The sequence below is a fragment of the Acipenser ruthenus genome, chromosome 2, assembly GCF_902713425.1.
Source record: "Acipenser ruthenus chromosome 2, fAciRut3.2 maternal haplotype, whole genome shotgun sequence".
Taxonomy (NCBI): domain Eukaryota; kingdom Metazoa; phylum Chordata; class Actinopteri; order Acipenseriformes; family Acipenseridae; genus Acipenser; species Acipenser ruthenus.
Genome location: NC_081190.1, coordinates 69487934 through 69560022, shown reverse-complemented (window position 1 = coordinate 69560022; position 72089 = coordinate 69487934). Strand labels below are relative to the sequence as shown.

The 72089-nt window shown below is 39.3% G+C and overlaps 2 protein-coding genes across 3 annotated transcripts in view; one reads left to right on the top strand and one right to left on the bottom strand.

Moving 5' to 3' along the window:
* LOC117408637 (acidic leucine-rich nuclear phosphoprotein 32 family member B-like) overlaps positions 1 to 20569 on the bottom strand; it is a 23152-nt gene extending 2583 nt beyond the window's left edge. The window contains exons 1-5 of the mRNA XM_034013816.3: positions 20354 to 20569; positions 8916 to 9065; positions 7914 to 8036; positions 6724 to 6910; positions 4823 to 4944 (exon numbers count right to left, since the gene is read on the bottom strand). Of these exons, the coding sequence (XP_033869707.1) occupies positions 4823 to 4944; positions 6724 to 6910; positions 7914 to 8036; positions 8916 to 9065; positions 20354 to 20407 (636 nt within the window). The 5' untranslated portion in view covers positions 20408 to 20569. The remainder of the gene's footprint in view (positions 1 to 4822; positions 4945 to 6723; positions 6911 to 7913; positions 8037 to 8915; positions 9066 to 20353) is intronic.
* Positions 20570 to 49922: 29353 nt separating this feature from the next.
* On the top strand, positions 49923 to 55272 carry LOC117408885 (hemogen-like). 2 transcript variants are annotated; one of them, XM_034014272.3, is made up of 4 exons: positions 49923 to 50712; positions 51730 to 51820; positions 53708 to 54069; positions 54519 to 55272. In XM_034014272.3, exons 1-4 carry the CDS (start codon positions 50559 to 50561, stop codon positions 54629 to 54631), a joined length of 720 nt encoding a protein of 239 aa, XP_033870163.2. In that variant the 5' UTR covers positions 49923 to 50558; the 3' UTR covers positions 54632 to 55272. The 2 variants fall into 2 exon arrangements, with proteins under 2 accessions (XP_033870163.2, XP_033870164.2); XM_034014273.3 differs by having other exon boundaries at positions 49928 to 50712; positions 51730 to 51808.
* The last annotated feature ends 16817 nt before the right edge of the window (positions 55273 to 72089 follow it).

Genomic DNA, 72089 nt, shown 5'->3' with positions numbered 1-72089 from the left:
TCTCTTGTTGTTTTATTTCCTGGCTCTGGTCTGACGCCACCCACTCCGGCCGTCTTTGTGACGGGGAGTTAATTTCGAAGGCACTGGATAAGCCTGGTGTGTATGATCTATTGCCATATGTGTTAAAATACCGTCAGAGAAGGCACTCAATTACTACATCATACTGACAAATATGTACCTTTTTTATTTTAATTTTTTTTATTTAGTGACCAATTGTTATTTATTTATTTTTTCCCCAGTTTGGAATGTCCAATTATGTTTTTTTATCCTCACCACAGCAAGTCCCACACAGCACAGACGTTCTGAGGGGGTGTGAGCATCTCGCTGCAAAGGTTGCCTGTAAGCCCACCCGCCGGTGTCCCTCAGCACCAGCACATCTCATCTACAACCCATTCACAAACTTGATTCACAAACTTGCTCGGAGTCTGCTGGCCCATTCTGTCACAATTCAATTCGGTCAAACCTCGTCCTGCTAGAAAATGACTCATTCTCATAATGTATTACTGTTGCCACTCTTTTTTACTGTGCACCTCCCAGCACTAAGACACAAGAAAGACGTACTGTATCATTGGTTAAATGACAGGCAAACAGACGGAGGGACGCTGTTAGACTGAGCTCAACATGGCCGCGCTTCCAGCAATTTTCAATCACACGTGTTCACTGGCAGGTCTATGAGCCCCATGCCAACTCAAAAACGTTTAAAAAAGAAAGGAAGGGGAGCGGTCTAAAGCATCAGCAATGTGTTCTAGGATTTACCTAATGTTCAGGTAAGCAATGGGTGCACAACAATGTGTCCCCAATAATAATAATAATAATAATAATAATAATAATAATAATAATAATAATAATAATAATAATAATTATTATTATTATTATTATTATTATTATTATTATTATTATTATTATTATTATTATTATAATAATAATAAATAGTAATGTGAACTTACAGTTTTCAAGTAGAAAGGATAAGATTAGACAGACTGAAATTGAGCTGACAGAATGTGCTTAACTGCAATACTTTAAAATGCAACAGTGCAATACACATTCTAATTACATTCTAACTCATTTCATGTCTAATTGCCAATTTATAGCTATTTCAGTGATTGTTGCTGTTTAGTAATTCTGTGTTACCCCACTCCTAAAACGCTAATGCTAAAAATGAACACACAACAGGTAGATAATTATTAGTTTTGCTCAAATTCTTACAGGCCCCCTCAAAAAAAAAAAAAAAAAGCAGCAAATAGCTATGACATGGTTCAAGTAGCAGCTCCCTGCGCTATGAAACGAGTAGGAGAGATAACATAATACTGAACGAAACACAATCTTGAGAAGTGCATCGACTTCTGTTTTCATTTATTTTTGTGTATAACATTCTCACTGCCTTACGTAGTTCTGTTTTTTTAACTAGTAAAACGTGCGCTTTCATGAAAGGGGTTTGAATGTGTATGGTTAAAAACAGCAAACCTTTTTTTTTTTCCTGAATCGAGTGTCTAGCAATGCACCATAAGAAAACTGCAAATCCTTTGCAACTGTAAATTTCAAGAACTATGAAACTATAAAGTCTCTCAAACGTAAACATCTAACATTATGTAAATCCAGCTGTTCACTACTGTGATGCAGAGCACTCTCCATTGCATGACCAAGTTTCTATTTCTTTATTTATTTATTTATTTATTTTCAAAGCCACGTTGTTTGTACAGGTAAACACTGCAGACCGAACAACTCATTTGATCACTATCGTTATTAAACTCCAGCCATGGGTACATCTTCGGCCAGTTTGCCTGAAAATCTATCCTTTTAACTTTCCCTTCACTGACATCGCTTATTTGTGCTGTTGTATCACTAAGGCTGTATCTAAGCCTCTAGTCTAATCTTTGCATAAGTCAGTTAAGTTCATTAGTCAGATTTCCATTACACGAGAGTAGTAAAACTTCATGCTGATTTGAACTCGGCTCTCGCCAAGATAATGTGATCCATCTGTGTCTCCATCCATTTGCGCTTCCTTCCATATGATGATGTAGATATCCTTCTGTCTGGTGTTGATGGCTGAAGTGTAATGCTGGCTCCAGGGATCAGATTATTTCCTCCCTAGCGCATCAGCACACACAACGGCTGCGATGCTGGCTCCGGGGATCAACCACAGTGCGGTCTCCCCAGCGCATCAGCATGACAACCGTCTGGATTGAGCTAAGTAGGGTACATCTCTGGGGTCTTCAAGTGAGCACCTTCCATCCTCTGTGTTTTGTCGACTAGCCCATCATAACCCCCCTCCGTCCCCCACTCAACTCAGCCCAGCTTACTTACCCGTACATCAGCGTTTCTTTCTTTCTATTGTGCTTGAGATCCCCAGCCAGAATCTTTCCGTCTCAACCACAGCCAGTTGCTGCTCTCCTCTGCTGCTTCAGATAAGTTCTTCACTGTGCGATGCAACTCTTGGCCACTGAATCCGACGTCTCTGAGAAACTGGGTTGTAGAGTGCGCCACAAATCCTTCGACAACCCACCTCCACTGGGTAAACCTGAACTCTCCATCCTCGCTGTTCCGCTTCAGCGGCTAGTTGAGCATACCGCAGTTTCTTCCTCTCATACACCTCATCTACAGCATCCTCCCATGGCACTGTTAACTCTACCAGGTGAGCAAGGCGTGCTGATCCAGACCACAAGACAATATCTGGTCAAAGGTTAGTGGTGGCAAGCTCAGGTGGAAAAATAAGCCGTTGACCAACATCTGCCAGCATTTTCCAGTCTCTAGTAGCTTCCAGTTGTCCTGGGCAAGGATTGGTTTTAACACCTTTTCTTGGTGGTTGCTCTCCTGGACGGAGGAATGTTGTCTTTTGTGTGTAATGTTTTGATGGAACAGGTGGCAACTTATTGGTCATGTTACGCTTGTCTTCCAATGCTAAGGCCAAACATCGCAGCACCTAGTCATGGCGCCAAGTAAACCGTCCTTGGCTAAGAGCCACCTTACATCCTGTCAAAATGTGCCCTAAATGTTGCAGGTGATGAACACAAAGGACATGAGGGATCCTCTCCTACCCAGAACCTAAACCTTCTGTGGTGATGGGAGAACATCATATGTTGACCTGATAAGGAAACTGATCCTGCTCTGTTCCATTGACCATAGGTCTTGCCAGCCAATCTTGCGTTGTTCCACACTCTCCCATCTCAACCATTCTCCCTGCTTGGCCTGGGAAATGGCCTTTTAAAAAATACCCTTAACATTTATTTTTTGCCAAATTACCCTTTGTATTTTTTCATTATGAAAGTTTTTATGTTTTTTAAATTATTTTTATACCATTTTATTTTTACAATGGAAAAGTGACCTATATTTTATTTTTGTATCAAATTAGTGTGTGAATCACTCAGAAAACATCAATTTGTGTTTGTTTGAATTAAAATGTCATCAACATAATAGGCTCTCTGTGTTTCCTTTTTTGTTGTTTTATGAATGGTGCCCTTCGGTTGGATTTATATTTTGCCTTTTTGCCCCCATGAACTGCCTTGGTGCCCCTGAATCTTCACACCCAACGAAGGAAACATTGCCTTGCCCTTCATGATCTTCACTTCATGCCCTGTACTGGGGTAATTCTTCTTGTTTTAAAATCAGTTTAAAATAGTTAAACAAGGAGCAGTTTCAATAGGCCTTTGAGTAACACGAGATGCCAGGATTTGAAACACCACCCACAAGTGGCTCAGCAGGGGGAATATGTGGCTCAAGACATATAGCTGAACATATTTTTGCTAATTGTGAACAATCTTCCACCTCACTGGAGGAGGAACAGAATAAAACCACTGGCTGTAAAACACAGTAAAACAAAATAAGCTCCAGCATTCCCAGTGTTTTAATTCTTCTAATCCTTGGTATCCGTTTACCAAATTCTTGTGTACTGGACCACTTAATCTATTTGAATTGATCAATTGCATATTCCCTCGAAGTGCACCTTTATTATGATACAACTTTGCAGGAAATGCTATAAAAAAAAAATAAAAAATAAACATTTTCATCAAAGCTCAAAGGAAACAAAACTACTGAAATATTTGAAACACTATTTTGGAAGCCCCATGACACTAGAGGGAATTTTAAGATCTCCATTCTTGCTGCAAACCCTTTAGTTCTTTGCATGTGGGATGACAGAATTCCAAGGATTCTACAGGTGAAGAGTGTCTAACTGTTGGGCTGTGGAGTTCAAAAACTTTACTAGCAAACTAGTTTCTCTGGCAACTATAACAAAACCTCTGAAAATCACGCTACCATAGTGTGGTTGTTAAATAAATTGATTACATTAAAAATAAATCATTAAAAACTAAAACTACACAAATCTCTCTCAAAACTGAAAATGTACAGTTTCTGTCCTAAATCAGCAGAACAAGACTACTGAAGCAATTTGATTTGTGAGTGTGATATTAAAATCGAGTCTCCTGTACCCGTACAGAGGGCCTTATCCTCCCAACGTTCAACATTAAAAGCAGCACAGGCGAGCTAAACTTCACAAAAAGTTTGCAGGTCCAGGGTGATTTGTTATGTGTTTCATTGTTTTAACATAACCGACAGGGAACTGATAAACAAGCTGGTGCATCACAGAGGGCTGTCCTGTATAAACATTAACCAGATGAACTTGCCCAGGAGAAGACAGCTGAGCAAACAGACAACTGAATGAATAATACAAGATGGACTCAATTATAGCTTTTGGATATGTAATATTCAAACTACTGAGAAAGTACAAAAACTGAAGTCCTAACCCTTTAATTAATGACACTTGCTTTCCGTTTAGAGTATCATTAGATATGTATGCTCCAACATTAAAAAGGAAAGGTGTCTTTACCTCCTCTTCCCCGCTGACTTCCTCATCATCCTCCTCCCCTTCTACTTCCTCTTCGTCTTCGTCGTCATCGTCATCCTCTTCATCAAAATCCTCTCCGTCTTCATCCTCGTCCTCCTCGCCTTCTGCTCAGGAGGGAACAGGCAGACACAGTGGTGTTAAAGTTACAATAGAAAAATGTAAATCACAATGGATTTGTGGCCGAGCATCGATGGACCAAATAGCAGAAAACTCACTCAAAACCCTGCCCAGAAAACAACTTTAGGCTGGTTATGCTCACTCAGGGAGATTGCTCACCACACTAGTTTTGTGTACCAGGAAAGCCAGCTTCCTTCCATCAGTGTGTTTGAAAAAATCACAAATAGAACAAATAGTCTCTGTAACACAGCCCAAGTACAGAGTAGTATGGGATCCACTCAACATCTTGTTTGTTATGTTCTCATGCTGCTACACTATTGCAAGTCCTCGTCCGAGGTGTGAGGGTCTTGCACACATCAGATGTTCATTACTGAACATTTTAATTAACTGCTTTTAATTTTTTATTCTACAAACATAAGTAAATATATTTATTTAAAAGTATAAACTGCTCAGTCAGCTAATGCAAAGATAGCTAGATTCCATTCAGTTGCATCTTTGTAGCATGTGGTGCTTAGAACAGCTGTATTCTCCACTGTTTTTAAGACACCATATTCAACTGACTTTCCTTAGTTTGTTGATCCGTAACAACTGTTAAGGTATCCCATCTGAACAGATACATTTTTAGTTAAAATAATTTAGTGCGTAAAGTTTGTGAACAGCTTGGAGAGGGGTTTCATTTTGTCCAAACACCAAAATGATTTTGCTTGTGCTCAGACAAACACAGTTGTAAAATCTGAATGTCAGTCATGAATTTCAGTTTTTATGCTTTCTGTTTTTGTGCCGAGTATGGTGCAACCACTTTCAATAGATCTTGAGGTGTTTCTGAAACTTCCTTGAGAAAGTTTAACTTGTTTGGAGAGTCGCACACATCGTTTGTCCATGTGTTCTCCCAGGGGTGCTGGAACGTGGTAAACCTTCACAAATATCCCCAGACCCTATGAAGTATGAGAGCTTCTGAAGATGCAAGGACATTTTAAAAACACTGGAGTTTGCTCTCGCTGTTAGGTTAAACACGCTTTTGAAAGCAACCTCTGTTGAGCTAGATCAGTTTATCAACACATTGACCATGGTTCAAGCATTCACAGCATGTCCCAAGCTTAGAGGGAAGGGCATAGTTATATTATATAGAAGAAGAAGAAAAAAATGTTCAGTTTAGTATTGTTGAATTTATGTATTATCTTTATCGTTGGTACTATCGTTTTGCTTTTGCAAAAACTCTATGTACTGTACAAAGTCAGTAACATACATCTCTACCACCAAGGGCGTAATTAAAAAAAAAAAAAGACAGCAAACAGGAACAAAGTGGACCACCTAAGTACATGTGAATGAAAGTATTACGTACAGACAGCTATGTCCATATATTCCAAATCCTCATACTCAATAACTTGTGTGTTAAGAGCGTTGTTATAAAGTTTCATCCCAACTGGATAAGTGGATCGCTAGATACATATACTAGCACCTTCACTACAGTATATGTGAATTCACTGTGAATATGCAGCCCCTGCATATAAGCACTATTAAAAAAAAAACATTGATCATCACCATGCTTTTTTGACCGCTTACTTAAATACACATTCAGCACAAACTACAATACTTTCAATTTCTTCTATGGTTTTGTTGGATGTATTTTGTTTTTGCATGCTTTGGTACAATTGCACTTTGTCAAAAAACTTATATTGAGCCCTGCTTGTAATTTTGAACTATGCGGTTTTCCTATTTATTCCTCTTCCTCCTGCTTCTCCTCCTCCTCCTCCTCCTCTTCTCACCTTCGTCGTCATCCTCATCCACGCCATCGACCTCCCCGTCCGAGTCGGAGGCCTCTTTATCCTCCAGGTCGTACCCGTCCAAGTACGTGAGCTGGGGCAGGAGCTTGAAGACACTCTCCCGGTAGTCATTCAAGTTCGTCACTTCACAGTTAAACAGGTCCAGACTCTTCAGGTTGTCCAGCTTTTTCTGAAAGCAAAAGACAGTAAAGTGAGATTGTTAAAATTAAGCCAAAAATGGATCCGAAACACGTTTTCTCTTAGATATACACTACGATTACATGTTGGACATATAAGAACATAAGAGTTTACAAACGAGAGGAGGCCATTCAGCCCATCTTGCTTGTTTGGTTGTTAGTAGCTTATTGATCCCAGAATCTCATCAAGCAGCTTCTTGAAGGATCCCAGGGTGTCAGCTTATAGATCACTGCTATTCCACAATTTAAAACAAAACCCTTTCAGTCCTGAATTATTTTGGTCGAGCTGAAGAATGCAAAATGAAGTTCTATAAAATTCAAAAAGGAACTCCTTCCTGAGTATACTTGAGAACAGGACAAACTTTTTTTGACATATATTTTGGCAAATGGTACTTTAAAGTCCCGACAACATTTTAAGAACTCTAAAATGGCACCAAGATAAGGACTGAAAGGGTTTAAAAAAAAAAAAAAAAAGCACATATTATATTACATTATATTTATATGGAGAAGCATCTTTGTAGATTGCATTCAGCTTGTAATTAACCCAGTGTCCAAAACACATGTGTCCACATCAAATTGGGTTAACTTTTTGCATGTTACATGTACACCTTGGGACTCCATTACATTGAAACGCACAAAACCTCAGTTTTGTTTTAAAAAGAATTACGGGTAAGTCAAGGGGAATTCAAATGTTATTCTATACTTAGCAAAACAATTCCTTCTGAAACCCATTGGGTTACGATAGTCCAACCTTTATTAAATCTGAACAGCTACCTATTGAAGTGTGCAAGATACCTCATCAAAACAAACACGATTAAACATTTCCCTGGAATTCTGTGTTCCTGCTTTATAAACACACACCCGACCTTTGGTAGCTTGTGAACCTAGGCCCCTAGTTTCTCACGGCCAGCCCTGCTACCTGTTCTATCCCAGCCGACACAAGACCCAATTGTAAACCCCCCCCCCCCCCACCCCGTCTGCTTAATGAACACGTACCAAAGGTTCCAACGTGCTGATGTCTTTCAGTTTGTTTCCACTGAGGTTTAGATGTGTAAGGTTTGGGAGTTTCTCTGCTAACACATCAAGGGCACCAGAAATTCGGTTGTCACTGAGTTCCAGCTGAATAAAGGAGGTGGGGGGTGGGGGGTGGGGAGAGAAAGTTTGTTATGTTGCATTAAATACTTGAACTTTGTTTTCTTACCAAAACAGACTTCTTAACCAAGTGTGATGAAATTTTGTAAGAAACTGGTCATTCTTTAGCACAAGTTATTCATAGTATCTGAACACAGGGGCAAATTAAGGCTGCCTGTCCCTCCTACTTGTTTACATATACGTAGAGAACCGCTGGATACGGCAACGACAGCCATCATGCCAGAGACAATAGCCTGTGGTAGCAGACATAAGGAGATGGTGCTTCACTTTTGTAGGCTAAAGAACACCTTTAGTAAATAACTCAACTATACTGTGCATTATGGGTTTGCATAGGACATGAGATTTCTCTCTGAAAGGCTTAACTGCAGAGTGAAAATACACAAATGTCAGACAACAGGATCCCAAGCAGACAGGCAGAATAAATGACTAATTTAACAAAAGAGGGTGCAGTGCTTGTACTAGCTCAATGGGTAATTGTATATCAAAATAATGTAATATCTTGTAACAATTGTAAGTCGGCCTGGATAAGGGCGTCTGCTAAGAAATAAATAATAATAATAATAATAATAATAATAATAATAATAATAATAGCTCAGCTACCAAATGTTTTTAATTCAGCTCCTTGGCTATATTTATATTGCTGTCACAGGACCAGGAAAACAAATCCCACCATAAAAAGGTAAGAGGTTTCTGCTGGGTTGTATTTCTATAGAATAAAATAACCTCCTCCACAATGCCGTGGTACACGCATGACAAAGAAAAGCAGTCCATGCACACACAAATGCACCTGTAGGTTTAGACTTTGCTTTTGGCTAAATAAATCCTAGAACATGACACTTGGCTTACCTTTTTCAATTTGGAGAGTTTTGGGAGGTTTGAAACGGAGATTAAGCCAACATTTATTAAGCTGAGGAATTCGAGGTTCACAAACTCTGCTGTTAGGCCTTCAATTTTGCCTTCGTTCGACCTGCAGTTATCCAGGACCAGTTCTCGTACCTGCATTGCAAGAAGACAGGAGATACTGTAAGTTAGTGTTTTTCAATTATGGCGTCTTGCATTCTTTATTGGCAAGACACCATAATACAGCAACAAGTGATCACTGCACTTTATCTGGTAATAAGCCTTCTCCTTCCTTGTTTACAACTCTGTATGTAAGCTACTCTCAAATCAATAAACGTTAGTGCTGTCACACACACTCAGTATGCACATTCATTCCCAGTCGCGTCAGTACACTCCATAACCTAAGTGAAGGTTTTTTTTTGTTTTTTATTTATTTATTTATTTTAATTATTTTATTATGCTCAGCTCACCGCTACCACCCCTGCGCTGGAGGGGTGAAGATGAACACACGCTGTCCTCCGAAGCGTGTGCTGTCAGCCGCCCGCTTCTTTACACACTGCGAACTCACCGTGCAGCCACCTCAGAGCTACAGCGTCGGAGGACAACGCAGCTCTGGGTAGCTTACAGGCAAGCCCACAGGCGCCCAGCCAGACTACAGGGGTCGCTGGTGCGCGGTGAGCCGAGGACACCCTGGCCGACCTAACCCTCCCTCCTCCCGGGTGACGCTCGGCCAATTGAGCGCCGCCCCCTGGAAGCTCCCGTCCACGGTCGGCTGTGGAATAGCCTGGACTTGAACTCGTGACGTCCAGGCTATAGAGCGCATCCTGCACTCTAGCGAGTGCTTTTACTGGATGCGCCACTCTGGAGCCCCTTTTTTACAGTTTACTATTATTTCACTTCTTCAGATAATGACTCCTCTCCTGTAATGTCTATCTTTCCTTATGGTTGCTGTTTAAATGCGTGCTGTTCACCCCAGTCCACTTCTGACACGGAAAATTATTTGAATGTATTTTATGCATGTTTGCACAAAGTTGGGTGTAGCCCCCTCAATTTTTTGTTCTGCCTCCCCCCCCCCCCCTTTTAGACAAAAAAAGTAAATTAGATGTCCATTTTAATTTCATGGTTATAATAATAATAATAATATTAAAATTAAGATTAATAGCAGTTAATCGTATTACAGTGAAATATATCTGCTTTGTATTTTTAATATTAAAAGGCAATCACAAATCATGTCATTGTGGCTGCCTACCATAGACATGTAAGCTATATCAGCCAAAGTGCCTTTATACTAGTAAGCACAAGCAGCATCCATGTGGTGCAGCGCACTGCCAAAAAACAAAGAAACTTCTAAAAGTGGCAGATCACCAGATGGCGCTAGTGTTCACAGGCAGATTGATGTTACATGTACCTCTAGCAGAAAACTGGCTCCTAAATTCAGGTTAAAACACCTTAAGAGTCATCAAAAATAAATAAATAAAAACTGTTTATTTTGCACTGAGAGAAATACATAAAATGTCCAACCATACAATATAGATTGAATTTAAAAGCTACATATACAGTACATACACACAGTAAAAGTACAAATTAATGCAGCAAACTACATTTGTGAATTGCAAAACTTATTTGGAATTATGCAGCAAGATCTAGAATGCAGTGCTCTTCTGCTGCATTATGAATAAGAACGATCAATGGTCCAGTATTTTAAATTATTTTAATAGGTCACACTGTAGTAAACAGATTATTATTATTATTTAGCAGACGCCTTTATCCAAAGCGACTTAGAGACTAGGGGGTGAACTATACATCAACAACTGCTGCTGCAGAATCACTTAGAATAGGACCTTGGTTTTTACGTCTTATCTTATCTTTAATCACAGGACCACCGAGCCTCAGATGAGTTTTTCTGGTGTTATTTTCTTGGTGCATTTAGTTACACTCTTTACTGAATTATACAGAGGTAGTAACACTTACATTTTATTGCCACTTGTATCTACTTTCCAAGTTGTCAAAAACAGATTTAAGCCTGTTTTCTTTCTGCCCCCAATCCTCAGATGTATGAATAAAATACGCAAGAGGCCTGCTAAAATTAACAACAGGATCAGCGAGTCAAAATAAACTCCTTTGAAGATCCACGTCCTTTTTTTTTTTTGGTTTGTTTTGTTTCTTTAGTTGGATGCAAAATGTTGCTTTACTATCCTCTCTGCATGAAACAATGACTTTGTTTAACGGGGGATTAAAGGGGGCGGGGGTCATATGCGCCCTCTTGACTTCAGCTATTTAAAGATGCTTGCAGCACGTGATCTTCGCTGCGACTCCTTCAGTGGAATTAACCCTGTATTGTGTTCTGTTGTACAGCTAGAAGAGAATGGCTCTGATCTTTTAGGATTTACTGAGCAAATACACCCAGGAAAACTCAAACACATCTTACAACACGGACCATGTCCGTGGCCTTTCTCGAATGGTAAATGTAAGAGGTCAGGAGTAAGCTTGTAAACACATAGAATCTGCACTCCTTTTCAGATCAGACATCCGAGTAAAATACACACCATTTGGTGGCTATACAAATAGTTCAGGGAATTACAATCCAAAATGTTTATTTGTTACTTTATTAACTCTGCAAGCTCTTAAATTATAGTACTGTAATTGGCAGCCTTTTAGGGCTAAACCTTGTTTTTTTTTATCTAAACTAATTCATCTAATCTGATTTTGTTACATTGTTTGTGGTAGATTATTTTTCTAGTTTGGCAGCATTTTGTAATATAGTACAAGTTCCATCAGGATGCCGTTTTTTTGGGGTTTTTTTAGCACAAATCCTTTACGGTTTTCAAAGGTTTCCAGTTGAAATTCTATTTTTAGATTACTATTTATATCATTTCAAAAGCAGAGGTGTTGATTGATATATTCATAGTGCAGCATAAGGGGCAAGAACTTTGTAGTTCTAGCCTTTATGAGTTAACATTTATTCTCAGCATTTATTACTTTTTTCAATGCATGATATTGAACTGGAGCAGGAAAGCAGTAGGCATCACTGAAATTCTTCAGACATTTCCCTTTTAAGACTCTAGATGTCCAACACAAAGTCAACTTGGCACTAAAAACAAACACTGCATGTTTATTATTACTGCCTGTATTGTATTCAAAATTCTATTTGATTTTGAAGAATATACAAAGTAGCTTATGATTTTGCTGGTGCCTGCCTATTTAATAGAGGGAAAAAAAACACAATACCTGTTTAACTTCGGGAAGAATGCATGACCTATCGAAATACAAAATCTGTTATGAAAAACTGGACATGGCATCATTGGCCAAACCCTCAGTACTGTAACATTTAACAAGGCCGTCAGATGGTGCAGCGGGTCAATAAACATCTAGAAGAATGAGGAAGGATCTGAGGCCACCTGTGTGTTGAGTTCCCTCCCACTCTGAAACCAAGGCAGTTCACAGAGAGAACTTCGGTGCGACTATTTGCAAGCAGTCGCGCAACTTCTAGTGCAAAGCAGAGAAGGGTTTTCATGCAATCATCTTAGGCAACTTGTTTGTGTCCCGTTTCCAACTGGCTCTTTTCCAGGCTGACTTATTTCAACTGCTCACTGAACATGCAGTCAGGTGGAGGATGGGTGGATAGTCTGGTTGTTGACCATTTGCTTATGTAAATGATTACATGTGCTGTCTCTCCAGGGCACGCCTACTACTCACAGCATTGTAAATAATGTAATAAATACATGCAAAAAAATGGTGCTGTATTGATGCTGTTGATTCCAAGAGACTAACCAGATTGTTTTAGAAAGTGAGTGAATGTCTGGATGGGCTAGGAACACTGGAAGAATTTACAATATAATAACTTATCTTCAGCACAGAGCTTTACTGTAGTTTACTGTAGCCACGGCAGAATGGCATTTTTTGTGAAAACCCATATTTATTTTTTTAGATGTATGCTAAAAAAAGGGGGGCGGCATTTCAAAACGTATGCGCACACCACTGGTATATATTACCAAAACAATTTAAATAAAAACACATACAACATCCAGTAGCAATGGGTCATTGTACTAGAAAACAGAACAGACTTTCAAATCAGTACATACAGAAACAGTACTTTTAACTTGTACAGTACTATATTTATTCAAAAGGACTTCTTCAAAAATATACATGGCCTGAATCTGCAAAAGCGAGGACCAAACTCCTCTTTCATTAAAAGACTGCTGTTCTGCACAACCTGCCCTGCACATACATGCACGCACAGTACATTTCAGTCAAAGTATTATACAGTGGGAATTCTATACCACCCTCTCCAGAATATCAACAACCCTGTGTTTATTACCAAGCACCTATTTTGTTTTTGTTTTTTCGGTGGGGGGGGGGTTGTATTTGTAGAGAATGTATGACTTGATGGTTATTTTGTACAGTGGGCAGATTTTCTCTGTCAAAACTCCTCCCCTCAATATTAACAATTGGTTTTGAGAAGCAGGCAGGGTTCCTCATTGGCTTGTGAACATTACCTCATGCAAATCTGTCTTGTCCGTCAATGACTCTCCTTGTACGGATCGGTCTGGTTAGGGAACTGTCTTGGGCTCGGTCACTTGCCTTTCTGACTGATAACAACATTGGCATCCACACCACCTTCGCAGAACACTAGCTTCCCTAGTGAAATCAAGCTTAGCAAAAATAAAAAGGGCACTTTAAATATACTGTAATAACAATTTAATTTAGCAAAATTGAAATTAACTTGAATTACTCGATCTTCAGGTAAATTGTTGAGGATAACAGCATTCAATGACACCTAGGCATTGTATGTCTTTGCGATGCACAGCAGGGAGAAATAACTGCAGTCACTTTAATAATGCACAGTCACTTTAATAATGAATAAGGATTGGAAAGTAATCGACTGATTTTAATTCCACGTTTCTATTAAGGTTTACTGGTAAACTTCAAATGAGTGTTGGTTTAAAATAATTTGTTCAAAGAGCAGATTATCACTGCCATGTGAGCTTTTGCAGTTTTGTGTGCAGTTCTTGATTCACTGGTGGAGAGATGTCCATTTCCCTACATGGGCACCTAAACACAGTCCTGTACAACAATTTAGATTTGGAGGACTGGGTGGCACAGTTGGTTAATGCTGTAGTAGCCTTTCACCTCCAGCAACGGTCACAATTGGAATCAGTTTGGTGGGCACAACAGAGCCCTCAATTCTTAACAATTGCCGAAGTATAATATTGACCCATCTAAACACAAAGGAGAGAAACAGGCTTCTGTAAAGTAGAATGTGTCATTTGTTTCAGTAAGTTTTCTTTGCATGACATTTTTTAGTACAATTTAAAAGTAAATTTATGAACGTGATCATTTTTGCATTTTGTCACAGAAATATATAAAAAGACATCTACTGCTGTGTTGGCGATTACCATCTTTGGCTCAGCTCTACAAAAGCTTTTTGGTGTCATGCATACAAACCATTAAAACCATATACTACGAAGGCAGCTGTAATCTACATTGATATTTCTGCATGAATGGCAACAGGTGGCTAGCAGAGTGAGAATAGAGTGTAGTTAAAGGCCAACCCTCACACTCAACACAGTATAAAGCCTGGATTTATATCTTACACGACATACTCATCTTACTGACTTAAGAAAAGCTATAATATTCAACATTCACAATCAATATTAAGGGAACTATCAGTAAACAGGCTACAAATCTGTACTGTAAATCAACATGCTGTCTAAATGCAGAGTATTCTCCACTAAAGAGAACATGTTTACTGCTTTTGAGGTGGAGCATGGATACAAACATTTTTATCACATGCATGCAATGCATCTTCAGTTAAGGTCTTGTCAAATGGTAATACCAAGTTCGTCCCCCCCCCCCCCCCCCGTATGAAACTACCCTTGACCCTTCAAGTGTTTTCTATGTGTTAATAAAAACATAACGAGCCACTGCTTGCTTGTTGGCAAGACAAATAGACAATGCATATCAGAATGAACAAAGGAATGCGCGACTTTGTAAATGTGAATAATATTTATCCCCATGATGTGTGTTTCTAAATCATTGTTTTATTACTGTGTCTGCACTGATATTTGGTATGCTGGGGGAAGTCACCAGCGTTTATATTACCTTTGGGGTCGTGTCTGAGAAAGCCTAAGCAAGCTGGGGCCTCTGTAGGGAGGCCAGTATACAAACAACCACTGGGGATGAGTTTAACAAGCATGCCAAATATCCATGAGACAGTAATAAATGGGGTAAGAGATACAAATTTAAATATGCAAATTCAGAGGGTGTGAAATATTCCAGTAAGCACTGTAAAATAATAGTTTATCATATTTAAATATCCGAGGGTTAAGACCCACAGTCCTTTCCAAAGGTCATGCAAATTCACAATGTGTTTGTCTTCTGAATAGGACAGTGGACATTATTGAGGGGGTAAAGCCATGGATTCAGCTTCTCATAGAACAGTAGGGTATTGTATACAGTCCTAATCCCACTGGAGCTCTGTCTACACTAGTGCACCCTCCCCAAGGCTCATTGTGAAAAAAAACAACTAAAAAAAAGTGTATTATTTATTTGTTTTAAATTCATTTAAATCCAAGGAGCAGGCAGTGGCTCCAGTGGACCATGGCGAATTGTTTCGCATTTTTTTCCAACCTCCAAAAAAAAAAAAAAAATTGTATAGCATTTTAATGACGGGCATACTTAATTTAAAGGAATCTTTTGACTCGCATGTGTGTTCTCCCCCCAATCTTTTCTGATAGAAAAGTGATCAAACAAATGAACCTATGCCCCATTTCTCCAACTCACTCACAATTAATTATGCAAATTAGAAGCGATATCTTTTTTCTGCTGGCTCGCTGGATTAATTTGCATGAAAGCCTAGAATACAGTCGAGAAGCTGCGGCTGCTGCTGCTGCTGCTGCTGTGTGAAGTACTTACTGTCTATTCATGTCACCAAGGAAAAGTCTTTTCTCTACCTCTGCAGGCTAAAGCAAACAAGGTTTGTAAATCAATGGTGCTTCTACAGCACAATAAGCACAACTTAGCCTACAACATCAAGGAAAATGGGTAGACTCCATTTGTATGTTACACACATGGTATCAATTTCAAACTGCTCTTGGTACCTTTAACCATTAAGACAAATTGTTCTATTGAAAATGGCTTGTTTTCCAGCCCACTCCAAAGAAAAGCAAACTAAAAATTGATTTCCGTGGTTCAGGGCGAACCCCACAACTAGATTGAATGAGAAATAAATTGATTGTGTTTAACACATTTGAACTATTTATAATTTGGGCTTCTGTTTTCCAGTGTTTGTTTATTTTATTTTTTTAAATTTTCTTCGACATTTTATCATCCTGACACTCACCCCCACTCCCCTCCTCAAATCACATGTCGCTCGTATCATTCATCAATCAAAAAAAGAAGTAAACACCAAGGATGGGAATTTTAAACGTTTAAACGTATAAACTCTAAATAAGTGAATAATATGCTAGACGTATAACCGGTCACATGATAAATGTCATCAAATGTATATATATTTATGCATTAATTTTAGTAATTTATCATCAGTAGTCCGTCGTGTATCCGACTGCTCTGGTGCCACAGTAAGGGTGGATATTATAAAAAGGGGTTTGGCAATTGCCTTCACGTAGCTTTTCTAATTGGTCCAACAGAAGATTGACACTGGGGCGGGTTTTATTCTCGGTCGATCTGGCGCTTCATTGGTGCACTGTGTGTGTGTTCATGCCTGTAGTAGGCGTGGTATGGTATCAATTCCACAGCGGGGTAATAATGTTAATGACAAGCGGTTTTTTCTGAGTTTGTTCTATATTTTTAATAAAATGGCATCTCTAAACAAAGGAACGAGACAAAACCACATTTGGAAGTATTTTGAGGAACCAGACAAGAAAACCGTGGTATGTAAATAATTATGCCAAACAAAATTGCCGTACCACAAAAACACAAGTTCAATGCTTCATCATTTGAAATGAAAACATTCAGAATTACCGTGGTTGGAGCTACTGATGGCAATAAAGCAAACATCAATAACAACATTTGCTATAGATTTGGCTGAAGACTGGGCGTGATCACGTTATCCCCTATGAGGACAGTGCGTGTGAATCGTGAATGCTGCAGTTTTGAAATCTATGTATGATTATCCCAATACTGTGCCTATCCGTAAAACAATACCACCGAGGCTGGAACAACTTAATCATGCTGCAGCTTCATACAAAACTTTCAAAAGGGAGAAAAAGTTGCAATTACCACAGACTTGTGGACCCCATTCCCCAATCTTCCCATAGGTGGAAGGCATTTTTTACTTGAAATTGTTCTGTAAGCTTTTGGTCTGAACAGCCCTTTATGTTTAGTATAATTTTTATTTGTATGTTGGAACTTCTGCACTAAAATAAAGGACCTCTGAGACAGGTAGGCCAGGCATCTCTTTTTACAATTTAATGTAAAGTTGTGTGGATACGTGAATTTGAATACTTTACGTTATTTAGTAATACTTGACCATATACAATTAACTGCACAAGAAGTATATATTACTTGATTGTGTGTTAGTTTGGCATTTAAAATAGGACTTGTGGCAATGTTTGGGAGGTTTATGTACACTAGTACAGTATGTAGAGGAGAGTGGTGTTTGATTCGAGTACTCGGAAATTGTAATATTAAGTACTTGAGCATTATATCTCAAAAATCCCACCCCTATTATCAAAGACCGCAAACCTTTCAATCTCTGAGGCAGACTTTTTAATATCAGTCACAGTGCTCTTTACAATTACAAAATATTGTGCTATTGTATCCCTGGTAATTACCTTTTCCAGAAATGAAACTATTTTTCAATTGTAAGCACAACTCGCTTTCGCTTTCCTGTAGCCATTTTGTATTAGCGCTGTACAGTGGGTAATGTTCGTCTCCAATTTTTTTTACATTTTTTTTTTTTAAAACCATATAAATTTTGGGCAAAGGAATAGATTCCTGTTTTTTGTTGTTAAATTAACCTTTAAAAAGAAACACACTATTCTAAAAACACTATACTATCCGAAAATGTGTTCAGTATGCATATAGTTCTATCTCCACTGACAACTTTAATTACAACCATAAATACAAACATTTCAATATATACAATATACAAGTGTTTGTTTGTTTTGTTTTGGTTTTTTTTTAAACTTTGTAGTTAAATCTTTGAGATGTTAAAACGTTACTTGCCTATATAGGGTTTATTCGCTTAGAAAATACTAACCAGGGCTGTCAGTATCAGAATGTAATATAAAGAGAGAGTGTGTGTGTGTGTAGATATGGTTTAAACGCTGACATTGCAAAGCATTTAAACCTTCATAAAAATGTACCAAAAGCACATCCCTAGTAAACACCTCCCCATAATTTGATCCACGTGACCCAGCAATTAAACAACTCACCTCCCTGTGCACCATTACATTGGTCTAAATTACTGTAAACGTTCAAACATTTCATTCAATTTAAGTCAGGCAGGTCTTTCCCTTAGTGAGTGCATTCTTCATTGTTGATGCAATATTAAAAGAACCAACAGCTGACAGCAACATCAGGCAGAAGTGGAGTGCATCAGGAACAGTTTGTGAAAAACTGGAGCCTCTGGAGCTTGGAGCCTCTATCTTCAATGCTAGATTTACCATTTACAAGTCTGCCTTCATCATGCAAGAGAGGAAGTATGGAAAAAGTGTTCAAAGTTGCTAACTAGAACCATGTTGCACAAAGCAGTTGTTCTGGAGGTTGGGGTGGGTTTTCTCTTTTTAATCATTATTGCCCTTCTGTGAAGGCAATGTATAAAAACATTTGTGATAGCATGAACGAAAAACCCCATGATGTTAAAATATTTATTTTTGTTTACTGTAAGAACCAGGAATTATTCTTAAATCCATGCCCTATTGCGTACTTGCCACGAGGGAGTAATAAACTGAAAGCAATGCATCTCTTTGTGCAGCAATGACTAAGACGATGATTTGTGTGCCGTGTTGAGCCGTTGCCCTTTTAAGAGCCACATCGCTGCCGTGGAGCTGCAGAGAAAGAGCCCGCCATCATCGCACAGTCGGTACAACAAGCAGCTGCAAAGAGAATGATCGACTTCACGTTTCTAAAATAAAACTACGTTTTTGCAAAAGCAGTAATGCTAAAACGAATATACTTTTTAACTGATATGGCTAAATCAAAAAATACGTTACAGTTGTTAGAAATAGAATGAAGGAGGGGATGTTTTAAACGGAAATTAGCTGGACAAAGATGGAGAAGGTTGCTTTCTCTGAGCTCCAAAGACAGCAGAGTGACAACATGGCGATTCCTGAGACACCAAGCGCGGAGTTTTCGACATACAGAGGAAAAGGAGCGGAATAATCCGTTTTTGAAAACTACCTTTTTTACCTAATAAATATATAACGATTTTACTGTATGTCATTTCTTACAGATAGATATATTTATGCAATTGAGTGTTTTTTTTTTTGTTTTGTTTTTTTAATGTCGATGTGTTTGATACATCTGTGGCGTGGGCTTTTTTCAAGAAACGTATATATAACATTATGTAAAATGTAACAATACACGGTACATATATTTAAGTCTTACTTTATTTCTAAATAAAGTATTTTACATTAATAATTTTCCATCATCATGATGGCGGGAATGAAATACTTTGCTGGAAAAATATGTTTTGAAATTAAATTTGTTGAGTAATAAATTCATTTTCCTAAAATTTAAACAACCAGTTTAAAGTTATGGGAAAAATATACCGTGTACACAAAATATGGATAATACTTCTTGGAACCTGTAAAAACAAACAATTTTAATTGGTTTAAAACTTAACTCTGTTTCATATCCAGGGGTTGAAAATGTTACACCGTTTATTTTGAATTCTGGATACATTCATTAGGCTGGAGATTTCACTAACCGCTTGAAAATTATTACCCCTTCTCCTCAATGTAATTGCATCAACATACATACTTCTAAACCAAAAAATCCGGCGATAGGAGTTTAGATTAGATACGAGTTTTTTTTTGTTTGTTTTGTTTTGTTTTTTAAACTGCTTTGTAATAAAACCAGGGGCGACCCATTTCATGCTGTTACAAACATGGCTACCAAGGTCTATAAAAACAAAATTAAATCCACATTTCTGATTATCCATACATAGAGAGAAAAAAAGGATTAGACCCCTACTACAGCAAAGTTACCATGTATTTATTATCCGATACAAGACCGAGAAACTACATAAACCACACGGGTCTGAAATGGTATTATTATATATAACATACAGTATCAAGCCTTCCGTAACTTAATATCTGGTTGTATGGCGTCAATTCACCTTATCTCAGTCAACCTTATCACGGGAACCTAAACACCAAGAGATTGATTATCTCTGAAGCAATATTTAAAAAATGTAAACCCATGTGGTCACCAGGAAAGCAAAAAAAAAGTAACAAACTATGCGTTTGAAAGCTTACATCAGACGGCGTCCTGTTTCTCAGTTCTAGGTGGATCCTCTTTTTCATGTCCATCTTCCCCTTTAAAAGTTTTTTCTCCTGGGTTTCAGTGGGATATTTATTCCGTCCAAAAGGCAGAGAGATGCCCTAATGGAGGGAGACTATGGGACTGTATAATGAAGTGTAAGCCACACGCCAAGTTAAGGAGAGGAGAAACCATGGAGGGAAATGGGACAAACAAATATATACTCAATACCGCCACCACTGGTCACCAGCACCCACTGCAGTTAAACAGGCAATGCAGAGTCACTGACCTGTTCTCATACTTTTCAGCATGACGCTGCTAAAGGCGTATAAACCCGTTCATTAATGTGCGGGCTTTCTTTCCAAGGGCAGTATAACGATACATATATATTTAATTGAGATGCTCCTGATCAGCCCGCTCATCACAATCGATGTTCGATGATAGTTTATTAAAAACAATGTACTAAATACTGTGCGCAGTACTGCAATTATTATATTACGCATACATCCTAGCACTAGATTCATATTGTAAATCAAACTTATTTTAAGCATTTTGGAAGTCACTATATTCTCAACCAGGAGCAAGGGACAAGGGTAGACATGTTTGTAACACATCATATGAGTTCAGTGAACTACAGTAGTACCTAATCAACTGTAAACTGAGTAAATATTATTATTTGTTTATTTAGCAGATGCCTTTATCCAAGGCGACTTACAGAGACTAGGGGTGTGTGAACTATGCATCAGCTGCAGAGTCACTTACAATTACGTCTCACCTGAAAGACGGAGCACAAGGAGGTAAAGTGACTTGCTCAGGGTCACACAATGAGTCAGTGGCTGAGGTGGGATTTGAACCAGGGACCTCCTGGTTACAAGTCCTTTGCTTTAACCACTGGACCACACAGCCACCTTGTTTGTTACACATTTATAGATGGAATGCTAAAACCTCAAAATGCATGAACTCACATCCAATTTGAGAAATTACAAAATAACATTTATGTCTATTATTATAATAACATTTATAAGTATTATTTGTGAAAAACATTTTGTTTTAAACATAAAACCACATAATTCTTAACACTGCAATACTTGCACACAGAAAAAAACATGTTAAAATGTATACATGTTAATAAATAGTGCTTGTGTTAAATGATCATGCATGCTTGGTAGGATTTAATACAAATTTGTCTTTTAATACAAGTTGTGTTAATGTTGCACATTAACAAAACACAATACACTATTGTTGTGTAATCAAATTGTACATACAATGACAAAATTACATAAAAACCCCTCTGGATTGGTTTTTATCTCATATTTTACATCTGGGAATCAAATGGTATTTTATTCTCAGATATAAAACCCATATTTCATCTTATGGAGATTCAGTATTGAAAAAATAACAAATTGCAAATTATTAAAACAAAAAACAGTGAAACTTCCTGTCTGATAAAAAAAAAAATCAAGCTTATTTCCTGTATTACGGTATGTGGTCTGTGTACTTGCCTAACTTGTCACACATGTCACTAATTCAAATCACTTTCCAGACTTGCCGTCCTCAGCTCTAAGGACTTGGTCACTGCTGGATTGACATTATTGGAATCATACTACCAATGTAAAATGACTGCTTTTAATGCGTTTTCCATCATTACACTGAGATATATATCTGCCATAGAATGCCATAGATTTCACCCTAATTCTCTGTTTTTAACTGTTCTTACCTATAATTTTCATTGCTTTCACTATGCTTAACTCCTGTACGCATACCACTTGATGTACCACAATGCAGTTTTGTAAGGGCACAGCAGGTAAAGCCTAATTCCGTCTCTCTTTACCAAACAGTAGTCAATATTTCCCTTGTACAACAGTTCAGCCTTCTAGCACACAGCCATTAAGTAATAGGCTGCTGATATATTTTTTGCCATTAAATACCCTACTAAGCTGCATATTAGGTATACTAAATTTTTAAATATATGTACTCTTTCTAAGTGGTAATAACAACACGAAGAGAGCATTTTGCATTGAAGTTATGAGGGTGTATATTTGTCATGTTTACTGGTAAAACGGTAAATACATACATTTAGTAGTAAATTAGCTTTTTGTTTTGTTGCTCAGATTTAATCAGTCATGATGAGTAACGGTATATAAAATGTTGGTAGGTTTAGCAATAAAGAACACTGGAGTGATTTGAGGATTGCAAAAGGACTGTGGGACGAGACCACATACAACACAGTGTACTAGAAGAACAAAACAACATAAGAAAGTTTACAAACGAGAGGAGGCCATTCAGCCCATCTTGCTCGTTTGGTTGTTAGTAGCTTATTGATCCCAGAATCTCATCAAGCAGCTTCTTGAAGGATCCCAGGGTGTCAGCTTCAACAACATTATTATTATTATTATTATTATTATTATTATTATTATTTATTTCTTAGCAGACGCCCTTATCCAGGGCGACTTACAATTGTTACAAGATATCACATTATACATTATACAGATATCACATTATTTTTACATACAATTACCCATTTATACAGTTGGGTTTTTACTGGAGCAATCTAGGTAAAGTACCTTGCTCAAGGGTACAACAGCAGTGTCCTCCACTGGGGATTGAACCCACAACCCTCCGGTCAAGAGTCCAGAGCCCTAACCACTACACCACACTGCTGCCCTAACAACATTACTGGGGAGTTGGTTCCATACCCTCACAATTCTCTGTGTAAAAAAGTGCCTCCTATATTCTGTTCTGAATGCCCCTTTATCTAATCTCCATTTGTGACCCCTGGTCCTTGTTTCGTTTTTCAGGTCAAAAAAGTCCCCTGGGTTGACATTGTGACTTCCTTTTAGGATTCTGAATGCTTGAATCAGATCACTGCGTAGTCTTCTTTGTTCAAGACTGAATAGATTCAGTTCTTTTAGCCTGTCTGCATACGACATGCCTTTTAAACCCGGGATAATTCTGGTTGCTCTTCTTTGCACTCTTTCTAGAGCAGCAATATACTAAATATATGTTTAAAATAACTTATTGCAAAGGAGAAAAATATCCCATGATGCTTGTCTTCATGGATTAAATGGTGCCATGGACACAAATGAAAGACCCTGAGTCAGGATGGCTGAGTGGTGACGTTCCCAGACCAGAAAGCTGACAAACAGGCAGATGCAGGTACTTGCGGGGTTGAAAGCGCTGGTGCACGTTTTTATTTAAACAAAAACTAAATAAAAAGGTTGTACAAAGAAACACTGCTCACAGTGCAAAATTAAAGCTTAAACAAAAACAGATCTCCAACACAAAACAATTCCTAGGTCAGGCTGGGCACTGATCCTATATTCTAGTTTTACTTTAGTCCTAACTCTTACATTTTTGTTTCGTTCTGTCTTGCTCTCTCACATACCTCCTTCCAAACACACCACCCCGAACAGCAAAAGCTGCTGGTTTTTATACAGGTGACCATCTCCAGATAAGTAATATAAACAAATTAATCAATTAATCAAACTGGAGATGGTCACATTTTGCACCTGGTTAGTATCTGCATGGTCAACAGCAACTCTGTTAATGAATTTGCTGCCAACCACGCAGTCTCACGAGCTGTCTGGCAGAGATGAGCTGCTACCATCGCCTCTCCCAGACCACATACAAACCAAATAATAACAAACCAAATTACTTGTGTTTTAAATAAACATGACATACAACACCTGTTAAAATAAAAATAAACAATACACCAGACAATAATACATTTTAAATCATAATACAAATCACCCAGCAACCCATTAAATAAACCCACAATAAACAAATTTAACAGCACAATACATTTATTAACAGGGCTTTGCCGTGCCCCCTCTATTTACATGCAGGGATTTTCTTCTGCTCTGCCACAGACCCCAACTAGGAGAAAGAGCCAAAATAACAGGCCAGTTTATTATCATCTGTTTCACATGAACAGCGACTCCCTATTCTGAATTTGTTAGACACTGCTAGCGTTCAGTCAAAGCACTGCTATCTTCTAAATTTAATCTGTGGTTTTGGTGAATCACGTGTTTAGTTTGTGGCGCCTATTTGATTATGCTTGTGTAACCCCCCTTCTCAGCTCTTAGAATTGTAATAACGGTAACCTCCCGCGCTGTAAGCCAACTGAAACCAACAATCCTCCCTCGCAGCCTGAAAGCTTACCGTCTGGGCTACAGTAGCAAATATATCATATATGCAGTACTTTTAAACAAGAAACAATTGGGGCAACCTTGGACCCCATTGGTTTTACAGTTTTACAGTCTATTTGCTTTGTGCTGGGCAAGGTTGCCTCAATGGTTTCTTGAAACTTAGCTTGTGTTTTTGATATCTCTACTTTAAATGGCTGGGCACTTTTGATAACTTGGCATTTTTTCACATTTCCAATGTGTTTTTGTTTCAGATTACATTACTCAGTAGCAATTCAATAATATCACATTCTAAGATTCTATTTTATTGCTGATTACTGCTGCAAATCTAGTCCCTTTTCTGCCTAAGAAACTGCATCTTCACTCTCTGATTTCCACTTTCCATCTCTCTCTATCTCTCTCTCTCTGCTATCCTCCAGTGTCCAATCTGCAAACCAGGCCCTTCCTGTCTGAAAACATGACATATCTCAATATTTCTTTTTTTTTTTTAATGTTTAATTTCTTACCATTTAATATGGCATGGTATTTGTTCTGTATATTTTTTTCTATAGCAGTTTCTGCTTGGATCATTAGTGCACCATGATTAACAGAGACTAGGAAATTATTTTCTACTATTAAACTATTACTATTAAAGTTGATGCAATGTGTTAAATATTCTATCTTTTGACTGTGCAATAAATGAAGCCCACTAACCAGCTTTTCTGAGTTTTTGAGTACATGCTGTAAGACTGGAAAGGAACCTGTTAAAAATGTGTTAACTGCATGATGAAATTTCCTGCCTTTCCATTTTTTGGTACTGTGACAGTCTGGCTCGCAGTGGTGTGGTGGATGACGTCACGGACCAGGAAGTAACTGACTCCAAAACAGTGGATGGGCGGGTGAAACTGAGTGCAAAAGCACTCAGCGTATTTAATAATAAACAAACAAAATATTTAAACAAAATACAAACAAAAGGGCACGAGGGCCAAACGAATAAATAAACAAACAAGTAAGTGCCGTGCTGGATTATCCAGCACGTATTAGCAATTGTTTTTTAAATATTATTCCTTCTCTCCGCTCCCCGTACTCTCTACTCCAACACCCCAACATCAAGTGCAGAGAGCTGCAGGTTTATATACTCTGGCCGAGGGATTAACTAGTTGGTAATTATCTTATTATCCCCCGGCCAGAGTCTGCACGCGTTTGGTAAGGATGCATGACTGTCAGCTATTTAAGTAATCAGTAGCTGATCAGCCATGCATCCTCACGGGGTTTTTAAATAATAATAAAAGACGCGGCGCTTTTACCCGCGCCGCAAACAAAAATACAAATAATAATAAATAGGGGCGGGACACTCCGCCACACATGCCCCCCCTTGTGCGCAGCACACATGGCCCCAACGGCCACCTCCCCCCTCAGTCTTAAAGTCCCGGAAGAGGGGGAAGCAAGTTACTTCTGGGGGGTGGCCATGGTGGAATCTCTGGCACCCCCCCATTCTTCGTGGCCGGCAGCTCCCTCTTCCGGGGCTCCCGCCACACTCTATCCTGCCGCGAAAGTGCGGCTGGGGGAGCTGGTCTCCTGACCTCCCCCCCTTTCTTCATTTCTGGCAGCTCCCTTTCATGGAGCTCCGGCCATCGTGTAGCGACCCCAGGCGAAGCAGGATCCCTGGCGACCCCAGGTGAAGCCGGACCCTCGACGACCCCAGGCGAAGCAGGATCCCTGGCGACCCCAGGCAAAGCCGGACCCTCGACGACCCCAGGCGAAGCAGGATCCCCGGTGACCCTAGGCGAAGCCGGACCCTCGACGACCCCAGGCGAAGCAGGATCCCTGGCGACCCCAGGCGACGGCAGCAGCAGCGGACCCTCGGAAGGCGACGGCAGCAGCAGCGGACCCTCGGAAGGCGACGGCAGCAGCAGCGGACCCTCGGAAGGCGACGGCAGCAGCAGCGGACCCCCGGAAGGCGAACTCGGGAGGGGAGCCCCTGGCCATGGAGGCGGCAGCGGGAGCTCCACTTCTCCCTCGTACCCTGTGTCCTGTGGAGAACAAAAGGCAGCCCCAGGCGATGCAGAACAGCCATCCCCAGGCAATGACGATGGTGGGAGGGGAAAGCAGTCCTCCCACAGCGGCTGAGACGGAACCAGCAGGTATTTACCCTCTGCTGGTGGAGCTGGGAGTGGCAAGCAGTCCTCCCACGGCGGCTGAGGTGGAACCAGCAGGTATTCACCCTCTGCTGGTGGAGCTGGGAGTGGCAAGCAGTCCTCCCACGGCGGCTGAGGCGGAACCAGCAGGTATTCACCCTCTGCTGGTGGAGGTGGGAGGGGCAAGCAGTCCTCCCACGACGGTTGAGGCAGAACCAGCAGGCATTCACCCTCTGCTGGTGGAGGTGGGAGGGGCAAGCAGTCCTCCCACGACGGTGGAGGCGGAACCAGCAGGCATTCACCCTCTGCTGGTGGAGGTGGGAGGGGCAAGCAGTCCTCCCACGACGGTGGATGTGGAACCAGCAGGCATTCACCCTCTGCTGGTGGAGGTGGCGGAGGCAGAGGCAGCTCTTGCTGCTCTGCTCCTGGTGATGGTGGAGACAGAAGCAGCTCCTGCTGCTCTGCTCCTGGTGGTGGTGGAGACAGAGGCAGCTCCTGCTGCTCTGCTCCTGGTGGTGGTGGAGGCAGAGGCGATGGGGCGGATGCTGGCCACTCAGAAGGAGGCTGTGGCAGTGCTGGCTCCCTCTGCTGTGGCGGCTGGGCTGGTGTGTGCCGTGCTCCCTTCAGCAGCATAAATAGAGGCTGCTGGGGAACACCAGCATCCTGCCCTTCTCCCCCCCAGAAAAATTCAGGGGGTTGAGCCTGTAACTCCTCCCCTTCTGGCTCTTGGGACTGCAGCTTGGGTCCTAAGGCTGTGGAAGCGCAGACTTCCACCTCTTGGGCTATGGACGCACCGACTCCCCCCTCTTTGGGCTGTGGACGCACCGACTCCTCCCTCTTGGGCTGTGGACGCACCGACTCCTCCCTCTTGGGCTGTGGACGCACCGACTCCTCCCTCTCGGGCGTAGGATGTTCGGGCTCCTCCCACTCGGGCGTAGGACGTTCGGGCTCCTCCCACTCGGGCGTAGGACGTTCGGGCTCCTCCCCAGGCTGTGGAGGCGAAACCAGCAGGCATTCTCCCTCTGCTGGTGGAGACGGTAGCGATGGCTCCTCTCCCTCTGATGCTGGAGACGGTAGCGATGGCTCCTCTCCCTCTGATGCTGGAGACGGTAGCGATGGCTCCTCTCCCTCTGATGCTGGAGACGGCAGCGATGGCTCCTCTCCCTCTGATGCTGGAGACGGTAGCGATGGCTCCTCTCCCTCTGATGCTGGAGACGGTAGCGATGGCTCCTCTCCCTCTGATGCTGGAGACGGTAGCGATGGCTCCTCTCCCTCTGGCGCTGGAGACGGTAGCGATGGCTCCTCTCCCTCTGATGCTGGAGACGGTAGCGATGGCTCCTCTCCCTCTGATGCTGGAGACGGCAGCGATGGCTCCTCTCCCTCTGGCGCTGGAGACGGCAGCGATGGCTCCTCTCCCTCTGGCGCTGGAGACGGCAGCGATGGCTCCTCTCCCTCTGGCGCTGGAGACGGCAGCGATGGCTCCTCTCCCTCTGATGCTGGAGACGGCAGCGATGGCTCCTCTCCCTCTGGCGCTGGAGACGGCAGCGATGGCTCCTCTCCCTCTGGCGCTGGAGACGGCAGCGATGGCTCCTCTCCCTCTGGCGCTGGAGACGGCAGCGATGGCTCCTCTCCCTCTGGCGCTGGAGACGGCAGCGATGGCTCCTCTCCCTCTGGCGCTGGAGACGGCAGCGATGGCTCCTCTCCCTCTGCTGGTGGAGACGGTAGCGATGGCTCCTCTCCCTTTTGTGCTGGAGATGGCAGCAGCAGGGTCTCTCCCATATCCGCAGCCAGGTAGTTGAACACCATGGCTGCGATGTCTGGGAGGGAAGCTGGGTGGTGTTGCTGTTCCCAGGCCTCCCAGCGCTCCCCATCTCTTGCCCACAGGAGGTTGATCACTGCAGGGAGGGCTTCCTCATAATCCCTCCCCGGCTCCACCAGCCAGTCCCAGACTCCCTCAGAGGAGAGTGCATTCGTCCTCTTTGGAGGATGCAGGTCCTCCCTCACTGGACGCTCTGGCTCCTCTTTCTCCTGCCATGGAGGGGGTTGGTCGGGTGCTATGTGACCCACCTCCCCAACAGCGAAGCACCACTCCTCACCTTTCAAGCAGGTGGGGCAGACGTCCAGCATGGTTGAGCTACAGTGGGACCTGCGACCGGCCCCACGCTGCTGTAGCTGCTGCTTCCTCCGTCCGCTTCTTCCCATATTTTTTTTTTTTTTTTTTTTCCCCAAAAAACACACAAAACCACTTTGAAAAAAAAACGAACAAAAAAACGAGCTTTTCTTTCCTGGTCCGGCTATTGGAGGCGTTTGTTTTATCCCACTTCTGACACCATATGTGACAGTCTGGCTCGCAGTGGTGTGGTGGATGACGTCACGGACCAGGAAGTAACTGACTCCAAAACAGTGGATGGGCGGGTGAAACTGAGTGCAAAAGCACTCAGCGTATTTAATAATAAACAAACAAAATATTTAAACAAAATACAAACAAAAGGGCACGAGGGCCAAACGAATAAATAAACAAACAAGTAAGTGCCGTGCTGGATTATCCAGCACGTATTAGCAATTGTTTTTTAAATATTATTCCTTCTCTCCGCTCCCCGTACTCTCTACTCCAACACCCCAACATCAAGTGCAGAGAGCTGCAGGTTTATATACTCTGGTCTGCACGCGTTTGGTAAGGATGCATGACTGTCAGCTATTTAAGTAATCAGTAGCTGATCAGCCATGCATCCTCACGGGGTTTTTAAATAATAATAAAAGACGCGGCGCTTTTACCCGCGCCGCAAACAAAAATACAAATAATAATAAATAGGGGCGGGACACTCCGCCACAGGTACCAATCAATGATAAGGAGAAAGATAAGGAGCCTTCTGACAATCGAAATTAGATAAATACTCATTTTATGAAGGCTAATTTCTTTGCTGATCTTGGCTGGAGTTTTTGTTTGAGTCAACATTATAGGCTGAGACATAAATCAAGGTGTAATAAGATTAAATCGTGTTCATTTTCTGATCAAATAAAATGTCACTTCTTTACTTACAAAAGGAATACTATTTAATCTGTCTTAATATAAGCATATGCATTAGCCTGTGTAAAATGCTCAGGGGAGTTTTCAGATTGTCAGGAGACACTTTCTCATTATCATTGATTGGCACTGAAAACTTCATAGACAAGGCAGGAAATGTCATCATACAATTAACGTTTAATGTTTTTAACAGGTTCCTGTCTGTTTTAAGTGATACTCGTTGGCTTAAAACATGTTAAAAAGGAAATTTGATAATAAAACTACTTGGAGAAACTTAACAGGATCGACCCCACCCCCAGCCCCAAGTAATTCGAACCCTGACATTTGCCTCTTTGCTGGGAAGTACTAAAGCGAATGACAAAAAGGAATGCCCATAGAAAACAATGGCAAAAACAGAATGCCCATAGAAAACAATGGACAAAACAGAATAACAGCACATATCTTTAAAACCAATAAACAGATCCTAAAACCCCCAAAGTCCGTAATATAAGGAAGTCTAATAAATAACCTAAAAGTGGAATGACATGGAATGACAGCTGTTTTCTATGGGATGACAGCCCTGGAATACCAAAAATACACTAAAAACAGTGTAGAATAGGGAATGACAGCTTGTGACTAAAACCCCAATATGAATCTTAAATCCCCTTTATCCTGTTACTGGACACTGAAATACAAATTAAAACTGGAATGACATGGAATGTTATTTCATGTTCTGAATTCTGTGCTTAATCATTGTTTTGACATAACCCTGGTGAAAGGATAACTTTGAAAGTTAACTGACAAAATTATTTTGCTTGTTGTGGCAGGAACAATTATTTCCCTTCGTTCATTGGTGAAGTTTGGCCTCCCGAGAGGTGGTAGCGCTGTTTTTCATGACTCCCACCTTGGTAGCCGAAAACATGTGTTCTAGATGCTATTTTCTTGATTCATTGTTGATTTAACTGCACCTGTTGCCTAGGGATAGATGCAGGATTGATTCAGGCTGTGGGGTCTGGAGTATAAAGGGGAGATTTGTGGTTGAGGGTGTGTGGCAATGTGGCTGAGTGAGAACAGGTGCAGGAGTGATGCAGTGCGGTAATTAAACAAACAGAGCCTTGTAATCCAGTTTGGAAAAGTGGGGTTTATTTTTATTCCAGGTCTGGTTACCAAAACAATAATTCCCCCAGCAATACACAACAATGTGTACTGCATGGGGTAAACAGTAACGGGATTGCAGTCCCAACTAATAAACACGATATCTGACCCACAATAATACATACACCGCAACCCTGTAAAGGAGTAAGCAGTTAATGATAATGGATGGATGAATAATACATACACAGTCACCAGTCCTGGGTGCGTGCAGTAGTGCTCATCGTGGGTGATACAGGTTATTTAGTGACTGTTGGTGAAGTGGCGTACCGGCTTAATGCTGGCCCTCGGCGACAGCTCTGGAACTGTGCTAGCTGTCTGGGAAAGTGCAAGACAAGACAAAACAATTACAAGACAAAACAAACAAAACACTCACTGTACTTTTCTGATTAGGAACGGGTCTCTCACAGTCCTTCTCAGTTTATTTACACAAACCATAAGCAAAGGAACACATAGCGATTCTCCACCCCCTTTTATGCCGTCACACGTGACCCCTTGGTAAACAAGTGCAACCGCCTCTCCAATCTGCGGCTGCCACATCATTTCCCTTCCGGGTCAATGCGTTCTTGCAACGGAGTCTCGCCTTCATCCAGACTGCCCGACTTCCCGGCCCTGGAAAAGAACTGTCAGACCAGCCCTTCCAAAGAACTCTGGTCAGGAGGGACATTTACAACCAGGAATCACTGTATTTCTGTCACAGGGTGTCAGTTGTGCTGGGGGATGCCAGGAGAGAAGAGCCGAGCTGGGCTAGGCCAGGACAATTAACCTTGCGACACAGTGAACTGTGGAATATTACTTTTTTGTTTGATCATCTGTCTAACCAGTGCCAGAATGATTGCTGGGGGAATAGACACAGCTTCGGGACTAACTTGAAATGACCAAGTGATCTCGGGGACTCAAATGAACTGGATAGAGCTACTTTATCTGGTCTAAGGACCAGGTGACTTCTGTTTATTTTCTTTGACCCACCCCAGTAAATATCCCCCTCTATGGCGAAGAGCTGTAATAAACATTTGATTTGCTGAAATACCATTTAGACTGTCCAGTTTGTGTACATTGCTGACATCTTGCCAACGTGTAATCGTCCACACTTAAAAACAGTGTGCATTATGCATTATTTGTCAACCTCTCTGTTCCACAAACATTTCTGGTAAACATGATACTCAGGAAGTTTTGTGGTGCAAGTAGAAATGCAAACTCCATGATACCACATTCAACATTGACAACAAAGAAAAATGCAGTCTGCAGTTGAAAGGTTGCCAGGACATATCAGCACAGGTTGACCATATGCTAGTGTTATGATCAGTAAGTGCAGATAAGTGATGCATGAGATTGTTCTCTTCAAGAGTGACATGCAGGTCCATTGCCAGCAGGGTTTTGTGTAGATCAGCATATGAATGTCGAACTCTCCTTTTCTTAATTTTGCACATGCATTGCTTCTGTTCAGTAATCCTCACTGCTGCCCATTTGCAAACTGACGGGCTCACTATGTATCCATATCTGTGCCCAGTAATTATTGTAAAGTCATTCAAAATTGTGTACACCCCACAGTCATTTGAATTGTTTTGCTGCATTGCATCTGAGCACAAGATGATCTTCCAGTCTGCTTTGTCGAAAGATGCATTCACTTTCTGATATGGACATTAACACTTCACTATGTTTCTGTGCCCTGTTCTGGTGTTTTTTTAGACTCAAGAATGACTAGTTCATGTGTAGAAAAAATTACAACTCCAATGCACCAGTGATGGCCAGGGCCCCACGCATCAATATTGAATGGGATTTACAGAATATCTTTGTTAAGAGCTACATTGTGTTCAGGAAAGACATAAAAAAACATCAGGGCTACCAGTTACAACACTGATATATGTAGGTTGGACAAATCTGCTAAAATCTGGTTCATTTGCTTCTAATTGCAAATGAAAGCAGAAATTGCCTCTTCAATCACTGTTGAATTCAGCCATTGTCCTGGGTCTAGTGTTTTAATGTCATAATTTCGAATATGCTTCGCATACTTCGTTTTAACTTCAGGTTTGTCCCATGGAGAGCATTTTGTATTCTCAGTGGTATTTGTGTTGTTTTTTTGACTGTGGCGTTGAATGTTTGGGAAGCGAATTTCCATCTTCATCACTGAAACCAGTGTATCCAGGATATCACTGAAATGTGAAATGTGATATGGATTCAGCTGTTTCGTTGTAATGCACTGGATCACATTCTACTTGCTTACTTTCCCTAGCAGGAGTTAAACAAGCAGAATCTTCCACATTGCACTGAGATTCATGTTTCCTCTGCCTAGACTTCCGAGGAGAATTCATAAGGCCATCTTGCAGGTCTGTTGCAGGTTCCATACTGTCTTCATCATCAGCGTCTCTCTTCCTTTTACACTTTCCAGATGTTATGACAATGGAGTCTGGTGCAGGTTCAATGATGTGGTCATAGTCACCTTTCCTTGGTGTCTTTCTCCCAGACTCATTTGCTCTTCCATGTTTTCTTTTATGCAGTATCGATAGAGAATACGTACACTTATCAGCAGCTTCCTTGTACCCAATTGCTATCTGTGCAGCAAAAATGTGATCGCACAACCAGTGCTTGGGCAAGAACAAGTTGAAGGCTCTGGTAGTAGTGTTACAGCATGACAGTGTGTTCCATCTACACTTCTTACTACAAAAGTGCTAGTTTGTGCAAAGTGACACGCAGCCTGATTCTTCACAGTATCTTGCTAAAGACTTCTGTGACATCCGGTAGTGCTGTTCTTTTTCCACTCTTGTCACTTGTATTGGGTTGGCTTTTTTAATGTGTTTGATGATTGTTTCCAGAGAATAAAACACTGGAAGTGACACCTGAACAGGTGATTTGTCCAGGTATTGAAATGTATTCTTTAGTTCATAGTTTCCTAACCCACAGACTGCATGTCGGAACTCATGGACGTAGTATGTCTGCATGAAGAACATTGCCAGCACAATAGAGTCAACAGTCAGTTTGCTGCTTGATAACTTAGTGCATGCTTTCACTGATATTAATTGTAGCACCTCTATTTATCTGGAAAGCAGCAAATTTATCAGTAACACATTTTGCTGTGTGTTGAGCTATGGAATCTTTCAAGTGTCTGTCAAAATAGTCTTTGAAAGATTTGCACCATTGTAGGCTAAATTTATCATAGTGTGTTTGAAAATATGCCAATGAGGGGGTATTAATCAGTTGCTCTACATCAGTGCTGCCCAAACACGGTCCTGGAGAGCCCCTATCCAGTAAGTTTTGTAGGTCACCCTAAATCGCTAATTTCTAAAGACTGGGAACACATGGAAGTTATTGATCAATTAAGCAAATAACTTGTTCAATTAAGGGAACTCTGGTCACTGGGCCAGTTTACATGCTGGGAAAATGTCATGACTTGTTTACTGTCATGACTTATTTAAGGTGGTACGGTCTGGATTACAATTTTAGTTAGTTTTAGTTTATGTTTAGTTTATGTTTGAATACAAATATAATACATTATACAAAAATCAAATACAACATGAAGTTTCAAAGCAGGAATTGTTAAATTAAACAAACCAAAACTATCTAAAATTATAATTCAGCCGTACCACCTTAAATAAGTCATGACAGTAGACAGATAAGTCATGACATTTTCCCAGCATGTAATCCAGGCCATTGAGGGCTGAAAAGGGTAGTTCATTTTTTGTACCAAATGATCTCTAAATGACTTCATTTAATAAATCACCTGCTTAATTGATCACAATGAAATTGTTCCAGGTGTTAAGAAATTGATGATTAAAGGTTACCTATAAAACCTGCTGGATAGGGGCTCTCCAGGACCGGGTTTGGGCAGCACTGCTCTACATGATCTTTTAAAACTTTTCTGTCATCCTTAATCCCTCCGTGCTCTTTGAACTGTTGGAAGTTTTAGGAAGTCTTCTTGAAGAGGCTCTGCAATTCCTCTTTCTCTGTCTGTAACAACAGGAATACCATATATTTTTCCACCATTCAGCTGCTGTAAAATATCCCTCAAAAACTGTTGGTGATAACTTGATGAATTTCCTCTCATGTAACAGAAACGCTACAGGAAATACAGGATCCCCAGTCAAGGTCACATTGTGAATCACAAAGGGTGATAAGTAGAAATCACCAAGATTAAATGTGGTATCATATGACATGAACTGTGGAAGAGAAAGATCATCATTAGACAAATCAATGACAGCACAAGCTTCAGTTAAGAGAACGGGATGAGCAAATGAAACTAAAAGATCAGTGTAGAGGGTAATCTTTGACACATAGTCTCTCAGGTGCACTGCTAATTCATACAGGCTAAAGATTTCATCATTGGAAATGCGTTGCTTTTTTTGTTCTTGGTATATTGCATTTTGCACTTGCTTCAAGTTTTGTCGGCGATCAACAGCTATATGTTTGTCTGAGCCTATTTCTGACTGTGTGCTAAGCACATTTTTATGTTTTCATGGGGTCCTGTGACACAATGCCTAATTTCCCAAATAATGTACTGCATACAGTTGTCTTGGTTGTGGTTCTTGAAAGCAATAGATAGGATGCCGAAACCCGTAAATGGAGTCTTTTCCTTTGTTGTTCTTTAGATAATAGTACCTTTTCAATCAATCAATCAATCAATCAATCTTTATTTTATATAGTGCCTTTCATAGTGGACCACCATCACAAAGTACAGTGGATGCATTCTGTCGACTAGGGTGATAATTTGATCCTTTCAATTCCCATCTGTACTGGTCAAAACGGACATCAAGAGCATGCTCAGCTGTGGATGATGTTGAACAATACACATAGACTTCTCCACCCTTTGGTTGCACAGGAGGGACAGTTATGATTCTGGCATTATCAAGATTTTTGGTGGTAAGAATATGATGCACCTGCTCCATACACAGATCATGGTTAGAAATATATGGGTTATTGGAAGATGTCATGTTACCTTTTTTTTTCTTCACAACATATATTTACTACTGACACGTATTAATGTATTGTGCAAAAACAAGTACCTTATAACTAAAGTGTATCAGCTGAATTGAATCTCCTCTTCCTCTTCTGAATAAAATTGGTATAACAAAATAATGCAAAATACAGAGTTTAGAAATTCAGTAATAGCAGGATGTAACTTTTGGAAATCTGCCGTATTGCCACAACTATTACAATTGTTAGAAATCTTTATTTAAAATATATTTCCTCGACTAGAATGCTGTAATGCTTATGTAACAAGGATCTTATGAAGTACAACAATGTTCTGAAAAGTCTGTGTGTTTGTATGTGGGGTGAGAAAACACAAATTACTTATATAATCTACTTCAAGAGACAAGTCGGGAAAAGAATAAAGGATTTTTCAAATACGATGATGATTGTTTATTGTAAAAAAAAGAAAATACATAAATAAATCACACACACGTAGCTCTGCATGACATAAAATTATTGAAACGATCCAAACTTTGTATATCAGTCTCCCTACACTAATTTTCTGAAAACCTTCACTTACTTGAAAGTGATATATGATGAAAAACGTTTAAAGAAAAAAGCTTAGTAAAATACGATGAGGTCCTTTTAAACAGTGTGACCTGCTCGGAGTTTGTTAATTAAAGTAAATCGGTACTCTTTAATGCAGGGGTGGGCAATTCCGGTCCTGGAGGGCCGGTGTCCCTCCTGGTTTTTGTTCCAACTGTACACTAAAATTACTCAATTGGACCAATTAAGTGCTTATTAGAAGCTTAACTGGTCAGTTGGAACAAACACAAAGAGGGACATGCTACTGATTTTCAAGCAAACACACAGTACCGTTGTTTTTGTAAAGTAATTGAGAATAACAATCTTAATATTATGAAATATTGTCTGTGGACTTGATTTCAGTGGTTTACAGAAAAATATAACTCTTATTAAAATAGTATGCGGAAACAAAACAAAAATACAAATAAAAAACCTCTCCTCTCAGAACGATGTACTATTGTTTTGCTTTTCAATGTCATTATTACAAAAAATTAAATCCCAAACATTGTTTATATTTGACACAAAAAATGACCTTCGTGCCACACCAGATAATACACCAAACTGATCCCAAAAGCCGGTGGAAAAAAACACAACCAACACCTTAAAAACTGTAAATGAATATATGCAAATTATTTTCGTCGATAAAAGAAAAGAAAGGTTACACTGCAGGTACTGACTGAAGCGTCAAGAAGTAGCCTTTCTGGGGGCTTCCGAGTGGCGCATCCAGTAAAGGCGCTCCGCATGGAGTGCAGGATGCGCCCTATAGCCTGGAGATTGCTGGTTCAAATCCAGGCTGTGCCATTGCCGACCGTGACCGGGAGTTCCCAGGGGGCGGTGCACAATTGGCCGAGCACCGCCCGGGTAGGGAGGGCTTAGGTCGGCTGGGCAAGCCACGGTTCACCGCGCACCAGCGACCCCTGTGGCTGATAGGGCGCCTGCAGGTCTGCAGTGAAGCCAGTCAGATCTGTGTTGTCCTCCGGCACTATAGGTCTGATGGCTTCGCTGTGGATCCGCAGTGCAAAAAAGATGGCTAGGCAGGGACACGTTTTGGAGGACGCGTGTGTCAGCCGCCGTTTCCCGAGTTGCCGGGGGGATGCAGCGGTGAACCGGGATTAATAATAACACAATTGGCGAGTCCAAATTGGGGAGAAAACTGGGGTAAAAATCATTGGCAATGACTACATTTATATATAAAAAAAAACACAATATTATAGGCACTTATCCTTTTGTTTATTTATCTAAACATTTTTTTTTTTAATGCTGTTCTTGGCATTTCTGATGATATAATTAAGTCGAGGTGAATAACACATGATACTGAATGAGACCTGTGTTATTTATATCTGCTACACCTTTTCCTTTAGAAGCACCAGTAGGGTGTAGTACTGTATACATAATTAATTTGATCACCTTGTAGCAGTCTCAGTTAATGCAGGCAGGTGCATCACACAGGGCGAGGCAGACCACACACAGGTGGAGGGCGGGCGCGAACCCGGGATCTCTCGCAATAAAGCATAGCGCCGATACCGCTGTACAAATGAGCCGGCTCTTTTGCAAAGAGCGTATATCGGGCTTATGTTTTTGTGTGTGATTACGTCACCTACCAGCCCTACTGCTGCCTTCCCTGTGCACACTACAATATTGTTTTAACCATTAAAGATAAAGTTCCTCATAAATTAATTATTTTAAAATAAAAAAATACATTATCTTTATATTCCTGTTGAAATGTCTCACATTTTCCAAAGATTTTGCTTAAATGCGTAATAATGTAAACAGTATGAACATTTTGCAGTGTATTATTACATAATATTAAAATGTATATAATATGCATATCAGTAATAATAGACAAATTGTTGATATTTTAACTAATGTTTATCAAGTTTCTGTAAAGATTAGAGTGAGCTGAAATATACATTTCACATTTTCCTTAAAACAAACAGTAAGAAATGGAGAATATACAAAACAATGTACTTTACAAAAAATAGGTAATAGGTGTTAAACCTATTAATAAACAGTAACTGCTTTTGCATGCAGTATCTGAACATAGTAACAGGAGCAGCACAGCACTGTGGGCTAAAGGTATAGCAGAAAGAATTCAGGACTGGATAATGCCTGCAGGTCTTTGATACTTACAGAACACAATATTTTGCAGTTGGTGGTCCCATAGTTGCTGGACTATTTATACAACTGGGTTAAAATTTGCCAAGAGCTTAAAACGTTTCCTTGCTCATATTTCTGCTGTATATAAAGTTTTCATGTATGTCCAAATAATGACCTCACTTGACTTCAATGAGTAAGTAGCGTGGTTGCAAAAAATACGTCCCCACGTGTTGCTACAACTGTTTAAACAATGCACCTGTAATTTCTCTTTTCATTGTTAAAATCCTGACAAAGTTTCACACTTACATGTTTAAAGCCTGTTTCAAAGCTCTTTTCAAAATGTCAGCTCTAGTGCACTCGGGTTTGGGACCAGAGGCCTCTGATCACTGCAGAAAAAAAAAAACTGCAAGTGCGCTGGCTTTTGTGTTCCGTACGATATCATGGGGCGTTACTGCTTGTGTTACCTGTTTGTGGGCATGAAAAAATAAGTACTATACTTCTGGGGCATAGCTTGGAATGGAAATTTGGGTGGGCCCCAACTTTGGGTGGATGGGCAAGTACCAAAGGTCTGACGTCACAGGAAATAGTTTACATTGCAAACATGATTTAAATCAATTACAACTCTGAATACATCAAATATCTCCCCAGGGTTTGAGCAGAGCAAAATAGCCGAGACTGAAAACGTATGGTGCCGAGTGAAGCAAGGCGAACACTTTTTGCAGTTTATATCAGTAGTTGCACGTATATACTACAAATACAAAGCACATATGCATACAACCTACAGAAACAAAAACGGTGCACAATAACTGCAAAAACCATTTACTTTGACAAGTACAAACAGAAACAACAACAAAATTATTAATAAATTGTATATTTTTTGTATTGAAGAAAACATAATAAACATATAAAATTACAGGCAGATAGAGGCAAAGTTACAAGCTAAATTATAACAAAATTATATATATATATAATTATATATATAGCTGGCTCTTTGAGCTAAAATATATATAAAGAAATAAAAAAAGAAAAGGATATTTCAGGTACTTAAAAAGGTAGAATAATTGATTACAAATCAATTATCAGGACGTTTCGGACTACAAGTCCTTCATCGGCTGAATACAAAAAAAACAGTGCTTTAAGAAGTTGATAAAAAAACAAACAAGTAGTCTTTTAAATAAAATTCCAGAATGTTGATGATGTTGATGATGATGATGATGACCTCAGAATAGAATGTTCATTCCAAATGGCTCCAAAGTACCTAGTTTGAAAATAAGTTTACATTCCTTTTGTTTCCTGACAGCATTAGTTCCATAGCATTGAACCATCCCACAAATTGTGATGTCTTCTATAGTGTGGTCATTTCTGTTAAAATGTCTTCTCAGATGTTCCACGAAGCGATCAGCCAAGCGTCGTTTTGTTGCACCAATATATAGCTTGTTACATTTGATGCAGCCAATGCAATAGACTATTCTTTTACTAATGCAAGTAAAAGTATCATGGATAGTAAATGAGGATTTTGCTCCCTTAACTACTGTGTTGCTGTGAATGTATTTACAAGTAGCACAGCGTGACCTATTGCATGGAAACGTACCCTTAAGACTGTCCAGATTGGGTCGAATGTTGCTGTGGACCAGATGCTCTCTTAGATTTTTGTCTCTTCTGTATGACATTAGAGGAAGGTTATTGAAAATAGGAGCTGTAGAAGGATCATCTTGAAGAATGCTAACATTTCTTTGTATGATGTGTTGTACTTTTTTGGTCATAGGATGATATGTAAGAACAAGGGGAATACGATTGTTGGTATTCTGTGTTTTGGTTTTGTACAAGGCATCCTTCCTGTTTATTGTCGATACTCTTAACTGAGCTTCTCTAAATATAGTGTCTGGAAAACCACAGTTTTTGAAAAATGCACACATGTCATTTGTTTTATTCAAAAAATCACTATCATCACTGCAAATGCGCCTCAGTCTTAGTAATTGGGAGTATGGAATGGAGTTGCGACAAGCTTTGGGATGTGAGGAGTCGTATCTTAGATATGAATGAGATTCTGTTTCTTTGTAGAAAACTGTAGTATTGATTGTACAATTAGAAACCGTGATGGTAATGTCTAAGAAAGAAATTTGTTTAGAAATGTTCCATGTATACTTCAGAGCTGGATGAGACTGGTCAATGAAATGTATGAAATCCATTAAATCTTCATTAGTGTTATCTGAGATGCCAATATATATATATATATATATATATATATATATATATATATATATATATATATATATATATATATATATATATAAGAAATAGTAATACTACAAAAGAAGAAAAAATAGAAGTCAACAAAAAAAAACTAGGGATGTAAATTAAAAATCTTATTATATTTGATTGTAATCAGACTTTCACAGTTTTTTGTTTGTTTTAAAGAATCTAAATAATATTTAAATTCTAAGAAAACTCTGTGATTTACAATGAATTCAAGACCCTTGTTAGAATTATTTTCATAAAAGCAAATTATCTCTTTAGCTGTTAAGATAATGTGAAGACCTGTTCCATCATAGACATGCATAAATTGTCACTGACTAGCTAGGTCATTGTAGTATGACCCGAACACCAATCATGAAGTCGGTATTTGTTTGACCCCGTTGCCATAGTAACCAAATGCACGGTGCTGATAAAAGTATGACTTCATAGTGTGAAATACTGTAAGGAAAATAGATGCCTATTTTTCACGGTAAATTGCAAGAAGCTGAAAGCAACTTTTGTTTTTTGCTTAAGAAATCAGCTCTCGATTTGCCAATGCCCGCCACTGCTACAATACACATTCCAAACACACTCATTTTTCACGGTTCCCAAAATATTTAAGCCAGAAAACTGCCTACAGACGGAACACTCCCAACCACTATATTTCCCATGTAAACCATTTAAAATGTTTGGAGCAGGCAAAAAATAAATGTACTTACATATATACTCGCAGTGAATGCACTTTAAAAAGTCAAACAGGCAGCGTCACCAAACCAGCGAGAACACAGTATTATTACATTTTAAGCAATTATTAAATACAATGAAAGTCAGTCAATTACTTACCATTGTAGTATCCTCTCGTCTCCGCTCCACCCAAGCGTCGGGGCTTGCTGTATATAGTCATGACACTCCAGAAAATCGCACATATCTCAGCAATTTAAAACTACTTGTCAGCATTCGGTCCTCTGTCTTAATCCTGTTCACTCGAGCCCTTCTACTAAACTAAACTCTTAAAAGTGTGTGCATATTTGTTTTGCGATGTTGACAACCGTACTACTACTAACTTACTTTAAAAATAAACGTCTGGGACTTGTCAACAGACTTTCAACAGATCTGCGCCAACTGCCTCGCAAGCTGTCAATCAAACATGGCTTGCACATGATTCCTTGTGTGAGAGGAAGATACGACTCAAATATTGCATCACAATTACTACTTTGATTTGATTGGCTAAAGCCTACGGCATTTAAAAAAATTGGTATAAACTTAAATACCCGCCTTTGGGGCGCACAGTTGACGTTTATTATTATTATTTTTTTATATAAATGTACTTGGCATTCATAGGCGCAGATTTGGGTGGGCCTGTGTGCAAACTGGGTGTACCTTGGCTATTGTTTACGTTCTGCTGATTTTGTGTTTGGGTACCTATCGAAGTAACTTTTTCAGTTTGTAGGCATTTGCAGTGTTTCCTTAGAATTTGTGTGAACTGGTTATTTATAAATATACAAGATGTAGTGCTTGTTTGGCCAATGTCACTGTCCCGCGCTTCCAATTGGTTACTGCTACTTATAACGTACACCAATGTGTACGACAGCCCACTACCCCACAGATGCACACACTCTCCTAACCCACGGTAATACAGTGATAAACAACAATGAAACAAAACAACCTTCTCAATCAATAACAAAAAACAATTAATAATGATCAAATATTTACAGAAACAACAATTTCCCCAAAATAGTTCCCTAATCCCAGCGTCCTTTGCGCAACTAATTTACAATACCGTTGCCAGTCCTGAGACGAACACCTCACCTCACTCAGGACCTGCTTGTACCAAAATCTCCACTTCCATATTGGTAAATTTCAGTTTTCCCTTCCGAGCATCCTCATCACCAGGCTAGTACCAGGCTGAGGTCTTTGTGTGCCATTCATTTTCTTTTGGAATGTGTAGCCTACACACGCAGCGTTGACCCAAACCCGCTATTTATTGTGAGAGGTGTGTAATTCTCCACCGCTAATTGCGGTGAGGGGTATTTAAACTGGTTGATTGCGGAATCGCCTGCTTCACCTAATTAGGTTGTTATTTTGACGATGAGTGCAGCCGTACTGAACACGCACATTACGTGACTTTTTGCGGTCGGTTTTTCCCCTTTATAAATTTGGGCCTAAGCGTCCCATACAAACATACTTTGCTAGTATTCATTTGTCCTGAAAATTGATCCTCCTGTTCATCTGTTGTCCACTTAAACAAACCCAACAGCGGCATTCACCCCAAGCACGGCTGTGAATTCAAAATTAGAGCCATCAGTAACATTACAAAGTAGATCACCATAACCTACATTCCCTGTATACACATGGCAAAATATAAGGCAGACAGAGAGATAGACATTTGCCTTCATTTACCCTCAGATTCTTATATTCTCAATAACTTGTGCTAAAGTAAGCTTAATCATAACTGGTTAAAAGGCTCCCTACACTACAGCATGTATAACAATGTAAGTCTGGCTGTGATGGGGTACGCCCCTGTGTTAGTTGTATAAATTTTGTATTTATTATTATTATTATTATTATTATTATTATTATTATTATTAAAATGTATTTTGTGTTAAAAACAATGTATTATTATTATTGTTTGGCAGCTAGTATTAAAAACCTTCCCTGCCAGATATACATGTGTAGAATGTGGCTGTCTTCAAACTGGCTAATTGTTTGCCAATTTGAGGACAGTCACATCAATATAAACAACAGTTGTGCACTGGAAAAGATTGGTTGGTTAGGAGGAACGAGAGAGAGCAAGGTAAATCAACTGCAATCCGACTAACTGCATTCCACATTTGTGACTCACCTCGCAGTCCTTTGTCTGTGTTTATTTCCTGGTCTGTGACGTCATCACCAAGCCATCCATGACATATCGTGTCGAGAAGTGGGACAACAGCGTCGCCACGTATGCAGGCCAGGTGAGGTACTGTGGGTACACGCTAACCCTCATGAAGTGGTTCCTGGAAAACAAAGGGGAACCCTCGGTGTCTATCTGCTCGCTCGAGTGACCCATGAGAACGACATTTGTTTATCAGTACTTTCCTCTACCCATCTTCTTTCTAAACCTCCCTTCACATTCCACCTCTAACAGCTGACCATTTTGTTTATTCCTTCCCAGGTCTCCCTCAGCTCTAAGTGGGGTCACATATCCACCTGGGAGTTCACAAACTCCAAGCTCTTAATTTTCCCACAACTCTACTTCTCTCAGACTTGTTTTCTTGTCCTGGGCAACAATCAGAACCCCCCCCCCCCCCCCCCCCCATTTTTTGTAACTCTTTCCCTTTAACTGCTAGTATATACAACTAAGTCTACACGTGTTGCATCACCTAGAATTTTAAAATTTAAAAAAAAAAAGATATGAACATAATATAGATATTTTATTTAACATCATGTAATCACAGAAACTACAAAATTATATTGCAAAAGTCTACAAGAAGCCATCATACCATAGTAGTAAAGTATTTCATTTTAGATTTCTAAATGTCACATTTTTTACATTTGTCAGTTTGGAAAACTACAAAGCAGTATGTAATTCAATATGTTAACATAACATTATTCAGCAGGTGTCATTCGACTTTATGAAGCAAAATGAGTTACTTCTATAGGGTAATGCAAAACATGTGTTCCACAGCAGTACTGTAAGATACCATACCATCTATTAATCCATTGACCTCTGGCATGTGTACTGGTGAACAGGAACTGTATCCTGGCCTGATGCATCTTGATTATGAGATCCACACCACCCTCCTGTGGTAACCTCTGGTAATTCCACAAAATTCCACCTATGGTACAATGAATATTTTGAGACACTACAGCTCACTAATTACACCACAGTATCCATTAATAGTGTAATATAAACTATTGGGTCTATTTGAAATCTAAATAGTGGCATATCTTAATACCACTGCCTCTATATTTTATAAACCAGATTTCTGGGAACCTTATTTAAATTGTATTTTTAGGCCACATTCATAAACACTGATAGCGTTTTAAGAATTTTTTTTTTTTTAGGAATGTTTTCCACATGTGCTGCACATGGGTTGCATTGGTTTGAGAAAGACACAAACAGAAAATGTTGCTGTACTCTCCAGGGACAGATTGTAATTTGCCAATGTTACCCTTTCAGCTGCCCTCAATATAAAAATGTCATGTAAGTTTCCCTGCCTGCTAGGGTACACTTCTGAACTGCACAGCAGGCGGGGTGGGGTTCCAAAGATGAAGCGATGAGTAACTGCCCTCCAGCGCACAGGAAAACAGGATCCATCTGTCTTTAGCTCTTGAGCAAGATGCCTACCTCTGAGTCAGTGGGCAGTTGCAACCCTGGCTGTCTGGAAGTTCAAGCTAATCCAGTACTGTCTTCTACCAGCAGGGGTCCCTGTTTGGTTTCTGTGTATGGGTTGGCCTTGAGATTCTGATAGTTTATCAAGCTAAATATTTATAATAAATGTAGTTTGTTATACTTTGTTCCTAAGTGCAGTGGGCTGGGTTTATTTCCCTTTCCTTTCAAACAAAATGGGGCAGATTGTCTTTTAGTCTAAACTACAATCTGCACCATTTTGTTTGAAAGGAAAGGGAAATAAAAAAAAGTAAATTGCTTGCAAACAATTTCCCATAGATCTATTATCAAAGCAAATCAAATCAAATTTTATTTATAAAGCGCCTTTCATGGCAAGCCATCCCAAGGCGCTTTTAACATGAAAAAGGACATTCGGAAGTACATTTAGTACAATAAAAACAATATAAAACAATAAAAACAGCAAAAGAAAACAACATTTTAAAATTAAAGCAAATAAAAACTAACAGATGAGGAACTCAAACCAAACAAATAGGAATAAAACTATATAAAAAATAAATATATAAGATATAAAAGCCCTATTATAAAAGTATGTTTTTAATTTATTTTTAAAAATATGCACAGTAGGTGTGTCTCTCTCCCTGTGCATGGTAGAGCATTCCAGACTGAATGCTCTACCACCTGTCCTTTGCTTTAAAATCCTTGGGACAGATAACAGCCCTGCATCTTGGGATCAGAGTGGCTGGCCAGGGGCATACGGGACTAAAAGATCCTTCAAATTGGCCGGAGCCAAACCGTTTAGGGCTTTATGGGCGATAAGAAGGACCTTAAAGTCAGTCCTGGACAGTACCGGGAGCCAGTGGAGGGTTGCTAACACTGGGGTGATGTGCGCACTTTTTTTTGTTTTGGTTAGCACCCTGGCTGCAGCATTGTGTACAAGCTGCAATCGAGACAGAACACAGTTTGGAATTCCAGAGTACAGGGCATTGCAGTAATCAATCCTAAAAGATATGAAGGCATGCATCAGTCTCTCAGCATTTTGCTGTGAAAGGAAGCGGCTCACCTTGGGAATATTTCTAGGATGAAAGAAAGATATTTTAATTATATTTCGAACACGTGACTCAAAGGAGAGGTCAGGGTCAAAAATTACACCCAGATTCCTCATTTCAGTTTTGTGGGAAACTATCCTCTGTGAAGGCGGACAGATTTATGTTTTTTTTTTTAATCTTTTGATCCCAAAATCATTCTCTCTGTTTTATCTGAAATTAACATAAGTAAATTATTAGACATCCATACCTTGATGTCAGCAAGACAGCTTATCACATTTTTGTATAGAAGAGACACCACCTGGTTTTAGAGACAGATATAGCTGGGTGTCATCAGCATAGTGAAAATAAAATTGGCCCAAGAACAGAACCCTGAGGAACGCCACAAGTAACCTCAGATAGTAAGGAAGTGTCGCCCCCATATGAACTCTAAGTAGCTAGGTTTTCAGGGTTTCAGGGAAACTCTTTATTTTATGAATCTGGCACCTTTCATAGTGGACCACCATCACAAAGCGCTTTACAAGATACAGTAAAAAAACAATGCATAATGCATTAAATACAGTGAAAAACAAAGCATAATACATTAAATACAAGGCTGAGATATGAATTCTAAAGCATTGTGGATGGGTATTTTATATAAAACGATAAGAAGATACAGTGAGGGCTCCCGAGTGGCGCATCCAGTAAAGGCACTCCTCGTGGAGTGCAGGATGTGCCCTATAGCCTGGATGTCGCGAGTTAGATTCCAGGCTATTCCTTTGCTGACCGGGGACGGGAGCTTCCAGGGGGCGGCGCACAATTGGTCGAGCGCCGCCCGGGGTGGAGGGAGGGTTAGGTCCGCCAGGGTGTCCTCGGCTCACTGCGCACCAGCGACCCCTGTAGTCTGGCCGGGCGCCTGCGGGCTTGCCTGTAAGCTGCCCGAGAGCTGCGTTGTCCTCCAACGCTGTAGCTCTTGGGTGGCTGCATGGTGAGTCCGCAGTGTGACGGCACACGCTTCGGAGGACAGCGTGTTCGTTTTCGCCCTCCCGAGTCAGCGCAGGGGTGGTAGCAGTGAGCTGAGCCTAAAAAATATTTGGCCATTCCAAATTGGGGAGAAAATAATAAAAAATAATTGGCAACGACTAAATTAAAATAAAACAAAGATACAGTGAAAGATCAGAAGATGATCTTTCACTGTATCTTTTGCCATTCCAGTATGATACCTTTTAACAGAAAAAAGGATGTGCATATCAACAAGCTTTCAACTTCCCCTGTGTTTTTATGCAACCCCCTACCCTCCCTCCTCATAATAAGCCATCTGCTGACAAGGTTTGGGGACTGAGATTCAATGTTAACCCCTAATATTTCTGCCGACAGTTGCTTCAACATATACAGTAGGTTTATAAATGATAGATTTGTCAGTGGCTCCCTGGAGTAATCACTTAATACTTTTCACCTAAGACCTGTAGGTTTGAGTCCAACTCCAGCAAAATATTCCTTCAGAACATAACAGCAAGTTATATCATTTTATTTTAATTGGAAGGGTTACTATAAACAGAGAGCAGAATCTTTCAAATAAAATGGCCAGCCATATATTTCACCAAATTAAAGCGAATAGATTGATTCCAGAAATTAATTCTAGAAATTGTATTCACATCAGCTGGCTGTGTACTTTCTTTTTTATATTATATTAAATATTACAGGAGAAAACAAATATATCAGTGACATAAACCCTTGCCATGGCTAAAAATCTGTTTGTCAAAATACAATTAGATTTGTATTTTTCTTAAATAGAAACTGTTCATGTTTCAAAACTATAGTATCAAACAACGTAATACTGTAGCTTAACTATTTTTTGTAACATGCCTGACTATCAGTATGGGACCATCTGGGTGTGTGAAAGTACAGCTGTCTCTGTTGGTGAAAGGGGATACTGTAGGAGACCCGGGAGGCTTGGTTTACTTGATAGCTCTGTCTGCTGAGTCATGCTACTATGCATTCTAGGTAGTATGTTTTATTGATATGAGGTGTATTGACTGCAGGTTGGCAGCACATATGGCAGCTAATGTGCTCACGCTAACGTCTAACAAATTCAAAAGCTATAAACCTGTTAGGGTTCCAGTGTCTGTGACGTAGACCAATTTGCATTTTCTTCTTGGTAGACCTGAAGTCAATTTAGCCGGAAACTGGAAGCATTACACAGTAGGAGGGGGACAGACTTTCTCTTAAAAAAAAAAAAAAAAAAAAAAAAGGTGGACCATTTTCCTGCAATTGAAAAATAAAGCCAAAATATGTAATATAATATAAGTCTGTTTTTATAAATAAGATACAGTTTAAGAATCATAAAACTGATCTAGACTGCTGTTGGCTAATTCCAAGATGAAGTAGCTTCAAATTACATTTTATTTCCCTTACCTTTTTGTGATATTTGCAATGTATTTCGTGATAAGTATGTATTTAAGGTGCTTTGAGTATGTGTTGTGTTAAGGTGCTTTGAGTATGTGTTGTGTTAAGGTGCTTTGAGTATGTGTTGTGTTAAGATGCTTTGAGTATGTGTTGTGTTAAGTATGTATTTAAGGTGCTTTGAGTATGTGTTGTGTTTAGTATGTGTTAAGGTGCTTTGAGTATGTGTTGTGTTAAGTATGTATTTAAGGTGCTTTGAGTATGTGTTGTGTTTAGTATGTGTTAAGGTGCTTTGAGTATGTGTTGTGTTAAGTATGTATTTAAGGTGCTTTGAGTATGTGTTTTGTTTAGTATGTGTTAAGGTGCTTTGAGTATGTGTTGTGTTTAGTATGTGTTAGGTGCTTTGAGTTCAGGAGCTGCTCTTCAGTTCTAGTTGCCTATTATAAATTATATATATATATATATATATATATATATATATATATATATATATATAGATAGATATAGATATATATATATATTTTAGCTCAAAGAGCCAGCTGCCCAACGTTTCGATATGTTGTACATATCTTTCTCAAGGGAGCCTGTGTTTGAATCCAAACATTGGAGGTATTTATAGGTTTTTGACGGCATGACAACTACTGAGGGCAGCAGTGTGGAGTAGTGGTTAGGGCTCTGGACTCTTGACCGGAGGGTTGTGGGTTCAATCCCCAGTGGGGGACACTGCTGTTGTACCCTTGAGCAAGGTACTTTACCTAGATTGCTCCAGTAAAAACCCAACTGTATAAATGGGTAATTGTATGTAAAAATAATGTGATATCTGTATAATGTATAATGTGATATGTTGTAACAATTGTAAGTCGCCCTGGATAAGGGCGTCTGCTAAGAAATATTCTAAAAATATTCTACTTGTTATTGTTTACATTCAAATTCATGATTTATTCTTACATGATGTAATGGTGTTCTATATATTGTGACAAGTATCTATAAAGTTTTGATGAGAACGATACTTAGCTCTCTGTGCCGTCAGTCTCTTAAGTTTATTATCCGCCTGTCTTGTCCTCCTGGATTGGTGTAATACTCCAGTCCGCCTCTCACTTCCTCCATTCATTTCCTTTCTCAAAGAGCCAGCTGCCCAACGTTTCGATATGTTGTACATACCTTTCTCAAGGGAGCCTGTGTTTGAATCAATATAGACAGGATCAGCCAAAGCATCTTTATATTTGTAAGCAATGGTACCATCTAGTTCACAGCAATGTATTGCCAACAAGCATCATTGTTGTGCCACTGTGATGCCATTGTTATTGCTATTGGTCGTTGTGGCAAAGTGCCCCCCCTGTGTATGTTATATGTTACGTGTTGTGTGTAAATGTTGGTGAATGGGCATTGGTACACGGGATATAAGCGGGTCTGTGTTTCACATGTGTGTAAATTGTATATTTGTATTAGGCACGGGGATGGCACATCACATCACGTGCAAGTAAAAAGTAATAATATGTGAGCACGGGGAATTGCACTTTAATTAATTCACGTGCAGTTGTACCGAGATTCCAATTGAATGATTGACTAGCAATCGAGTCTCGGTACAACTGCATAAAAGCTGCATGTTTTCACTCACTGGTGGTTGGGTGTTCGAGAGTGGAGAACGGGTGAGGAGAAGGAGGAAAGTAGTAAAGTGAAATAATCTGGAAGTGTTTTTACTCACCGCTTATTTTCTGACAGTCCTGCCTGTAATGACAGATATGTGCACTGCATGTGCTTGCGAATACTGAAAACACAGTTACTGCTTTCAGAGACTACAGCTATGGCCAAACGTTTCACATCACCTAGAATTTTAGGATTGAGAAAAAAAACAAAAAAACGATATGAACATAATTTAATCAAAGAAACTACAAAATGATATTGTAAGTGTCTACCATAATAGTAGTGCAGTATTTCATGTTAGATTTCGAAATGTCAAAGTCTCTCATTAAGCATATGGAAAATTATAAAGTGATATATAATTCAATATGTTAACTTAACAATATTCATCAGGTTTCATTCGACTTTATGACTTTATTCTATGGGGTGATGCAAAACCTTTGGCCATAGTTGTAGACAACAGCATACCCGCTGGTTTATTTTTTCATACGCTGTGCCAGATCACCCACCTTTACAAATATGATAAGAAGAAAACTGTTAACACACTTCAAATACAGCGTTAATGGTTAAACCAGATAAAAATGTTTGGGTGGGTGTGCCAAACTTCTGGAGAAAGAGAAATGACAGAAAAGCTGCTTGTTCACTTCTCTTCAACAAAAGTATTGAGAACAACATGGAGAGATATTCAGAACGCGATGACCCAAATGACAATCGAGGTAACTACAATACTAGGAAACTAGAGCGCGTTATTGTATAATTTATATACATATACAAATATAGGTCACAAAGAAATTGCTAGTAATACAAAATGAATTAGGCAAATGTCAAAAGGATTAGTCATTTACAGTGTTATGGATTGCAATACCTAATATCTATTGTTTTGTAATATAAGGAATAGTTGATGTTAATACGTAGAAGTATATAGCTTAAAGACAGGTGGATGGATTTTGGGGTGAAGCAAAGGATCTTTAAAGTCCAATTTGTTTTACTAACAATGCAATCTAAAGTTGTGTTAATGGGGCATATTTTCAAAGTGTTTACTCCATTTTTTTTTTTAACTCCAATTTTCTGAAAAGAGGAAAATTCCAAGTTATTTTTAAAGAAGTGAAATCGAACCTGAGAGTTCTCAAGGTACCTTACTATATTAGTGAGTTGTTTCTAGTTCCATAACGTTAACAAGAGTTTTTCATCTTTCAAAAAGTAAGAGTTAATTAAAGGCTGGAGAAAACCTTTGAAAATACTTCCTGTTGTGCATAAAACGGGCACTGTAAGTTAAGTTTAACTTTTCATTGAAAGGTACTGGGATATCTCTATGGCATATTTAACTGCAGCAAACTGAAAACCAGAAACACATTTTTTTTTTTTTTTTTTAATGCATAAAGATATTCTCTTTTTAATAACAAATATATTTACATATTGTATTCTTTTAAAATATGCTTCTTAAAATACTGTACCATACAAAATGTAATAAAATTATATTGAATGCACAGTAAAATATAGTAAATAGCTTATGTCTGGAAAAGTATACTGGAAAAATCTATTGTAAATGTAAGCACAGGAAAATGTAAACTGCATGTTTACAGTGCTAATTGTAAAAAATATGGTTATTTTTTAATTGGGGAAAACTACAAATCTAGAATTGCACAATGTAATACTGTATGGTTGTATCATGCCTGGAAGCATGAAGACTACTGGAAACATATATTTACAGTAGGAGCTGTATTTTATTATAGGTGGGATATCCAGTCGGTTGAGAGATCGAGACCTTCTCAAGAAACGAAAGACAGAAGCTCAAGAGAAGGAGACTTACCAGTGGGTTCATGGGTAAATGTAGACAGACACAGGAATTGTCAGCCAAAGACACATAGGGCCAGATTTTCAAAGGGTTTACTTCAGTCTTTAACTCCTATTTTTTGAAAGAGGTAAAACACATGTTCATCTTACAAAACTAGAACTAGACAACTAATTTATATATTTCATGTCCTCTCAAGAACATTCAAAGTGTTGTTTTTTTCGTTTTGTAAAATTAACATTATTTTTTTCTCTTTGCAAAAAAATAAGAATTAAAGAATGACTCAAAATATTTGTCTGCCGCACCAAGTAGTTTCTTTAGTTTTACTCGCTATTTACATAAACTCAGTCAGCTTGTGTACTGTTCCCATTTCTTTACTTCAAACTCTATTCACAAACAATTACTTAAAGCCTGTTTTGATCAATTGAACTTTTTTGGAGTTTTTAAGGAGGGTTTGGAGATAATTCTGTGTTTCAAAGCACCCTCAAGAGAGAAAAAAAATAATTATTTCCAAAGCGTTTTAGTTTTTTGCAAGAACTTACATTAGCCCTTGAAGCCTGATGATTTTTACAGAATTTCAAGAATATCTGAAATATTTGCAGAACCTGAATTAATTTAAAAGCGAAGCAAAAGATTTTCATCACAAGGAAAGAGGACCAGTGATGTGCTGAAGTCTCTTATAATTAACTTTGTTTGAAATAAAAGAAAAATACCTTGCTTACATTGCTTTATGCACTCTTTTTATTTGAACATTTTCAATGAAATGTGTAAGAAAAATCTTTACATTTAATATATAATGGAGATCTTTAAAATTCTATTTACATTTAAACAGGGGGCAGACATAGGCACTCGCTATGTTAAATTGCAGTGTATGCTTTATAACATAGACCACAAGGGCCCTGAAAAAACAATTATAGCACAACCATTTATTTGTATTGCTCCTGACCAAAATACATGAACTCCATGGTAATGATGATTGTTTGATCATTACACAAAAAACAAGCTAACCAGAGGAGAAGATTGCTGTATTGCTATATATAATCAAAAAACATTCTTTAGTCAATTCATTTGTATTTAATTTAGCTTTCATGGCTGGTTCCACAGACCCTGATTAGCACTCACCTTGGATTACCTCATGTTACCCTTGGTAAAGAGCTCCAAGATTAATGCTAATCAATGTCTGTGAAACCAGCCGTCAAATTCATTTTATTTATGGAATACATAAAGGCTGTACATTGCTATGCCACATACTGTATTGTTTACATATTCTTGGAGCCAATGTTTGCACTGTTGAATTGCTAGCTCCCTTTGATTTCTGCAAAGGGGAAAAATAACAACTATCAAGAAACAATTCAGGCTTAAGTAGGTTAGTTAATAGTTAAATTAGCATTCTAAGTTTGGTTTTTTGTTTTGCTTGTTTAATTACACTAATAGTATACTTTATATTGGAAAACAAAGCCAAGGCAACGGTCCTGCACCCAGTCCTGGTTATCAGATGTACACTATCTTGTTGAGACAATTCTGAATATTCAGCTTCTAGCAAAGTGTGCTCTGAACTGATTAGAATTATTACAGGAGATATCCTGTAATAATTACAGGAGATATTACAGGAGATATCCTGTAATAAGCCTAACCTGATGCAGCTCAGTTTAACAATGGATAATTTAGCAAGGTCTTTCCTGGCACCGAATCATTTTGGTCATGTCAACACGCTAGTTCTAAGAACCAGGACTGGGTGCAGGACAAGCAGAATCCCTTCACCCTACTTCACACACGGGAGCAAACTTTACAAACTAAACAACCTCACCTTCTGGTCACTTCAGTTTTCTTTCAAATGTAGCGCTTGCAACCAACACTTAATTCAAAGCAATCCTCCCTCTGATGTCACTTTTAAAGTAAACATCTTATTTTGGTTGCAGGGAACACAGTCAAAGGAAAAGACAGAGGCAGGAAAAGAAAAGCTCCCGCAGGAGGTATCGGAGAAGGGACAAGACGCCAGAACCCGAGCCTTCACCAGAAGGGCCTTCACAAAAGGAAGACGCCCAAGAAGAAGGTGCTCCACTGGCTGCTCCCCCAAGGGGAACTTTCCTAGCTCAAGAAGACCCTTTCCCAGAGCAGAAGTCAAGCCAAGAACCCGTTGAGGGAGAACCCTCCCATGCAGAGTCGTACTCTCAGAATGGCAGTAAAACTCTGGAAGCATCTCTGATTGTGGATGTGGGTCCTGAGGGAGAGAACGAGCAGGAGGCACCCTGCTCTCAGGAGACTCTTCGTATTGTGCCAGGTACATAAAGAACAACAATGGTCAGATGTAGCTACGCTCCCAGCCTTTCCTCCAGCTGGGAAGCATCCTTATTAAACAGTAATTTAAAAGACAGTGATTGAGGATTGAACCTTGGTCAACACACACTTATCAACACCCCATCGGCAACCATGCAGAAAGAAAAGACATGAGGGAGCATACAATGATTATTAACTGTAATTGCATCTAACGACCACCAGGGGCAGGGGGCTGCTGGGAATGTTCATCAGTTTTCTTAAAAAAGCTGGTTGGTAGATGTACAAATCTTCCACTTTCTTGGGCCAGACAGCATGGCAAACTCCAACTGATGCAAAACAGAAACACTACAGTAGATGTTGCAAAATAACCTGTTGTTCACACAACCTGTATACATAAATAACAATGACCTTATTACTTATGTTTTCCATTCATTTCATTATATATTTTTTTAGAATTCAGTGAAGAACTATCCGCTGCTGCAACAGACACTGCAGAGGTTTTCAACATCCCTACACTCGAATCTACTCTTCCAGAACAAGAATACCTGCCAAGAAATTATTTCTAAGGAGGCTCACTGAACATTTCTTTGTTATAGTTTGAAATATGAAATGCCTTTATAATTAGATGGGGGAGGAGTAAATGGGATTGAGGGGTGTTGAATTAGTATATCTGCTTTGAAATTATGGTTTTGGGAGATTAGCACCAGTAGTTCATACTTCAAACCAACCTATAGATGAAGGCTACTGAGACTAATAGATTAACAACCACATGTTAAATATTTTATTGCATTTACAGTAGTATACCTTTACGTTTAAAATACAATTTTATCTTTCACTAAATTCTTACAAAGCTTAAATGTGTTTTTTTTTTTTTTTTTTTTTATCAGGGACATAAATTCCTTAACCAGAAGATATTGCTTTCGTGGAACCTACTGCTGCATGTATTTGAAACTCAATTGTAGTTTGTACAACAGTTTTAATGGCATGATAAAGGCTGACATGGTCGTTTTTAATATATATAGTATATAGCATTATGTTATTATGTTTTAAAAATAGTTTTAAAATGAGTTGGTGTTTAATATATTCCTGTAAAATATACACTCTCATGAAACAATTTTTTGGACATTTAAGCAAATAGTCTTTTTTATTTCTGTGTTTATTTACAAAAAAAATGTAGAAATAAAAAAAAATGCAATAACGTTTATAAGGGTGTGTCTGTCTAACTTTTTATTCCATGTTTAGAATGTCATGTATGCAGTTGTAATATATTTACTTTACAGAACCTGTTTATAGAACATGCATGACCAAAATGAATGATATCATGCAACTTGATTAGTATGCCATATAAAGATATGAGTGAGAGTGAGAGAGAGGTAATGTACTAAATAAGGAATAAGTTAATATGTTGTACACGCTTATATACAAAATGTGAATTAACTGATTGATGCACTCAAATGTATAATAATCTGCACAAAATAACAATACACACCCAATGCCCATACGGAAAGAACACATATTTTCAATATATTATAAATATATACAATATATACTGTTTTAATATGTTACATATATGCATCACGTCCATATATGTTTGTAATATGTTTTAAATATAATCAAAACAGGCACATGCATGATCAATATTAATATCATGCAACTTGATTTGTATGCCATAAAGATAGATGAATGTGTGTGTATATAGAGTAAATAAGGAATAAGTAAAAAATAAAATACACAAAAATGTTGTACACGTTTATATACAAACATGTGAGTTAATGCACTGATTCCAAATATAAAAATAACTAGAATAAGAATTAAGATTTTTTTTCTTCATTAAAAAAAAATAAAAAAATTATCAATTTATATTTTTATCATACACCATAAACATTTTTGTAAATAGCATAAAATCACTTTCTGCTTAAAGCTTCTTTTTACCTGCAAAGCGTATATCAAACATGCACAGGTCATATAAGATACAAGATAGCTTAGTTACACCGGACATAATTAAAGCTACCTTAGCACCCATATCATCTCATTGTAACATTTTACCAGGGAACAACCCTTAAATAAATATTAGATTTTCTATCAGCAATACACAGGGACATATTTCTAAAGTGCTCACTCCAGTCTTTATTAATTATATTATATTTTTATATATATATATATATAATTACACATACACACACACACACACACACACACACACACACACTGCCTTGCAAAAGTATTCAGACCCCTGACCAATTCTCTCATATTACTGAATTACAAATGGTACATTGAAATTTCGGTCTGTTTGATATTTTATTTTAAAACACTGAAACTCAAAATCAATTATTGTAAGGTGACATTGGTTTTATGTTGGGAAATATTTTTAAGAAAAATAAAAAACTGAAATATCTTGCTTGCATAAGTATTCAACCCGTGCTGTGGAAGCTTCCAGTTTACACCGATGAAAGAAATTGCCCTAACCAGGACACAATTACCTTACCATAGGCCTCCACCTGTGAACCATTAAAGTTGCTGTCAAATTTTGGCATTTGTTATGTAATATAAAAACAGCAAAAAAAAAAAAAAACATCAACACCCCAATAACAATGTACACCCTGTCGAGATGTGCCAGAATTCCCAGCGTTATGCATTCTAGAGTGCTGGGCTGAACACTACTGTATTTCGGATTGTTACTGTGTCATTGATCTAAATGTATACTAATATTTTATTAAATGTCCAGTTTGAACACATTTTCATGAAAAGACACAAAGTGAAACTGGCAGAAACTGTTCTGCTTATTCCACATTTCTTACTTGGATAATGGATAAAATGTTCATCAAATGAAGGGCATATATTTAGGTTATAAAAAACAGTGTATTTAGGTTATAAAATATAAATGTATTTAGATTATAAAAAACACATTTAGATTACAAAAAACAGAATTTCGATTACAAAAATATATATGGAGAGCGCTGTATGTTACATATACTAATACATGCAATCTTTATATGAAAAATATTATAAAATCTGGACAATGTTGTACCAAAGCTGCATATAATTTATATATGAACATATATGTATACACAAAAACCAAATGAAGAAAAATAAGAGGAATATAAGTGTAACATTGCTTTTAAAATATGTAAAATGTAAGTCCTGGGTATGGGTAGTAAGGCTTAAGATAGTGTTTCCCCATTTGGGTTCTATGATCTTTTCATTCACCTAGATTTCACTGCAGAAAGTTTTCTTCCTTTCTAAATTGTGGGTGTATTTCATCTCTGTGCACAATGTCATATGGTGCATTCTGATAGATTACATCTATTGACTAAGGGTTTGTGTAATCTTTGCAAAAACATTCGGCAGAACTTTGTATGGCTTATATTTAAAACAGTGATATGGTGTACAACCTAGATTGGACAAGAGATGTTAGCGTGTTATCTAACATGTGTTAGACAGTGATAACTACCAGGCTTTCTTTTTGCCCCTTCAGTATTTATGTAACTTGTGAGACTATGCTGGTTTTAATAGGTATGGTTTACTGGTGAAGAGATCCAGCACATGTATACTACTTGAACAAAAACTAAATTGAACCCCCCCTTTTACAACACCATGGGCTTGTGTAATGTGTTCTACCAGTATTCATTGACACTGGCACAATGCAGAACTGTTCTGTCATAACCCTGTCTCAGTGGGCTAAACCACAGCGGATGATGATTCAGTGTTTCAAGTAGAACATTTGCAGTTTACTTCATATTACTCAGTTTACCTTAGGAACAAGCATTACTCCTCGTATAAGACCTTCCTTAGAAACTGACAGGTCAGATTTCCCCGTGTGGCTCACTCCACTGGCAATAATCGATCTAAGCTACATAAATGCTAAAAGCGACGCCCATGTTAAATAGTATATAGGCCCGGGTTTCTACTTTCTTAAATTTCAGATTGTGTGCTTTTTAATGTCACATGGAATAGTTTCTCTGTGCCCCCAATAATAAAACTATAAATCTACAATAGTGACAACTCATAGTGGTCTTTATACAGGTGATTGAACATGCATGGGGTATATAAATACACAGGAATCATCAGAGTTCTCACTTAACACAGGTCCTTCCATACAGGGGGTAATTAATACATGCTTGGCGCTATTATGGATTATGAAGTATTGTCATATTATAGATGATGACATACCTACCCAGGGCATACTGTAGAAACTGCATTGACCAAAGAGGACACAGGAAGGGGGATGTGACATTGTGTTGTCTACTAGATGGCACCATAGTGCCTTCTACTTTTAATAATATCTAGTGTCTATAGTGTGGCCTATACATCTATAGCAGCCTATTCACATTGGTCAAAGACCACAAGCCTCCAGTTAACATGGAAAACCCCAGATCTAACCACATGCACACTGAACAATGGGGCCTACGGTTGCAACCATATCACTACAAGGTCTGTATGTCTGGGAATGCGGCTGACCATATGCCACTAGTCAAGCTGCTTCAAAGTCCAAAAGCATTGAGGGGTGCAGAGGAATACATTATCTTCACAGGACAGCACACCACACCCAAAGCGATGACACTTGAAGAAATACAGCAAGACACATCCAAAGACCAGATACTGCAAATTTAACGTTCCTGGATACAAAATGGAAAACGATTGTTGATTGTAATACACCAAATGCTGTTGAGAGTTCATTATGAACTCACTCCATCACCAGCTGACATGCTTCTACGTTGATCTAGAATAGTCATACCTTCAGCACTCTGTCAGTGTTTCCACTAGCCCCTATCAGGGAATTGTGAAAACCAAGAGACTGTTAATAAGGAATGGTTTCCCACAAATGGAAATAGTAAGGCAGTGTCTGGCATGCTACAACACTCAACACATTGAGAATGTCAGAACTACCTGAAAAGGAGAAACTTTACATATAAAGACAATATGAGAATACTCCTGTAGACGCCATCATTCAATGTCTGCCAAACTTGCACACGGTGATATGGTGCTGTGTGGCAAGAAGGAAAACTGACTACCCCTTACAATTCCAAGCCATACGAGGTAATAGATGTGAAGGGATCAGTGGTCTCAGCGGCAAGAAACCGACAACAGAAACGTATGAACATCACATGTGAGGAGAACAATGCTACATCAGACACCGAGGAGAGGAAGAGGAGGAACCAGAGTTTGAATTGACAAAATACCAACACTAGAACCACATGACACTGCAGAAACCAAATTGTTTAGAAAAGACTGGGGAAAAAAAAAAAAAAAAAACACTGAAAAAAATACGTTTAACAAAGTTTACATACCAGCAAGTTTTTCCTGGGACAGAACTGTACATAATTCACATTTTTTCCTTGGTAATGTGTTAGTAAACATCAACAGAAAGTTTGTTAAAGTGAAAAAAAGCTCCAGTTGATGATTTAAAGTAGAAACAGTACTATAGAGCCATCTAGTGGCCATAGTGAAAATACACTAATGCTGTAAATACAGTACAGGTGGTAAATTGCTTCAGGACTAGACACTTTGACGGTTGACAATGGGAACCTGAAATAAAAGAAAAGCAATTGTTATGTGGATAAAGGGGTTGTTTTACTTTTTTAATAATGTATATTTTAGAAACACATACATATATGAAGATTTTAAACAAATGGTATGATTATTATTAAATCAGATAGGCTCTTCAGAATAATCACTTCAATTAACATTACAATTGAAGGCAATTCATTATTGATACATTTCTTATACCCATGAGAACTGTATATGACAAATATATCTGAAAAAAAAAAAAACTGCTCATTAGTATATTAGCCACAGACAGCAAGTCTCAAATGTACTGTAGGAGGCTGTGTGGTCCAGTGGTTAAAGAAACAGGCTTGTAACCAGAAGGTCCCCGGTTCAAATCCCACCTCAGCCACTCACTCACTGTGTGACCCTGAGCAGGTCACTTAACCTCCTTGTGCTCCGTCTTTCGGGTGAGACGTAATTGTAAGTGACTCTGCAGCTGATGCATAGTTCACACACCCTAGTCTCTGTAAGTCGCCTTGGATAAAGGCGTCTGCTAAATAAACTAATAATAATAATAATAATAATAATAATAATAGTTCTCAGGTAGTCTGTATCAACAAACCACCACACATTTGTCACAATTTGACACTGGAACCATTTGAAGGCAGTCCTAAAAAGGGATCAAATGTGTACATCTCAGCACAGCACTGTTCAAACAAGATACTTAAACACAGCACAAAAAAGCCACTCAACTGTGAGCAGATATAGTTATTAACCTCATCTCACCAGCAGGGGTCAGAATCCGTAACTGCAGTTCTTCAACCAACAGAATGACAAATGCATTCCGTGTGCAAGACATTTACTGCATACTGTATCATCTAGTGGAGCAGTGCCCTCTGGTGGATCACGAGTGTCTACCAAATTATGTGGACAAAAACAATGCCAACCAGTGACCACACAATGGCTAAAGGAAAGTGAATATGATTTAAAAAATTGTCTTTATGTTGCGTGGTGTAAAAAAGTATTATTATGAAAAGATACTTTAATGGGATAAGCGTCCAGGGAGATGCAGCATCTTGTTTGTAGGGGAGTTCTGTCAGTTTTTAATGGAAGCAAGGACATTTAAAAATGTGCCTTTAGAAAGTATCTCTCATTTCCACAGGAAGATATCCGAACGAGGTATAATGAAAATCCTGCTTTATAGACTGTACCCTTGTGCTACAAATGCCCAATTTGAAATGCCCACTTCAAATGGCACCTCTCTGCAGCAACCCACCCAAGATTGATGGACAACCTCTGTTCCCTAAGCAAGCCATTGAACCCTGGAGGCAAGGCTCCAGTCTGACAAGGCTCCTCCTGAACTGTGTATGCCTGACATATTGGGGCCACTGAGGCATGATGAGGCAAACTATCCCCAGGAAGTTTTTCTATTTTGATCCTTAAATCTGCAGGAGGGAGCTTTCCTACAGGGTCCCCAGCTAACATGGGCAACTTGCTGCGAGTGGGATTTGAACCATGCTTGCATACTTCACATTGCACTCCAAGAGGCAGTGCTTTTACTAAATGAGCTTGTTTGAGTTCTAACAGAGAATAGACCTTACTGAACCAAATACTACATACATGTACTAACCAGGTCATACTAATATAGGGTGACCATATTTTGTAAACCAAATCCGGGGACACTCAGTTATGGGAGCACAGCAAAGTAGCCAAGACAGAAGTGTGTTTTGCAGAGTGTATCATAAGCAGCTTATTTTAACAGATGCACATATTCATTACAAATATAAAAAAACAAACATGCATATAACCTACAGAAACAACAACACACACTCATAAGAACATAATAAAGTTTACAAACGAGAGGAGGCCATTCAGCCCATCTTGCTTGTTTGGTTGTTAGTAGCTTATTGATCCCAGAATCTCATCAAGCAGCTTCTTGAAGGATCCCAGGGTGTCAGCCTCAACAACATTACTGGGGAGTTGGTTCCAGATCCTCACAATTCTCTATGTAAAAAAGTGCCTCCTATTTTCTGTTCTGAATGCCCCTGTATCTAATCTCCATTTGTGACCCCTGGTCCTTGTTTCTTTTTTCAGGTCAAAAAAGTCACCTGGGTCGACATTGTCAATACCTTTTAGAATTCTGAATGCTTGAATCAGATCACCGCGTAGTCTTCTTTGTTCAAGCCTGAACAGATTCAATTCTTTTAGCCTGTCTGCATACGACATGCCTTTTATTATTATTATTATTATTATTATTATTATTATTATTTATTTCTTAGCAAACGCCCTTATCCAGGGCGACTTACAATTGTTACAAGATATCACATTACTTTTTTACATACAATTACCCATTTATACAGTTGGTTTTTTTTTTTACTGGAGCAATCTAGGTAAAGTACCTTGCTCAAGGGTACAGCAGCAGTGTCCTTCACCGGGGATTAAACCCACGACCCTCCGGTCAAGAGTACAGAGCCCAAACCACTACACACTGCTCTTTGCACTTTTTCTAGAGCAGCAATGTCCTTTTGTAACGAGGTGACCAGAACTGAACACAGTATTCTAGATGAGGTCTTACTAACGCATTGTAAATTTTCAAAAAAAGCAGACATTTTAAAACTTCCCCAAACTAAACAAAACAGGCAATATGCAAGAGCCTACTTCTCCTGCTGCCTCCAACCCAAAGCTAAGTAGCCAGGGTTACACATGGGCATACTGGGAACTGTGGGATATGGGTAACCAGGAGATTCCTGAAAATATAAAATCGAATGATACTGAAATCCTACCGTACATATGCTGTTATGGGTTTTCATGTCATGTCAATTATGTCATTTAAAGTTTTTTTTTTTTTTTTTTTTTAAATCTTTGTATTTTGATGGTTTTTTTTCTTCAACACTGTTTAACACATTTACAACGCACCAAGCAAGAACACTTAAATGCCCATAACTCTGACGTTCGTGAAAAACGGGACAACGAGCCAAAAACAGGATATTAAACTTAAATATTGTACTCTATATTAGAATAAAGGTTTGTACTTACTCCCTAGCCATTCTCGCATGCAGCTGTTTTTTTTTTTCTTTTCATGGGATGCAGTTAGCCTATCTAAACCGAGAACGTTTTTTTATTTATTTTTTTTAAAACTCAAGCCCCCCCCCGACAAATACATAACTACAGTAATGCATTTATTTAAAAAAAAAAAATTAAATAATGTCCTCTTACGTCTAGTACTTCACACTCACTCCAGTGTGTACTGATTTACCGTCAGTTGAAACAAGAGCGGGTCAGCTGAAACAAACTAAACCGATACTAGGCTACAGACAGTAGAATGTCAGTGATATACAAAGAAACTGAGTGGTAGGCATTTCTGTCAATCAACCAACCTACGGTTTAAAAAAAAAAAAAAAAATAATAATAATAATTTAAACGGAGGTTGGACCGTCAACTAAACTCAAAACCTGATTGGTTACTACGAATGTCAGTGATGAATGAAGAACGCGGTTGGATGTAATTTAACGATAGGAACATGGATATTTCTCTCTGACGCATTTACATTAGACCAATGTGAGAAATGAATAGTACGTTTATTCGGGGACGAGCTTCGTGAACCGGGGACTATGGTCACCCTATTCTAATAGTTAATTTGCTTTAAAATTCTGTTGACGACTGAGGAAAATAAATTAAATGCAGGCCTACACTGCACATAATCTATCTTAAGTCACAATTATATATATATCATATTGCCTTTTAAATTGAATGGCCTTTATTATAGTTTTTTTTCAGCATTATATTATTTCAGTTCTACGGTGGTTACATACGTGGGTCGTCGCTGAATAATGAGGCAGACAGAGCGTTGGGTATTCAGGCCGCACAGGTGCGCAGATTATAACAACACAAGTACTGCCACTAGCGTACCAGCAATGGTAGTCCTAGTGTCAGATTTAATTAAAAAATAAATAAATCTAAAAATAAACGTTTGCAACACAAATGGCAAGCACTAGTAACTAGTAGTACTACAAATAACGTCCTGCTCCAGGAACCTACTACACTACCCAAACCTCTCTATACTGTTTGGGATCAATATCCCGTAAACTAACCAACCTTCTTCTGGGCTCCCGCAGTCCCGGCATCCGCACGGCGATTCCAGCCTCTTCAAATGGCCTTTTCAAAGTCCTCGGCTGGGTAATGCCTTCACGAGCACCGTCTTAGAGTGGAAGGGTTTTGTGTAGTAGTTCTCTCCATGTAGACGCTCTCCTCCTCGCTGTCAACACAGAAAGCTTTCATTCAGTGCCCTTCTGTATGGTTATGGCCGTGCAGTAGCCTCAGGCACGCCCCTCAGCCAATCTGGACCTCCCTATCAGCTCACAGCCGGGCGAGCCTACCTGCTCAATTAGTTGCCCAGCAGCGCGTCTCCTGTTCCGTGTCCCAGCTGCACACATCTGCACAATAACTAGCGACAGGACTCTCCCTGCCACAGTACATCATGCTGGTCTTTGCAAACAACTGATCTGAAGCACTTACATGACCCTAGTGGTCAGACTTGAATTTGGAAAAATTCTAAATACCATACAATCCACCATGTCTGCTGAGATTAAATATTCTACATTATCAGATGGTTTCACAGACCCCAATTAACACTAATCCTAGACTACCTAAGGGAATGCTAGACAGCGAGATACTATGATAGTTTCTGTAAATTGCCTTGGATAAAGGCGTCTGCTAAATAAACAAATAATAATAATAATAATAATAATAATAATAATAATAATAATAATAATAATAATAATAATAATAATAATAATGCTAACCGGGGTCTGTAGAACCTGTAGTTAATGATTTGGTGTGTACCTCGTTACACGTTAAATCAGCCTGGGTGCCAGTTAGAAGAGCCATGGGGTTAATTGGAATGTGCTCTGGACTGTGGGTTCCACTAGTTCAGGGCAGGACAATTTATAAGGTGTACATCTGGGGGAGAACAAATGGTACTACAGCTGCCCTTATAAAAGTTTACTACAGTATTTTTGCATGATATTTTTCCAGTTTTCCCATGGTTATATGAAACACTTTCCATAGTTTACCCTGGTTTGTCATGTTTCTTAATATGCTTTACCATACTTCTCTGTGCTTTACAATGTTTACCTATGCTTACCATGCTTTCACTCTGCTGTATTACTCTTTGCTATGCTTTTACTGTGCTAAATGTTTATAAGGGAGTGCAAGCTGGTCACCTCTTGTAACAGTAACTCACATGTATAAGCCAGGAGGCAGCTGTCTTGTTTTGTACTGTATTTTTTAAAATTTTTATTTTATATTTGTTAAACGCTTGTAAAATTAGTGATTTAATGTAAGGAACTCTAAAGCAGGGACGGACGATCATAAGGACATAGTGCCCAGCTAGTGCAAACATTTTAAAAGGAGGGATTCTATCAGTCATAACAAACATACATTTCTAATGACAACCTGTCAAACACCTTCAATAAACAAAATGAACGTGCCTACTGAGTAAACACACCAGATGCTTGGTAAAATGCTAAATACCTGCCTTTCTTTTATAAAGACAGTTGCTTGTGCAAAGGCCATGGTCATTCATGTTTGGGGGGCAACCCAAATTGCATGAATTTCTACTCCTATCCAGCAGATGGAGTCACACTTCTGTTTGAAACTAGTATCAGTGTAAGAAAAAATGTAAAAGGTCAATACATGACCTCCACCTCCCAAATAGTGTACTCATAAGGGCTGTGCCACTCCAATATATTATAAAATGCAGCCAAAGAACCAAAAATGTAATGTAAATGAAATTGTGTTTTATAACATAAAAACACAATTAGTGTGTGTGTGTGTGTGTGTATAAAATGTCACCATATGCCCCACCCACTTAATGTATTAAGTGCTTTACAATAAATGAATAAACATTTAAATGAACATAGTGCTTCCTGGGTGTGTCTTTACTAAAAAAAAAAAAAAAAAAAGTAAAGATAAGAGGTTCCTTGAGTGCCACATAACAAATCAATCAGCTCTATGGGACTATTTAAAAGAGCACTCCCCTGAAGGGCCAAACATTTTGCATGCTCAGAAATGCAAATAAGACATTTTTAATAGAATTTAAACAGTAAGTAGCAGGGTTCCAATAAATATAGCGTACCCATGTGTTGCTACAACTGTTTAAGTCTGTTTCAAAGCTCTTTTCAAAATGTCCGCTCTAGGGCACTGGGGTTTGAGATCTGTCCTCCAAATCACTACAGGAAGAGCGATTTAAAAAAATAATAAAAATAAAATAAAAACATATAAGTGCTCTGGCTTTTCTGTTCTTTACCAAATCATGGATCTTTATTGCTGTGCTACCTGTTTGACAATGTGGGCAATAATACTATCAGGGCACTAGAGCGGACATTTTGAAAAGAGCTTTGAAACAGACTTTAAAGTTATAAGTATAAAAGGTTGTTAGGATGTTAACAATGAAAAAACAAATTACAGGGACGTTATTTAAATAGTTGTAGCAACATGCAGGGACGTGTAACGTTATATTTTCCGGAACCCCACTACTTACTCTTTAAGGCAGAGGTAGCGATGAACACACAAACAGATACAGATGTACTTAAAGGGTAAAACCTGTTTACTGTGGTATAATAGGATTACAAGCTTGGCAAAATGCATTCAAATGCAGCATTATAACATACTTGGGAAAGCATGGTAAAGCATTATATGAGGAGTTAAAGCCCTTGCAAGCTTATTATCACTGAGTGGAGTGCGAAACAGTCCTTAATAATACAGAAAAACACAAAAAGGAAAAGCACCAGAATGATTGATTGTTATTTAAAGAGAAGCATGGCCCAGTGTGTTCCTTTAAAAAATCCTACCACTCATTTTTAATGTACATTTTAAGCTCACAACCCCAAATATGAATTAACCAGACAGCTCTCTGAGAACTCACTGAGAAGACACACTGAGCAACAATGCAGAATGACTGTGAGACATTTGCATTTTATTTTATTATATAAAAAAAGGTTTATGCAATGGTGACTATAAATACTGGTCAATGTGGTACCAGTACTGGCATTATTGCAGAAACCCAGTGTTTTAGAACAGCACATCTCTCACCTAGTTGTTCTGTATTATTAAAATGGTTAACAAATTACTTGTGGGCCACATTTTTCATAAAAATGTTTTGCATGTACTTGAAGATAGGACAGTTATTTAGAGCTACCAATTTTTATTGAGGGCACTTGATCAGAGTGAGATAAATGGATAATCAATGCTCCACTTCCAGTTGTTCTGGGGATTGTGTGCTGCATTTTCTATGGGAAACCAGTGCCACTGCAGAACTGTCATAGTTACCCCCTATGGCTCTATGCAACAAAATAAGGGTTTCTGTTATTCTTTGACAGTCAATAAATTCCCCAGAATTCCCCACTGACCAAAGAACTTGGCTCAGAGCTCTAGTAATGCAGACATCACAGATCCAGCAATACAGAGGATTAGACTTTAAAGTGCAGGCTAATCAATGAGAAATATGACGCTTGCACTATTGTCACTTTGAGGAGCGTTGTATTGAAATCGTTTGGAGACTAGGTTTTGAACTGTTAAAACTACAGTAAACATTTGAAGTAATTATAGTCTGGTTCCCTTGCCTTTGTTAGCTGCTCTTTCATAAGTTTCAATATTCTGCTGATATTTCATATTGGATTTCATATTTCATACTGTAATGCCCTTGTTCTGAAATCTTATTTTGCACCCTTATACTATCATTAGCTTCGTTATTTTTAGTAGTGTCAGTACTTGATGAATGGCGAGTCAGCAGTGTTAGTGTAGGAGGCTGTGTGGTCCAGTGGTTAAAGAAAAGGGCTTGTAACCAGGAGGTCCCCAGTTCAAATCACCCCTCAGCCACTGACTCATTGTGTGACCTTGAGCAAGTCACTTAACCTCCTTGTGCTCTGTCTTTCGGGTGAGACGTAATTGTAACTCTGCAGCTGATGCATAGTTCACACACCCTAGTCGCTGTAAGTCGCTTTGGATAAAGGCGTCTGCTAAATAAACAAATAATAATAATAGTCAGTTTAAAAAAACACTTTATTAAAATCTATTTATCTACAATGGCAAAATATATATGTTTTAGGTGTTGGACTTGTAATGAAATCTCCCCTTGGTCCGGGTAGCAGGAGAGGGTCCATAGCACTTGAGAGCGGAGTCCTTGAAGATGGCAGGCAGGCTGTGGAGCTGGACAGGACGCTTAGTGGAAGAATAACATCATCTGGAGGCACAACAGCAGCAGCTTTGTTACTGTTATTTGAGTGTACAGGGTGAATCAGGTTCCTGTTAGAATGATACATTATATTATATCAATATTTTATGCCTTCAGACACTAGGAAAAAGTTCCCACTTCCACAGCTCATGTCATTAAAAAGGGTGGAGCTGAAATACATAAACTCTTAAAAGGGCCGCATCCTGCTACCCGTAGAATCGTTACATATTAATCAGCAACACACAACAAGCCTTTACTGAAGTATCAATGGTATATATATGGGGCCCCTTATGCTAACATATAGTTATCAGACAGCCAACATCTTGTACCCATTTCTACAGATGGGTGGGGCCGAGACACAATGGGTCAAGTCATTACCTTGGCATTGCTGTATTCTATAATAAATGCTTCAATTTACTATAGAAATTTACTGCACAGTGCAGTAAATATAGAACAATACTGTAGTTAACTGTGGTTAATGCATTAAAAAATACAACAGTAAGCTTCTGAATACTGTTATAAAAAAAAAGCAAAACTGCAGTAAATGGGTATGCTACATTTGCATTATTTACCACAGTTACTTTAACTCCTGTAAGTTCTGAAATGTTGTGTTGAATCACAGTGAGTATTGTAAATACCAGAGAACACTAAATCTCCTTGAAATTAAATCATTTAGATAATTTGGAATAATTTAGAATAACTGCCTCGAAGTATGTCACAGTAAAAACAATATTAAAATCAGTTTAAGGAACACTATTAAATACAGTGGAATACTTCATAATACTATAATCTTTCATTACTATAACACATTCAGTAATGCTCAATTTAGAAATACTTGTAATGTTTTTTTTTAATTACGGTTTTGGAATTTTGTTACATGACTGTGGGATGCTGCAGCTTTATATAATATAAATGCGACATTTACACACTGATCACTTCTTTAATAATTAAATTAACCTTAGAGTCTAGATGTTGTGCTTCTCTATTTATGCGACTGGTAAACGAAGGAGCGGGAACATTGTGTTAAACTGGAGCTCAGGAGCCAAGTGCCTTTCACAGCTCTGAGGCAGTCAAGAGTAATTCACAATGAATCAACGTGGCGTTGGCCTGAGTTACTGAGAGTGAAACTGAATGTCTTGGTAAGAGGGCTGACGACATTCCTCTCTTTATCTCAACGCCTGCGAGTTGTCTTGAAATAGCTGCTGCAATCGATTTGCTGGAAGAGAACCAATAACATTTCATCTGTGAGATTTACAAAGATGGAGAGGCAGGCCTGATCACTTTTTAAAAGACGAATGGAAACTTTGCCCCCATTATTTTCTGAAAGAAGCTATGGGAGAATGATGTAAACAGACACACATGAATCTCTGTCATTCACTCTCATTGGGATGACAATTCCTTTTATCCAGCAATTAAACCACAAGACAGCAGCATTTGACGGCATAGCGGCAGCAGCCTTATTAAAAAAAGACCTTAAAACAAGGAAACAACCAAATCCCTTATTTTATAAAAGCAATAAACGATAACGCATTGAGTATACTGTGGAAACGACAGTCTCGTTTTACTAGTATAAAATCCATTTGGAGGACTGTCATATGCTTGGGCACTCAATGCATCTCTTAAATGTAAAATGTGATAGAGAGGCACTTAAGCTTTAAAGCAGTATACTGTATTCAGAGGAGTTTGCTGTGTCAGTGTTCTTAGATAACAGGCAAGCAGCACCCAGTGTACCAGTAAAAAAAAAAATCTTTATTAACATTTATAGCACGCTTCGCCCCCCCACTTCAGTCGTTTGCTTGGACAGCTGTAGATATTTGAAACCCAAGGAGGGATTTATGGATTTCATTCAACTGTAAATAGATCTACCTACCTAAATCACTAAAAAATATTTAGCAAGATCAGTACACCATAAGGGTGTTCAAGTGCCTCTCGAAGTGAATAAGTCATAGCAGCAACAAACAAGAATACCCTCCAGTTGTAACATTTTATTAAATTCACAGCACAAGTTATTCTGTGACATAAACATTTCTGCATGTCATACACAGATTTCTATCTCACTCATGCCATGGGTACAACATACTATAGCAAGACGTCGGTGGTGGTGGAGAGTAACGCAGACAAGTGCTAAACTCCAACTTAAGCTTTATTAAAGAAGCCAAAACAATACAAGTTCAATAACAGGAACAACGCTCTTTTTATATGGTCCAAATACATCCCCTGGGCAGCTCAAAAGAGGGCTCCTTATAGCTCTGGGGTCCCCAAACCTAAATCAACAGTAACATCCCCTCGAGACAACATCCCCAAATTGGTCAGTGCCATACACACAGTTTCAATCAGAACACCTTTATTTTACAGAAGTCTTTCAATTCATAGCGCCTTACTTTTATAGCAGTCTCTTAATTCATAGGGCCTCGCCACTGCACTGCACCCTCCTTAGTTCTTTTTGCCTCGATAAGAAAAGACTCAGTCAGCACAGTCCCTAAAATGAAAGGGCAGTTATCGATGATGGTGTGGCCGAGAACCTGAAGCTGCAGTGCTGGTCTGGCTTCCCCTGTTGGTCTGGGTTCCCCTGCTGGTCTGGCTGGCAGTCCATGTTGAAAACGTGGAGGTTCGGTCGTGATGGGAGGTCTTCCTGGGCCAGCACAACAACACACTGTCCCCGGGATCCTGGTCGCTGTGATGATGAGCTGATGGTGCTGTCTCGCAGTGGAGTCGGATCTCTGTCACTCTAGTGCAGCAGCCGTGGAGGCAGGTCCGACTTCTGCAGTCTCGTCAGTGGGCTGGTGCTGGTTGCAATTCTCCCGATAAGCAGCGAGCCGGTCGCAGTGCAGCACTAGCTTCTGGCCTGGCAGTGGCATCTGCACCGGTACATCACCTTGCCAAACTGCTCCAAAATTAGGCAGGGTCCCACCCAAGGCTATCTAGCTTGGGACATTGTCCTTTCTTATGCTTGTGCCCACAGACCCAGATATGCTCTCCAGCTGTGAAGTCCCGGTCATGTTCTTAGAGATCATAGTAGCACCTCTGAAGCTGGTCTCGAGCAAACCTATGAGCATGGTCCAGCTGATCTTGCAGGCGCCTGGCGTAATAGAGTCCGGGGACCATTGAATGTGGGGGGCAGCCAAACACGACTCATCACATTGCCTCCATGTTCTGGCAACAACGGCCCCAGTAGTACCACTGCCGAAACTGCCAAAGCGTTTTGGTGACTCTGAAGTGTTTAGTCCCAGCGTGCCATGGTTGGCCTGCAGCACAGCCAGCTTCAAGGAGCCATTTCTCCTGGTTCTTACCATTGCCTTTGGAGTATGCCATCACGGGTTGCCAGACTGCTCCACTGAGCCCACAGTCACTTTGTTGCCTCTGACTGCAAGGCTATCTCCTCCTAGGGGCCCTCCGGCAATCCTCCAGCCACTTCAGCACAGGCACCAGGTCCAGGTCTCACTCCTGCTTTCTCCGCCACTCCTCATGGAAAACACGGACAGTTCCCTGTATGCCGTGAGTCATGTTATTGAGAGATCTGCTGTAGTAAGCCACCACACACCGCAAGTGCATTCCATGGGCTGTTAGATGGCTCAATGAGCTCTGCCTCCCGCTCTCCGTAAGGATCTGCGGGCAGGGACGCAGCTTAATGGGAACAGCATTTCCGGTATCGATGGACCGCTGCACCAGATCTGTGTCTGGCCTGCCTCCTGTAATTTGGCTGCAAAGATGTCTTCAAACTTTATCAGCAGCTTCCACAGCTGGTCCCGCTACTCCGGGCTAAGCCCCTCACAGCTCTGGCTCCAAACTCTTTTCATCGTCTCACGAGTCATGGTCTGGGCAGGGCTGTCATGTCATGGGATCCCCCTGGTGATGTGGTGAGTGGTCTGGGGAAGGCTGGCTGGTTTCCCCAAGGATATTAGTGCAAGAGTCAGATCTTCTGTGAAGCTGAGACTTCCTTTTTTGTAAGTCCAATAAGACACCAGCCTGTTTAAAAAAAATATATAGGATCTTACTTTTACATCACTCTTAATTCATAGCACCTTTCTGCTACAGTACTTTATAGTAACATTTTTAAATCATGTTTTACCAATAAAAAGGTAATCACATCTCAAAAGCCTTCTCAAACAGAATAATTAAATTAATGTTTATTAGCAGACATTGGTCAGAAAGTAATGGAATGGAATCAAAGTAATCTTTTTTTAAGTGATACAGAACATTGTGTCTTTGCTACAGTTTTATAATCTCATTCCTTTTTTTTTTTACTTCCTTGTGACAGCTGCTGAAATGACACAATTCAATCCCATGACCTTCACACTGGGTTA

Excerpts from the sequence above, each read along its gene's own strand:
- LOC117408885 (XM_034014272.3), top strand. The coding sequence starts at position 50,559 with ATGGTTAAACCAGATAAAAATGTTTGGGTGGGTGTGCCAAACTTCTGG. Across the intron at positions 50,713-51,729 it reads TGACCCAAATGACAATCGAG|GTGGGATATCCAGTCGGTTG; the intron begins GTAACTACAATA and ends ATTTTATTATAG. Across the intron at positions 54,070-54,518 it reads GACTCTTCGTATTGTGCCAG|AATTCAGTGAAGAACTATCC; the intron begins GTACATAAAGAA and ends ATATTTTTTTAG.